The sequence below is a fragment of the Elgaria multicarinata genome, chromosome 11, assembly GCF_023053635.1.
Source record: "Elgaria multicarinata webbii isolate HBS135686 ecotype San Diego chromosome 11, rElgMul1.1.pri, whole genome shotgun sequence".
NCBI lineage: Eukaryota > Metazoa > Chordata > Lepidosauria > Squamata > Anguidae > Elgaria > Elgaria multicarinata.
The window spans coordinates 42,048,378-42,109,325 of NC_086181.1; the positions used below are offsets into that span (position 1 = coordinate 42,048,378).

General features: G+C 43.3%; 3 protein-coding genes and 1 gene segment (V, D, J or C); 1 reads left to right on the forward strand and 3 right to left on the reverse strand.

Annotated features, from left to right (window-relative positions):
• The window catches only part of LOC134405932 (vomeronasal type-2 receptor 26-like), a 5,688-nt gene extending 1,019 nt beyond the window's left edge, over nucleotides 1-4,669 (reverse strand). The window contains exons 1-3 of the mRNA XM_063137179.1: nucleotides 3,875-4,669; nucleotides 2,282-2,509; nucleotides 730-856 (exon numbers count right to left, since the gene is read on the reverse strand). Coding sequence (XP_062993249.1) covers nucleotides 730-856; nucleotides 2,282-2,509; nucleotides 3,875-4,669 — 1,150 coding nt within the window. The remainder of the gene's footprint in view (nucleotides 1-729; nucleotides 857-2,281; nucleotides 2,510-3,874) is intronic.
• A 19,493-nt stretch (nucleotides 4,670-24,162) lies between these two features.
• On the reverse strand, nucleotides 24,163-30,067 carry LOC134405933 (vomeronasal type-2 receptor 26-like). Its single transcript, XM_063137180.1, has 4 exons — nucleotides 29,273-30,067; nucleotides 27,316-27,543; nucleotides 26,754-26,880; nucleotides 24,163-25,064 (listed from the first exon to the last, which is right to left on the reverse strand). Exons 1-4 carry the CDS (start codon nucleotides 30,065-30,067, stop codon nucleotides 24,163-24,165), a joined length of 2,052 nt encoding a protein of 683 aa, XP_062993250.1.
• A 13,953-nt stretch (nucleotides 30,068-44,020) lies between these two features.
• On the reverse strand, nucleotides 44,021-55,025 carry LOC134405934 (vomeronasal type-2 receptor 26-like). The gene is made up of 5 exons (XM_063137181.1): nucleotides 54,868-55,025; nucleotides 53,624-53,915; nucleotides 48,668-48,895; nucleotides 47,185-47,311; nucleotides 44,021-44,922 (listed from the first exon to the last, which is right to left on the reverse strand). Exons 1-5 carry the CDS (start codon nucleotides 55,023-55,025, stop codon nucleotides 44,021-44,023), a joined length of 1,707 nt encoding a protein of 568 aa, XP_062993251.1.
• A 520-nt stretch (nucleotides 55,026-55,545) lies between these two features.
• Nucleotides 55,546-57,671, forward strand: LOC134405935 (Ig heavy chain V region 6.96-like). The segment is given in 2 exon segments: nucleotides 55,546-55,591; nucleotides 57,352-57,671. Coding segments are annotated over 2 exon segments (366 nt in total).
• Nucleotides 57,672-60,948: the final 3,277 nt, after the last annotated feature.

Here is a 60,948-nt window from a genome sequence, read left to right on the forward strand (position 1 = left end):
GCTCCCAGTTGGTTTGGTCATGTGAAAAGACACTTCAGTACTATTATTTAACTACATTCCTGTTTATTTATTAGCAATGTTAGATTTGTGTCTTATTACTGTATCTGGGGCCTTAGCTAGACCTAAGGTTTATCCCGGGATCGTCGCTGCCTGCTCCCGGGATATCCTGTTTGTCATTTACATGAACAGTGAAGACCCCGGGACAATCCTGGGATAAACCTTAGGTCTAGCTAAGGCCTATATTTTTCTCTTTATTATGTTAACAGCATGTCTGTTTAAGCTAAGTTATGAAAATGTTTTGTTGATCTTTGTTCATTACATTCTGCTGCACTATGAAAGTTGAGTATTTTTCAATCGAAACATACATGTATAGGCTGATGGCACTCACAAAGTGTTACCTGAATCTATTTATATATTTGTCGTTTTTTAAGCTCCCTGAAAGCTTAAAATGGTAAAGTTGCACACAACCACCTCCATACACAACACTAACAGTTAGGATGTATACTGTATTTTAATGATATATTTGTGAGCTGCTCAGCTTACAAGTAGAATACAGACAACAAATAAAATAATAAATAATCTCATTCCATTGGAAATTATGGTTTTCTTTGGTAGTGGGGGATTCCCATTAGGGATGTAAGTGTAGCAGCATCTCTGAAATCCTTTGGCAGCATATACTCTTCTTAAACAATTATGTTTAAGAAACATTTAGTCCAATACGCCACCAACCCTTTTGAGTAGAAATCATCCCTTCTGCACACGGATCACAGTCATAACAGCAGAATTTCTCCCTTTCCTGCTTTTTCTTCAGATAACCAGGCTCACAGGAGTCACTACACACAGAAGGGGGAAGAACCTGTGCCGAAACAAGGACATAGTATAGAATCTAGCAATGGCTGATATACTAATATAAATCAATAAATACAAATGAGATGATATAAAAAAGATGCATGAAAACATCTGCCAGTTGTACAGTGGGCATGGTAGATAGAACTTTTGCAATACTTCCCTTGGCTAATGAAAATGGGGACCAGAGAAATGATTTTGGAATGAAACAGGAATGGGAGTGTGTGACTGCCCACTTATTGTCCATACAATTGTTGTTGTACATTAACACCTTGGGTCTGGCTCCCTCAAAAGCCTACCCAATGTTAATTGATAGACCAGATAGTATGTTACCATTGTTCACTTCTCCAGATAATGTCAAAAAGGTTGTGAGGAACTGAGATATTTGGCAGTGACATCTCTCCTCAGTTCTTGAACATAATACATGGCTCATTGATATCCCATGAATGAATCAGTTTAGCCAGAAAAGGATACTTCTGACCAGGGATACACAAACCTGCAATGTTCAAGCTTGTTGAAGCTCTCCAAATTGACCCTCGAAGCTCAGTTCTCCCTATTTGCATTACCAGAGATTAGCAACCTAATCGACCTCAGAGAAAAATCCATATTTTATGGGGACAATTCACATTTTTCTAAAATTGAAAAAACAAAGCTTAAAAAATTGTGTTTTTTTGTGACTTGAAAATGTGCATCCCCACCCCTAGGCTAAAGTGTGAAAATAAGGATTTGGATGAGCTCACCTGGGCCTTATTCATCAGATGCTCGCCCTGCTGCCTCCACTCACAATTATTATTATTATTATTATTATTATTATTATTATTATTATTATTATTATTTATATAGCACCATTAATGTACATGGTGCTGTACAGATGAGCATTTTTTGTGGCTCACTGAACATCCAATGACATTGTGAGCTCATCTGCCCTTGCATGGAACCTCCATTGCGCAAGGTGTTTGCACCTTTATCTGGCTTTTATGGCTGTCATTCATGCAGCGGAGAAAAATACGTCACTTCTAGAGACTCCATTGTTGCACACAATGGAGGATCTGGGTAAGGGTGGACAGTTGCTTGTTGGGCCATGCAATACTCAACCAACAGGCCTGTGATTGAGCTACAGGCAAGCAACTTGGTCTGAGGGGGGCAGAGATGCAGGAGAGCCCCTTGGACTCTTAGAACCAGTCAGGTACCCACGATATCCCTAAATGGGCAAAACAAATGCTGAAGTGAGTACTTCCGAACACAAATGCTAGTTCGAGAAATTGTGAAAATTCCCTGAGAATTGTGTTCCTCCTTGCATTCACATCCAGAGGTGTGAATGGGTTATGTCTGGGTGAATTGCAAAGAGGAACATAATTCTTGTACATCTCTTCTTCCAATCCCATCTTGATAAATAGGACCCCTGCTCTCTGACCAGATATGCTATAATCCACACCTGGTTAAAACGTTGGTGCCACACAATGAGATCCTCATTGATGGTAACTTCTTCTCCTTCAAGAGTGTTGGGATCCACCTGTCCAACTTTCACTCTAAGGAAGGAGCTGTTTGGCAATATGAGCACGTTCATTATGTCAAATCCTGCCACCAGTTCCCAGTTATCATTAAAAGACACTGTTTCTCCAGCAGAGTTATTAAAGGAAATGCCTTGAAAAAATGGGTGGAGCTAGGTGAAAGAGAAAAAGGAACAAAGGAGTAAGATGACCTATTAGTATCTTCATAATATCCCTCTTGATGGTTGTATGAGACAGATCTCTAGTGGAGGTCCTCTCCCTAATTCTCATGGCCTTGAAATGAAAGATCTAAGCTGGCCTTCTTTCACCTTCAAACTAGCTCAGGTTCTCATCAACTTGTGTTCTGTGCTTCTGACCTGTGGACCTGCCTGAACATGTCCATTTCCCACCCATTTTCATGATCCTTCAAGCAAATCTCTTCCAGACCATTTAGCCAGAGTCAAAATAAATAAATAAATAAAATAAAATAGAAATCCATACCACCAATCTGAGCCATTGCAGTTATGGCTCAGGTGGGGAAAAATATATATATGAATGAGGTGTCCAGGTCAGCCTACACTGATTCTTCTACAGTGGTTGAGGTGCAAAGCTACATCCATGTTTTGAATTTGTATTTTAAATCTGTATTAATTCCAGCATTGCTGCTCGATCTAGGGCCCGCAAGAAAGTAAATAGGGAAATCACCATAGGGTTACGCCCCTTTGGTGACAACATTATTGATCACCCAGAGATCTTGCAGACAAGGATGGAGTTTCATAGACGGGACGGTGTCCATTTAACCAATATGGGCAACTATATCTTCCTGTCTGATCTCCAAAGGGGCCTGTGGGAGGTTCTGCACAGGTGGAGGTTCAATGGTTAAGCCATAGGTTTACCATCTCCTGTGGCAGTAGGGCCAGGCATGCTTAGACGAAAGGGACGGTGATCATTCAGTGGCACTGATCAGGGTGACTGGTGATTCCTGAGGCGTTCTGCAGAAGGTTCTGTGGCCCTGGTCAGGGGGGATAAAGATTACCAGTCTGTCTGACCCATGTCACTCCAACCAGTGTTTTGAAGCCTGGAGGGTGAGTGGCATGGGAAGGTCTACCATCCCCAAAAGGGATATGGCCTGGAAGTGGCAATCATGGATGCCAACCTCCAGAAATAGAATGTTTTACCCATTATAACACCTAGCTAGTTGCTGGTGTAGCATAACGCCCTCCCAGCTTCCCTTTGCAGATCATTTAATAAAATGTGGGCTGGATTTGATACCATATACCGTTGTCTCGTCTCCTTATTTCACACCTCACACTGCAAGTGTTAACCCCCAGAAAATGGTTTTAATTTTTGTGAATTGCCAGCCCCGGGGTGCTTTCGCTATTGGGTGGTACAAAAATGAAATAAATAAATAAATAAATAAATAAATAAATAAATCCATCTCATTTAATAATTAGTTCAGTTATTCATGGAAGACATGGCTTCAACTTGTATGGCTGTATCAGTAGCAGTACGGCGATTTTATTTTGTGCAACTATTACCTGCCAAGGTTGAAGAACTTCATGGGTTTCACCTTGCACCCTTGCTTTCTGTTTGGACCTAGATGATTCCATTGCATGCAAAGCATGTGCCACGGCATAGACAGCATTATAGATACTGTAGCTGTGGCCAGTCATGTCCATTTCAAAAATCAGCCCAGGAAGGGACTCCAGTTTTTCCTCCCCAGTACATGTTACATCAACATTTATTGGCACAGTGGGATTTAGAAATGAACAATCAAAGGCACGTTCCCAGAATCCCTGACAAAAGCCATCTCCCTGTGTGCAATTAGGTTTTAGGTTCTGAAGATATGTCTGGAATCCTAGATGAATATTTGAGTGAATTGCAAGGGAAATACTCCCATGGAATATTTGAAAATTCCTACGAGTTATAATGCCTGTTACTGAAAAATCAATCTGCGCTGTCATAACCCACACCTTTCCAGAAGATGGGTTTTCCATGTAGTCAGGATCTGCTAGAGACACTAAGGTGCTCAGCCATTGAAGAGTCATACTTTCACCATAGATAAGACATGCTCTGGCTTTTCTATCCATTAAAGTTAGATACATATTTGAGGCCATATCACTGAGTTCGTCGAACAAAAGTGAAAGTCCTTGTTTTGGGATCCTGTGTGTGAAAGCTGAACAGATTTTATTCTGAGAAAGCAATGGCTCCAGGCGCTGCAAGAAATGGTCCCCAGCATCGTCATCCACAGCAAAGAGCCCAACCCAGGTCCATCCAAAATGCTTAAGTAACCCAATAATTCCAGTGTATTGATGGGCTTCATTTGGGACCATGCGGTAAAAGGAAGGGACCTCTGTTGTATAACTTTTTTCTGGGGGAAATGAACCAAAGGCAAGCTAGAAGAGAATGTAAACATATCTTAAAGATTGATTTAAAATGGCGAATTGATAGTATACAAACCTGAGCAGAAAAGAACAGAATGAAATTCAACATGGACAAGAGCAAAGTTCTTAATTTTGGAAAGAGACATCAAATGCACATTGGGGATACCTGGCTTGACAATAATATTTGTGAAAAGAATCACAGTGTTGTAGTTTATCAAAAGCTGAATATGTGGCTGCCAAAAGCAGTCAGATGTGGCTGCCAAGAAGGCAATTGGGAGTGTGAACATAAGAATGTGAGAACATAAGAAGTGCAGTGCTGGATCAGATGGAGGGTCCACCTAGTCCAGTACTCCATTCACAAAGTGGCCAACCAGCCGTCAACCAGGGAGCAACAAAGCTGGACATGGTGCATCAGCACCCTACCAGCCATATTCTCCAGCAACTGGTGCACACAGGCTTACTGCCACAGGTACTGGAGATAGCACATAACATCACGACTAGTAGCCACTGATAGCCTTCTCCATCAATTCATCCAACCCCCTTTTAAAGCCATCCAAATTGGTGGCCATCACTGCATCTACTGGTAGTGAATTTCATAATGTTACTATGTGTTGGGTGAAGAAGTACTTGAAGGAATTGGTCTTTTAGCCTTGAGAAGAGAAGGCTAAGGAGAAGGGGGATATGATAGCACTTTACATAAAAGGTTGTCACACAGAAGAGGTCCAAAACCTATTCCCTTTCATCCCAGGTTGTAGGGAAGAAAATAATAGGGTTAAGTTCTAGGAAGATAGAGTTTGGTTGAATATCAGGAAAAAATGTCTGCATTGTCAGAGAACTCGGACAATGGAATGAAGTACTTAGGATGGTGGTGGTCTCTCCTCCATTGGAGGTTCAAGTAAAGAATTGACAGCCAGCTTTCAAAGATGGTGTAAACTGGCTTCCTACGTGGAGCAGAGGAATAGATTACCCTTTGCTACTGTATAATTCTATGATAGTATTTCATGTACTCTGTTTCCTTGCCAATAATTTCTTTCACAGTCACTGCCAAAAATATAGCTAACTATACCATACCATACATCTTTATTGTGATCCATAGATCCATGAAAAAACAAGAATCAAACATGAAACATCAGACAGTTAGAGCTATTGTCAACTTTTGTCTAATACACAGAGAGCTCTAATCCTGGCTGCCACTGTAAGAAATTTAGCAACAGCCAAAGTTACTTTTGAGGACTTATCTTCCAACAGAAACTTAACATAAAATTTGTCTGAACTTCTGGTCAGTTTACTCAACAATGAGGTGATCATAAGATGGCGGGCCTGATTATAAAAGCTACAGGACAGAAGGATATGCTCCATCATCTCCACTTCCATATTACTACAGGGGCACCGTCATTCCTGATAAGGGACACCAGCATATCTGCCCTGAAGTAATTCAATAGAATAAACATTGCATCTGGCCTTGGAGAAAGCAATATGATATTTAGCCACTGACAGGTTGTTTAGATAGTCAGCCAGATGAAGAGGCCCAACGTAATGAACGTGCAGTGCACTGGGAGAGCAAGAAACATAAGAGCAAGTGCATAAGTCACAGAAGCCTATGTCCCACATTCTTTGTTTAACAGATTTAAGAGCAAAATTCAAGCCCAGATTAAGGAGGAGGGAAGAGGAGAGACCGATTGAAGCTGCCTTCCTGGCAAGAAGCTTGGACCAGCTGTTCACATAGTTGTCCTGAGCCAGACACGGAAGCAGACCTGAGCCCCTCCCAAAAAGACTAACTTCCATTCAAAATTTTAAGGCAGACCACCAAGCCCTAAGCGAAAGAGAGCTTTCCCCAGTTTCCAACAAAAGTACAGAATTAGGGACACACTTTGGAAGCTGAAGAAGGGTCCTCAAAAACCTTGTCTGTAGCCTATCTATCTCAGATGTTAATCCCCCTATCCAGATGTTGGAGGCATATAAAAGCTGGGCTGCAGACTTGGCATTAAACACTTTGATGGCAGATGGCATAAACATTCCCCCTTTAGTAAAGAAAAAATGTGTTAATGCGGCTGAACTGATTGAAGCTTTATTAAGGGTGGCTGATCTATGGGCACTTCAGGACAGGGTATGATGGAATAACAGCCCCAGGTAAGAGAAATTTTTCACCTGCTCAAGGATATGCCCATCAAGGGACCACCGGCGTTGAGAAAATCTATTTTCAAAGACCATGACTTTAGATTTCTCAAAATTAATTTTCAGATCGTTAGTCAAGCAGAAGTTGGAGAATTTCATTAAAAGATGTTTCAAACCAGGTCTAAAACAGGAGAGAATAACAGCATCGTACGGAATTTTCCTTACGCCAAGTTTGGGCAAGTGGCCTTCGTGGTCAGACAGGGCCTCCTCAATATCGTTTATGTATAAGTTAAATAGCGTAGGTGAGAGGATACAGCCCTGTCTTACTCCTCTAGACATAAGAATTTCATTTGAAAGCTGTCCTTGTGTGCCACATCTAACTCACATCCTGATGTCGCTGTATAGAACCATTATAAGATTAAGAAGTCTTTTGTTCACCAGGATCTCATCTAATTTCTCCCATAGTTTGGTTCTAGAGAGCTAACTACATGTTTATAAAAGTGAATCAAACTACAAAAGAAAAGAAATGTTTGTTAGTTTTAAATGGACGGTACCGTATTTCTTCGATTGTAAGATGCCATCGATTATAAGACTCACACTAATTTCAGTACCACCAACAGAAAAAAACAACCCTAAGACACACCAGTGATTCTAAGACGCACCCCATTTTTAGAGATGTTTATATGGGGAAAAAGTGTGTCTTAGAATTGAAGAAATGGGGTATTTGTATGTATGTATGTCTATACCACTGAATTCTTTGCAAGGTAAATAAATATCTACATATATAAATACTAGGGGTGTGCACGGACCCCCCGCTCCGCTTCACTTGCAGATCCGCCATTTTCCGGAGCGGGTCGCTCCGCTCCGCCCCCGCTCCGCCCACTTCCGCTCCGCTCCGCTCGGAGCTCCGGATCCGGATCCGGAGCTCCGTTTTTGCCCCCCCATAGGGTTGCATTGAAAGCTAAAAAAGTAAACAACTTTTTTTCTGTTGAAGTTAGAAACCTCACGTTTGGCACCATGACACCTCATGGGCGTATACACACACACGCCAAGTTTCAAGGCAATCCCATCATCCCCTGATTTTTGGCGAATTTTTGAAAATCGGGCACCCCATTCACACCCCTTGGGATAGCTCCGTCAATTTGCATGTTAGAAACCTCAAACTCGGCACCAGGGCAGCTTATCCATGTGTCCACATGCACGCCAAGTTGCAAGCAAATCCCATCATCCCCTGATTTTTGGCGCGGCTCTACCCTCTAACGCACCACCCATAACCCTAATTCACACCCCTTTAGATAGCTCCGTCAATTTGCACGTTAGAAACCTCAAACTCAGCACCATGATAGCTTATCCACGTGTCCACATGCACGCCAAGTTTCAAGGCAATCCCATCATCCCCTGATTTTTGGCGAATTTATGAAAATCGGGCACCCCATTCACACCCCTTGGGATAGCTCCGTCAATTTGCATGTTAGAAACCTCAAACTCGGCACCATGAGAGCTTATCCATGTGTCCACATGCACGCCAAGTTGCAAGCAAATCCCATCATCCCCTGATTGTTGGCATGGCTTAACTCACCCCAAATTGTCCCATTCTACAACTACGTCAATTTGCATGTTTGAAACCCCAAAGTCGGCACCATGATAGCTTATCCACGTGTCCACATGGACGCCAAGTTTCAAGGCAATCCCATCATCCCCTGATTTTTGGGGAATTTATGAAAATCGGGCACCCCATTCACACCCCTTGGGATAGCTCCGTCAATTTGCATGTTAGAAACCTCAAACTCGGCACCATGAGAGCTTATCCATGTGTCCACATGCACGCCAAGTTGCAAGCAAATCCCATCATCCCCTGATTTTTGGCGCGGCTTAAACTTTTTAACTCACCCCAAATCAAGTCCCATTCTACAACTACGTCAATTTGCACGTTAGAAACCTATCCTTTGGTCCCATGACAGCTTACCCATGTGTCCCCATGGACACCAAGTTTCAAGGCAATCCCATCATCCCCTGATGTTAGGGGAACTTTTGAAATTTGAACACTCCAGTATGTCAGGGATTTAAAGTTGCAATTGCAGACAGCTCAATGGGGCCAGTTCCAAGGCAATCCCAACATGCCACGAGATAACCCTAAATCTTCTTGCACATTTGAAAAAGGGATTATTGAATTTGATAAAGTCTAAGTGAGCGCAGGAAGGACTTCTCCCCTTAGTCAAAGCAAGACACATACACCATCCCTGCAAGGCGGGAAGGGGAGAAGGGAGGGAAGGCAGGCAGGCAGGCAGCATGCATTGTAGTGCCGCAAGGATGGCTTGAGCACTAACGCATAGCAAACCAACCCATAAGTGGGCGCAAAGTGAGGCAAAGATGGCTGGTTCTTTCTTTCTAAGCCAGCAGTTACGCCTTGAGGGGCACAGAGGAGGACGATTGGGAGCAAACCAGGCACCAGGCGGGCAGAGAGGCAGGCAGAGTAGGCGAGGAGTCAGTCCTGGCAGATGCCCCACCACAGCAGCACCCCGGGGGAGGCGGGCAGGCGGGCAGGCAGGCAGGCAGGCTGCGGGCATTTCTGGGGGCACAAGGAAGTGATGGCTGGTTTCTAAGCCAGCATTGCAGTTAGTCACGCATTGCAAACGCAAACCATCCCAGCGAGTCGGTCACCGAGGAGGACAGGCTAGCAGAGGGGCAGGCAGAGTGACATGTCATAGATCTAGTATTGGGGAGGAGTCAGTCCCGGCAGATGCCCCACCACAGTAGCACCCTGGGTGGGCATTGGAAAACGCCATCTTGTGGGTCAATACTTCCCCCACCCCATGTCCTGCAGGGTTGCCTGCCTAACCCTTGTGGGGATGGGAGATGGAGAGCTTAGAGTGGCAGTGCCAGCAGCAGCCTTCGGCTTTCCCCTGGAACCAGTCGCCTTGCCCGCCTCTTTCCCCAGCAAGATCGCCTGGTGCTGCCTATGAAGATGCATCTTCATGCTGCTGGTTCCATAATGCCCTGTCGATGAACCCCTGCTTAGGCTGAGTTTGCAGTGGCGACAGACAGCAAAGCGGGGATCCGCTCCCAACTCAAAGTGGTCCCACACGATGCTTGTCTTTCGTTTCCGTGGTGACACCACCAATTGCCCGCCTGAGCTCTCTGGTGTTGCCACAGAAACAGGGGTGTGGGATGAGACTGGGGAGAGAGCCTCGGCCTGCTGCTGCTCCTCCTCAGCCCCCACATCCTGGAGGCCCACCGCCTCCTCCTCCTCCCCCCCCCCTCCACTGTGCTGAGGACCTCGTCTAGGTCCATCAGCGGGCTCGTGGGCTGAAAGGAGAATGAAGGAGTTGGGGATACTCCTCCTCCTCTAATGGCACTGCTGCCACGTGCCTCTTGCAAACGGGCACTTTTCCCATTCCCACCCTCAAAAAGAGAACGCCGGGCACAAGTTGCAGAAGAGAGTGGCTCTGCCTGCTGCTTGTCCTGCTTCTGTTTTGGAGCAGTCAGCCAAGGAGTTGCCCGTTTGAGTTTCACAGGAGGAGAGGAAGCCTGCTTACTGCTGGCAGACTGAGCCTTGCTGCTTTCAGCACGCCTGCTTCCTCTTTTCATGATGACTAACAAAATATTAATACTACTAATACTATGTATAAGGTACTACTAAGAATATGTATAAGAAGAATATAATATGTTTAAATGTAGGGAAATGGGACAAGAACAATAAAATATACTACTACTAATATGTATGAGAATATACTAATATATATATATATATATATATATATATATATATATACTACTAAGAATATCTACAAGAATATAATAATATGTTTAAGAATATTACTAATAAATGTAGGGAAATGGGACAAGAAATGGGACAACCACTACTATAACAAGAACAAAATATGAATACTACTACTAATATGTATGAGAATGTATACTAATAGACTACTAAGACTATGTCAAAGAATATAATATAATATGTTTAAGAATAGGGAAATGGTGTGCGTATGCTTTCCCCAAAATGCTCAATCTGTGGCTGCCTGTTGAACTTGACAAAAGCAGCCCACTCTGTCCAAGTTACACAGAGAAGAAAAAGAGAATCCAATTTTTTTGGTATATTTGGTATATAGAAGATAGAAGGAAACACAATCAGGATTTAAGAGAGGGGAGGGGGAAAAAGAACCAACCACTACTATAAGAAGAACAAAATATGAATACTAATATAATATGTATGAGAATATATACTAATGGACTATGTGAAAGAATATAATAAAATATGTTTAAGAATATAAATGTAGGGAAATGGGACAAAAAGTGTGTGTATGCTTTCAAAAGAAAGCTTTCACAAAAGCAGAACAGTCAGGCTTTAATACAGGGAAGGGGGGGGGGGCAACCAACCCAACCACACACTCCAAAATTCAAAGATAAAGTTTATATTAAATCAAAGTAAGGGGAAAACACAGGGCAAACTAAGCTACAAGTCAGAAAGAAGCAAACAAACACACACACGCGCCAAACTAAACCTATCCTAATCTATCTCCAAAGTCCAAAGCAGGAGCACTAACTAACTAAGTGTTCCCTCCACGAACGCCAACCCACAAAGAGACACAAAACAGAAAGTTCTCAGGGTGGGTCTGCCTTAGTCCCCCCTCCAACGCTGGGATTGGAGGAGGATGCTTTCTGAGGAGATCAATTCTCATCAGGATTGGGAGTTGAATGTGCCTGTCATCGCTTCCAAAAAAATAAAAAAATAAATAAAAAAAACCCAAACCCCGATTTTTAAAAAAATATTGCACGTGAACCACAGCACGCAGAAAGTTGAGAGTGGTCTCAAAATGACCCCCATCCATGACTCTCAGTGCACAACAATTTTCAGAACGATAGCTTAAACACCCCCCCCCAGTTATCCCCGATTCTTTCCCTCAATGCAATCCTATGGGCGAAAAGCCGAAACGCAGTTTGAGCCGCGCGGTTGACCCGATTTTTAAAAAAATATTGCACGTGAACCACAGCACGCAGAAAGTTGAGAGTGGTCTCAAAATGACCCCCATCCACGACTCTCTGTGCACAAGAATTTTCAGAACGATAGCTTAAACCCCTCCCCAGTTATCCCCGATTCTTTCCCTCAATGCAATCCTATGGGCGAAAAGCCGAAACGCAGTTTGAGCCGCGCGGTTGACCCAATTTTTAAAAAAATATTGCACGTGAACCACAGCACGCAGAAAGTTGAGAGTGGTCTCAAAATGACCCCCATCCACGACTCTCTGTGCACAAGAATTTCCAGAATGATAGCTTCAAAAACAACGTAGTTATGCGCGATTATTTCCCGCAATGCAATCCTATGGCGAAATGTTTTCAAGATGGCGACCGGAGCGCTCCGCCTGAACTCGGAGCTCCGAAAAATGGTCGCTTCTCTTCACCTTGCTTCTAGGGGGTCCGCGGTCCGCTCCTACTCCGCCTCTGGGTAAGGCGGAGCAGGCCAATCCGCTACTGCTTCTACGCTCCTAATCGGAGCGGAGCACATCCCTAATAAATACATAAAATATATGTATTACTCATATTGGAACCATTTAAAATAAAATTTACATTTACAGAGTAAAATTAACTATGATAAAATCAATTACTCTTCTGGCTGACATTTCGGCCTATGATCCAATTACATGGTCATAGTCACTGTAGAGAAATCTGTTAGGAATTCCTGGTTCTGTCTAGTACTATCTAATCCCCTGGCCGGATTGAATGCATTCTCCATGTGGCTTTATGGTATTTCATCTTTAATAGCAAAGAGGTGTTTGTTTCTCATTCATGACCCTCCACTATTTTTGCCATAAATATACTCCCAATATGAAAAAAATAGACTTTCATTTCTGAAGGAATATACTCACATCTCTATGCATGTATCCTACCTGTGGAATCTTGTAGAGGTTTAACAGATCTGCCATATGGGAAGAGATGTCGGAATTCATTCCTCCAATGACAGCTATGAGATTGTTCTGGGTGTGACACTCATAGTTGGGGGTGAATCTGTGTGAATTACAAAGCAGGCCCAGGGTGGTGTGATAGGTCATCCGTGTATCATAGTAGCTATCATAGACGTGGAACCCCAACGTTACATTTGGCAAGACCATGGAGTTCTCATTGGCCTCATTTACAGCAAATGCCAAGGCAAGGACATGCTGGTAGGACTTTGTCACCACACTGCGAAGAGAGTTACATGTTCTTTCAGAGGAGAATTGTATAATGCATGAAGCAGTTCTGGAACAGTATTGGTCCTTCAATGCTTCATATAAAGCATTTTAGTTTGGAAAACAATCCATACATGCCGTATAAGCTTCCTGCCATCATTGTTAGAATGAAGTAGACCAGTGATGCTCTCAATAAGACTATACGACGTGTGTGTGTGTGTGTGTGTGTGTGTGTGTGTGCATGTTTAACTCACTTTTGGTTTGTAGCTATTAAAAAGCAAACAAAAAGCCCACCCACAATGGTGTGTATGTGTGTTCCTGCTCATCGCTGGGTTCTCCTCTTGTCCATGCATCACACAATTACATGCTCAGATGACTATTCACGTGGCTAATTGTAAATGTGGTACAATCAAAGAAAACAGCAAACCCTGCCTTTCAAAAATGTAGAATTATGCATTAAGGTGGAGGAACGATCACCATATTGTAAACAATGGTTTAAATTCAAAGATTAGCGAACATAAGAACATAAGAAGAGCCCTGCTGGATCAGACCAAGAGTCCATCTAGTCCAGCACTCTGATCACACAGTGGCCACCAGCTATAGGCCAAGGAACAGCAAGGCAGGACGTGGTGCAACAGCACCCTCCCACCCATGTTCCCCAGCAACTGGTGCACACAGGCTTATTGCCTCGAATACTGGAGATAGCACACAACCATCAAGGCTAGCAGCCATTGATAGCCTTTGAACCTCCAAATTGGTGGCCATCGCTACATCTTGTGGGAGTGAGTTCCATAATTTAACAATTTAACAAGAAGTACTTCCTTTTATTTGTCCTGGATCTCCCCACCAGTCAGCTTCATGATCCCAATCACCTTCATGGGATGACCCCAGGTTCTAGTATTTTGAGAGAGGGAGAAAAATGTCTCCCTATCCACATTCTCCAAACCATGCATGCAGAATATATTCCTCCAATAACTGAGCTTCCTGTGTTGGAAGCTTCCTGAGCTTCCTCTGACTTTCCTTCAATGGAGGAAGCTTCATTTGTCAGAGGAGGGGGACATTTGGTCCCAATCCAAGGAAAAAACACAAGGTGTACAAAACATCAATAAGGGACAAAGCAGCACTGATGATGGCAGTTGTATATGCTTTAAGAATTCTCCAACCCTTTTGCATTACAAGTCTTAAATTATCCAAGCTCACATGGCAAAGGGAAAATATCCTTACATCGGATCCATCTCCATTTCAATGGAAGGGGAGACCTCAAAGGATATGGAGGGGAAAAAGTAAACAATCTGAGAAGAAATCACTCCAATCTGGAGATCCCCAGGCTGATGCCACTCATGAAGAGCATGGAAGGTGTCATATGATGGACATTTCATGTTATCTATTTCATATGCTATTTGAGGCAAAAGAAGCAACAACACCACTAAGACCACAATCTTAGAGAAAATATCTCTAGATGCTGATGTAGCTATGCTCATCTGAAGATGTATCACTGGCAGTAGCCAACGTTGAACAAGCTACATGGGATGGCAGAAGGTTCTGCCAATGTATCAGGTTTAGAGAAGTGGATCTGACTTAAATTTAAAATCAATACATCTGGTGAAGTGCATCTTCTGTGACCAGCAGAATGTACAGACTTCAAATAAGATCTCTACAATGCATCTTACAGAGGTCTGCCTTCCTCTTGTGTCTAATCTAAGCTTGGAACTGCAGACGTGGATGGATTTATAACCACATCCAGCATAAGGGAACTCTTTTCTCCTAAATTCTGCAAAGCTTCTTTAGGAGAAGGAGAAGGAGACTCAATGTCAGGCAGCATTGATGACCGTGATTGAGATAATAGCTGTGGAGATAATTACCATGCTGTCAAGTCTGGTCTCCAAGTGACAGCCATGAGAGCAAAAGAGTCCCTTCCCTCCTATTCTCTTCAGCAGGACATTAAGTGGGGGTTCAGTTCAGGTGACTCCCATGAACAAACACTAGCAGGAGTGCTAAGCCCAAAGCGGAAGCTGGGAGTAAGGGTCAAGACCTTGGCTTAGAACTGGCAATGATACAAGTATGGAACATCTTATCAAAAGATGTACTAATGACCAACAACTTGGATGAAGGCTTTAAAAGGGGATTAGACAAATTCCTGGAAGATGCTGTCAATGACTGCTAATCATGATGGCTACAGATTACCTCAGTATCAGAGGCAGTGTCTCTCTTAATATCAGTTGCTAAGGAATATGAGTGAAATGAGATTATTTCATTCATATTTATTAGTCCACCTTTTTGGCCCAAAAATGGCAATCCAAGTACCTACAATTTATATTTATTTATTTATTACATTTATATAACATCAGAAACATAAAAACAACAGTATAAAAACAACAGTTCTGGGGTCCATCAGAAAACAAACTGAGGGCCTTGCTAGACCTACCTGAAAATCCAGGCAGCGCGGTCTGTCATTCCTATTCACATGTCAGATGCAACAGGCTACAGGAAAGCCCCGTCGCATCTGCCATTTTGTTTTAGACTTAAAGAGCCGGGTGTGCAGGAGTGCACCACCGACAATGGTAAGTGTTTTTTAAAAAAAGGGTTCCCTGCTCCCCCACCCCCAATTTCCCCACCCTGGCCATGATTTCCACCACCCCCGATCTCTGCTTTCCCCTCACGATCTCCGCTTTCCTCCCAGTGATCCCCACTCCCCCCCATGATCCCCGCTTTTCCCCTGCAATCCCCGCTTTCCTCCTTTGTGATCCCTGCTTTCCTCCCCCATGATCCCCACTTTCCCCCCACAATCTCCCCACCCCGATCTCTCCCCCTGCTCTGATGGGCCCAGTGCTCCTGTGGAGCACTGTGCCCCATCTGCCGCTTTTCCTGGCTACTCACAAGTAATTGCGGTAGCCAGGAAAAGCGGTGGACCGGTCCACATGCCCACAGTCTCAGGCTCAGCCCGAGACCACAGGAAATACCAGGCCACAAGCGGTGTCGGTTATCCCAGGCCAAGGAAGGGTTACCCCTGCCTGAGCCCAGGATCCCGTGTGTCATCTGGACACACAGGGGCGGGCCCGGGGCTCGTACCGGCTAACCCATTGTCTAGCAAGGCCCTTGGAGTTGTTAAATGCTGTTAAATGCCTGGGAGAAGAGAAAAGTCTTAACCTGACGCCTGAAAGATAACAGTGTTGGTGCCAGGCGAGCCTCATCGGGGAGATCATACCACAGTCAGGGGGCCACCACCGAAAAGGCCCTCTCCCTTGTTGCCAATAACATCTAGATTGAAAATCATCATCTTATGTAAAACGTACCGTTAAAAAACAGATAAAACCATAATTGTAAGCAATAAAAAGAAATTATACAGCAGTTATCAGCCTTCAGCAACAAATGAGCTTAATCACCACAGGCTGCCTGAATAAAAACATTTTTTGCCTGCTGGTGGAGGGACAAACTAGAAGGTTGCAACCTAGCCTCTTTTGCCCATGGGAGAGGCCAAAGGTCTTATAAGCTAGGCAGTTTCATATGGGAGACAGCAGTCTTTCAGGTAGCCTGGTCCCAAGTCTTATAGAGCTTTAAAGGTCCTAACTAGTACTTTGAATTTTGCCCAGAAAGAGACTGCTAGCCAGTGAAGCTGTTATAACAAGACAGTCGTGTGCTTCCTCCAAGTGGCCCCCATTAAACTCCATAAATCCCCTTCCAGCACAGCTTGGGTGGGGTGGGCTGTTGTGGGGTGTGGGGAAGCAAGGTGTGGAGGCCGGCGATTGGCAGCCTCTGCATCTTGCCATGGAGACAGTGAGGGGCATCGGAGTCTGTTTAAGCATTTCCTCTTCGCAGCATGACTCTCTCCCTCCTTTCCCTGTAGGCAGTGCAGGCTTCCCGGTTGTCCTTTAATGGGAAAAAAAGAGAGACCGGCTCTAGTGCTGTGTAGGATAAAGAGTCTTTTATGGCATTGTCCAAAATTTAAGATTTTTATTTAAAAAGTTCAAAAAAGCTCAACGTTTCAGATGCCAAGATCCTTCATCAGGAGCTACAATCAAAATACAATACAAATTAGGGGTGTGCACGGACCCCCCGCTCCGCTTCACTTGCAGATCCGCCATTTTCCGGATCGGGCCGCTCCGCCCCGCCCCCGCTCTGCCCACTTCCGCTCCGCTCCGCTCGGAGCTCCGGATCCGGATCCGGAGCTCCGTTTCCCCACCCCCATAGGCTTGCATTGAAAGCTAAAAAATTATACAACTTTTTTTCTGTTCAAGTTAGAAACCTCATGTTTGGCACCATGATACCTCATGGGGATATACACACGCACGCCAAGTTTCAAAGCAATCCCATCATCCCCTGATTTTTGGTGAATTTTTGAAAATCGGGCACCCCACACACAACATCCCTGCGAGGTGGGCAGGGGAGGAGGGAGGGAAGGCAGGCAGGCATGCAGCTGGCATTTCTGGGGGCATAAGGAAGTGAGCCAAGGATAAGCCAGTAATGCATATAAAATGGAATAAATCAATAAATAAACAAAGGAGGGGTGGAATTAAAAGCAGCAGTGTTGCTCAATAAACAGCAAGAAGAATTTTTAAAAAAAGGCTATATCTGTCTTTTACCAGCAATAGGGGGACGTGCCCGGGGGAGGGGGAAGTAGATGCCAGTTCAAGACAGCCACCAACAGCTCTGAGAAGAAGTAAAACGCTCACTTCAACTCATTACAGGCATTGCTCTACCACTGAAAAGTGACCATTCACTTCAACTCATGATAGGCATTGCTCCACCGTTTTACTCTCTTTGGAAGGCTCTAATGGCCTTCCAGTGCAGGAGAGAGTGGGGGCACGTCCACGATGAGATGCCCTAGGGGAGCTCATCCCCTTGCACCACATCTATTCAGTTGTTCACCAAGGTTAGGGTGGGGAGCAGTGCTGTGTTTCTATCTCTTATTCTTGGCTTAGTATATGATTTCAGGTTGTGTTTGTGCATTTGGTGGGGCTACTGTGTTAAAAAACACAGGGAAAAGCCCGTTCAGATGAAGAAAGAGAAGTTTCCCAGAATCCCAAGTTACCTGTTTTGCCTATGCCCTCCTCCAACTTTGGGATCATCATGACCGGGAGCTGACTCTGCCCCTCAGCCCTTTGAAAAAGGTATTTTTCCCGCCGATTTTTTAAAAACTTCTAGCGCGCGACCCGTACGACGCAGAAAGTTGAGAGTAGTCTCAAAATGACCCCCATCCACGACTCTCTGTGCACAAGAATTTTCAGAATGATAGCTTAAACCCCCCCCAGTTATCCCCGATTCTTTCCCTCAATGCAATCCTATGGGCGAAAAGCCGAAAACGCCGTTTGAGCCGCGCGGTTGACCCGATTTTCACAAAAATATAGCACGCGACCCAGACAACACAGAGAGGTGAGAGTGGTCTCAAAATGACCCCCATCCACGACTCTCTGAGCACAAGAATTTCTAGAACGATAGCTTCAAAAACAACCTAGTTATGCGCGATTATTTGCCGCAATGCAATCCTATGGCGAAATGTTTTCAAGATGGCGACCGGAGCGCTCCGCCTGAACTAGGAGCTCCGAAAAATGGGCGCTTCTCTTCGCCTTGCTTCTAGGGGGTCCGCGGTCCGCTCCTACTCCGCCTCTGGGTAAGGCGGAGCAGGCCAATCCGCTACTGCTTCTACGCTCCTAATCGGAGCGGATCACACCCCTAATACAAATACCATATAAGTATACAAAACAACACCCATACTTAAAAGAATATTAAACATGATTTTTCTCAGAGGTTTTGTTGCTACTGTTCTACGCGTTATTTCCATTGTTAAATCATCTGTATTAACAATGTGATACATTTCCTTTCCTAGATACATGCCCATTTTTAATTACATAAAAAAATGCTCGGTACTATCAGCTAGCAGGGCTGGAAAACCATAAGCAGATAAAAGTTACTGAATACGTAATGCTAGGCAAGAAAATAATGTGATAGTCTTGATAAACTATGTTTGACACAGCAGCTGACCTGTTAACAAATACTAACTGTTTGGGACAGTAATTTTATCATATTTACCAAAAGTTGATACTCTTTCTGTGGAGCGTCTTTTTCGAAAGCTATGTTCTCTATCCAGAAAGCTGCTTGTATTTTCAAGCCAAGGTCAGGTGTTATTTTATGCTGGTTAATTATATCAGCAGGCTCAGGGAAACCACACAGAGTTCTGTGAAATGATCCTGCCCAAACTTTGTTCTGTTGTCATGGGCAGGGTTTCGAATGTTTTTAATGTGTGTTTCTCTTATTTACTGATTATCTATTTAAGTTTAAATTCCATTAGAACCATAGAATCATAGAATAGCAGAGATGGAAGGGGCCAACAAGGCCATCGAGCGCAACCCCCTACTCAATGCAGGAATCCACCCGAAAGCATCCCTGACAGATGGTTGTTCAGCTGCCTCTTGAAGGCCTCTAGTGTGGGAGAGCCCACAACCTCTCTAAGTAACTGATTCCATTGTCCTACTGCTCTAACAGTCAGGAAGTTTTTCCTGATGTCCAGCTGGAATCTGGCTTCCTTTAACTTGAGCCTGTTATTCCGTGTCCTGCACTCTGGGAAGATCGAGAAGAGATCCTGGCCCTCCTCTGTGTGATAACCTTTCAAGTATCCCCTCAATCTTCTCTTCTCCAGGCTAAACATGCCAAGTTCTTTCAGTCTCTCTTCATAGGGCTTTGTTTCCAGACCCCTGATAATTCTGGATATTCGTTGAGTCCCTGCGGGACCAGAGATTTTAGGGATAAGATGCAGAATAGTTCTCTCTTGCTCAATAGAGGTTCACCTTTTGTCACTTTCTCAAAAGGTTATAGATTCTGGTTCATGATTCTTGTCTAAGAAATGCTTCACTAGAGGTGCCCCAGGTCTGGCCTGCCTGAAGTTATACAGATGTTCAGCTATCCTCGTTTTTAGTTGCCTAGAAGTTTTGCCTACATAGATTTTGTCACATAGACATGCGATTGCATTGATGACTCTGGAAGTGTTACAATTAAGGAAATCTGTCATTCTTATCAGGTTTCCATTGCTTTTGTTGGTGATTGACTGCACTTTCTTGTAAACTTGCAAAGTGTACAGTCACCACACGGGTGAGACCCTTGCTGTCTGGATAGATGCAGAATTGTGGATTGTGTGGCACTGTTCGTGTTGCGTTATATTGAATGATCAGTATACATAAGCCAGACCTTCAGGTTCTTCGTTCTCTTAAATGTGATCCTAAGTCTTGAGGGCAGGCCTGATAGATCTTGCAGAAGATGCCAGTTCGCATGTATGTGTCTTTGTAAGTTCTTAGTGATCATATTGTAGGGTAGGACACACGAGATTCTTTTGTTGTTCATTTTTGTTTTGTTTGTAAAAGATTCTGGTGAATGCTGCTGTTGGCCTTTCATCTAACTGCTTCTATAATCCTCACTGGATAACCTCTGTTCTTGAGACATTGCATTAAAGCCTGTGATTCAGTTATATATTCCTGGTTATGGGAACAGTTCCATTTCATCTGAAGGAACTGGCTATACGGTAAATTGTTTTTAAGATGTGCAGGACGATGACTATCATATTGCAAAAATGTATTCTTATCAGTGGGTTTTTTGAAAGTAGTGGTGATTAGCCTGTGAGATTGCTTTTGTACATTGATGTCGAGTAAGTTCACTTGCTGGGTGCTGTATGAGCTATCGGAACTAAGATTGGTGTCCCTTGTGTTTTTCCATTCAATGAATTTTGTCAGATCCTCAACCTTGCCTCTCCAGATCAGGAAAATATCATCTACCCTATTTCTTCAATTCTAAGACACTTTCCCCACCCCCCATATAAACATCTCTAAAAATGGGGTGTGTCTTAGAATTACGGGTGTGTCTTAGGGTTTTTTTTCCCCACTGTTGGTGTGTGTCTTACAATTGATGGCATCTTACAATCAAAGAAATACGGTATGTATCGAAGCCAGGTGGTTAATTGGCATTGGTGCATGTTGTTGGTAAAGATGTGTGACTCTTCAAAGTCCTCCACATAGACATTGGCAATTTCTGGAGCCACGGGACATCCCATGGCCACAACTTTGTCTGGAAGAAGAATTTCCTATCGAATGAAAGATTTTTTATTTTTATTTTTATTTTTGGTAGAGCTACGTCTTCCAGAGAGGCAAGGAAGTGTGAGGAAGGATCTCGTTTTTTGCGGTTTTGCAAAGTTTGAAATGCAATGTCTAATGCTTTATCCTGAGGAATACTTGTATACAAGGACCTGACATCCATAGTGACCAATAGATCTTCATGTTGTATTTTCACAGTGTCTATTAATTGTAAGAAATGTGTAGAGTCCTGGACTATACACATTCCCTCTAGGCAGTGCAGACTTGCCGGTTGTCTTTTAATGGAAGCCAAATTGGATTTTTTTTGCTCACAATTTTTCATTGGTTGTGATTTTTTTTCACCTACTTAATACTCCAAGAAAAGTAGGGAGTATTAACTAGGTTGATTGGAAACATTAATTCGGTCACATTAATGGCAGGAATGTGCAGCTGGCAAGGGATGGTGACCATTTTAAGGCACCTGACAGTGATTGGTAATACCTGAGGCTCACCTGCTGTGAGTCCTGCAGTGCAGCTGGTGAAATAAGGCTTACCTCTGAGGCCAACCTTTCTCACCCATTCGTGGTCGCACGCCATGAGGGAGGGGGCTGTGGCGTTACACCCCATAAGTCAGTTCCCTAATGTATGTCTAGAATTTGTAAGTCTATTGTGTTTAGAATGTTGACCTGAGTGGGTGGAGATTGAATATTGTAAACCGCCCAGATGTTGTAAACCACCCAGAGAGCTTCGGCTGTGGGGCAGTATATAAATGTAATAAATAAAATATAAATAAATAAATATCTTCAAGAGGAGGATATATAAGGGAATGACTGAGGTGATAGGAGAGTGTTTTTTAATGTATTTTGGTTTGGGGGAGAATTAGAGGATCAGGGTAAAGAGGGTTGTCTTTTGAGTGTAGGGTGCAGATAGTCAGCTGGTGTATATTAAACAATCCTGATAATAAAGAAAGTTCAAGAGTGAAGGTGTGAGAGAAATGAAAGCATGTGTGAGAAGAGAGAAAGGATTGGATGAGAGGTTTTAACAAGGGTCTGAAAAGTTTTATTATGAAATAAATTTTGTGAACATTGAAATAAATTTTTATTCAGTTTGTTTTACTACCACAAAAATCCCACATGTCTCCTTGGCATTTATCATCTGCAGTTATATACATATAATACCCATTCTGACATTAATTCACCATCAGCACATATAATTTGCAGTGCATTATTTTATTCCTGAAATTATTTCTGTTTAACCCCTTTCTCCATATAGTTTGTAGAAAGGTGGTGTTTGTCCTTCACCTCAAGCTCATAAAGTGGTGGCGCTTAGCTTGAGCAGGGAGTGTCCGCAGACAGGCCTTTTGTAAAGAGCCTGTGTCGTGGCACAGGGGCCCGGAAGGACTCCCTACCCCAGATGGAAAAGCTAGGAGGTGGCAAAATTCAAAGTCCTGCCCCTTGGCTGTGACTGTCTCGCCCTCTCAATTAATGGATGTATGCTGTTCAAGAGAAAGATGCCTGCTTATGTTTCCCATCTGCAGACCTGTCAAAAAATGTGGCCCTGTTTATATGCCAATTCTTTCATCTGCCTTGTTGTTTCCCACACTCCAAATTCCACAACAGTTTGGCTGCCACACTACAGACCAGTGGAAGTTTCCAAACACTTTCAAAATAGCACACCCATATCCCCCTTAATAAATTAACAAATGGGTTCAGAGTGAGTTCATATTCAACTAATTCTTTGTAAAGAAAAATGAATAGATGTGTTTCTGCTAAACTGGAAGCAAACAGAAAACAAAAACAAAAAGACAAATCAGATGAGATTATCAAATGTATGGAAGCTATTTTGAAATTTCCGCTGTAACTTTGTCAGGAAGCTCAAACCTGTCAAATTTTGATTGAAGTGGAAGCTGCTGGTGTATCTAATTATCATAATGAAGATACTGCCTGTTACTGGGTAAAAATCACTTTGATAATGCCAAGGGTGGGGGGAGAGATGAAATGGGAAAATTGTGATGTCAGGCTGATGGAAAATGCCTTTTGCATTTTCAGCTTGACATCTCGAAAAATCTCTCAAAAATGCCTCATCATGGCACCCATATTATATAGGGTATATGGCAGACGACATTGATATCTTCAGCCAATGAACCCAGCCAAATCCACACTCATTTGCATCATCTACTATCAAATGCTGTCATACAAGAAATAGCGATATCAATGAATTGTAGCATTTTTAACCCTTAAGTGAGTTTACAACCAAGACACAAGACATCTAACATGGATTTTTTAAAAAACAACAACACACACACCAAAATAAACTAACTAACAAACAAAAACATGTGGTTAAGTAATAGCTTTCCTTGAATTCAGTGAGGCATACTCACATGAATGTGGCCAGGTTAGAGATCATGGTACTAAGTGGACAGAGCCAACAGAACAACTTTCATTGGGCAATCTCCAGTTTTATTTTTTAGTTCTCAATCATATGCACTAATCACATCATACATTAGTTGGGTTGACATAGGATATGTGTGTAAAACAATCTATGGCCTTTGCTAGACCAGGCTATATCCTGGGCTGATACTCAGGATCACCCCTGTGCGTCCAGATCAAGCCTCCCTGACCCCAGGATATAGCCTACCCATTCTAGTCCAATTTTTCCCACAGTCTCAGGCTGAGCCCAAGATCGTGAGTGTGTAGCCCATTCCGTGGCTTTTCCCAGCTCTGCCCAATTACTCTTGTGTAGCCAGGAGAAGCCGTGCAAGGGGTTCAGCGCTCCTCAGGAGCGCTGCAACCATCGAGGGGGGGGGGAATGGGGAAATGAATTTAACTTTTTTTAAAAAAAAATTACCTCAGCTCATGAGCGTTTGTGCACATCACCCCTTTAACTGTGAAAAAAATGGTGGACGCGTTGGGTCTTTCCTTTAGCTCATCTCATCTTACATCTAGACTAGGGTGACAGCCCGTGATAGTTGTATCGCAGGCTCTTCCTTCCTCTGTCGCGCATTTTAAGGTAGGTCTAGCAAAGGCCTATATTAGCATATATATCAGCGCAAATATATTCCCAATATAAACCCATGCATCTACACCATAGGCAACACTGGAGAAATATTTTATGTTTTCCTCCTTATTAGCTGCTCCTTGCTGTTCAGACCAGGCTTCAGCACAATAATGTAGCATTTGGGGAGAAAGATGCAACCCAGTAGCCCAGCACTCGAGACTAAGATAGAGAAGATCTCCACAGCTACCATGTATTTCCCTTTGGTGCTCAGGTAGGTGGGAACAAAAGACAACCAGACACTGCAAAACATCAGCATACTGAAGGTGATGAACTTGGCTTCATTAAAGCTGTCTGGCAACTTCCTGGCGAGGAAAGCCACAGAGAAGCTGATGATGGACAGAAGTCCTAAGTAGCCCAGGACCAGATAAAACATGACATCAGAGCCTTCATTGCATTTCACTATGATCTGTTTAGTTAGTGACTGCATGTCAAAATCAGGGAATGGGGGAGAAGTTGCCAACCACACTGCACAAATGCCTGTTTGAATGAGTGAGCAGAAAACAACAATGGAATTGGAAAGCTTTTTCCCCACCCACTTCCTCATGCTGGACCCCGGCTTGGTGGCCATGAAAGCAAGAACCACAGTGATGGTTTTGGCCAACACAGAAGACACAGCCACTGAGAAGATGATGCCAAAAGCAGAATGTCTGAGAAAGCAGGTCATCGTCCCAGGGGGTCCAAGAAACAACAAAGAGCAGAGGAAGCAGAGTAGGAGGGAGATGAGGAGTATATATGTGATATCTCGGTTGTTGGCCTTGACAATGGGGGTACCTTTGTGCTTAATAAAAGTTCCAAACATCAGGAATGTGATCAGGGAAAAGGAAACAGCAACTGAGGCTAAACTCATCCCCAAAGGTTCTTCATAAGACAGAAAGGTGATGACTTTGGGGATGCATCTATCTTGATTCTTGGTTGGATATTGATCTTCTGGGCATTGGGAGCAGTCATCCATATCTAAAAATTAAAGAGAAAGAAAGAAATGGCCATCAAAGTAGTAATTCCAATGTGAATTGAGGCATCTCATGGGTACTTCCAAGTGGGTATCTCTGCCCATCCATGCACCCACTAGTGCCCTCAGTTGGTTTGGTCATGTGAAAAGGCACTTCACTATTATTTAACTATGTTTCTGTTTATTTCTTAACAATGTTAGACTATGTCTATATTTTTCTTGTTACTATATTAACAGCATGCTTGTTTAATCTTAGTTAAGAAATTATGTTTGTTGATCTTTGTTTATTACATTCTGCAGTTCCAGGAATTCGGAGTATTTTTTTTTTTTTTAATCAAAGAATAATTGTATAGGCTGTTGATACTTACAAAGTGTTAACTGCATCTGTTCATTCATTTGTATTATTTTCCCCGAATCATGGTATTCATCTCCCTGAAAGCTTAAAATGGTGAGGTTGCACACAACCACCTCTATACACAACACTAACAGGTCAGTCATGTGTGGCTCTCATGCCACACCTCATCATGGTGTTCAGTACTGTTTTAACCATATACACTCTATAACTACAAAGTGTCGATCATTACTTTTAAAGCCCTACATGGTTTGGGTCAGGTTTACCTGCGGGATTGTCTTCTCCCATACAATCCGCCCCATACACGCCAGTCTTCTGGGCAGAACTTACTTCAGTCAGCCAAAACTAGGCTGACAACTGTTACCTAGAGGGTCTTTTCTTCTGTCACCCCTAGACTATGTAATGGCCTGTTGGAGGGGATTTGTCAACTCATCTCTCTCTCTCTCATTCTCTCTCTCTCTCTCTGAATTTAAGACAGCTTTGAAGACATGCCTTTTCCGGCAAGCGTAGCCAGATGGATGTTAAACCTGGAATTCTTAAGATGTGATGATTGTTATTTTGATGTATTGGTATTATATGCTCTTTAAATTAATTGTATGTAGCTAATTTATTCAGTTTTGTTGTACTAATGTTGTTCCCCACCTCGATCCAAAGGGAGAAGCAGGTAATAATAATAATAATAATAATAATGAATTGTGTGAAATTGTGTAAAGAGGTAAATTCATACCTGCATTTACCTCTTTATTACTTCATTTTCATCACTCAGACAAGTGTGTGAAATCTGCGCTTTTCATTTTACTGTAGTTTTGATAGTTTTTTTTTTTAAAAAAAATGATGTATAATGTATTTTAATGATATATTTGTGAGATGCTCAGCATAGAAATGGAACACAGAATACAACTGTGGGGAATGTGGAGTGTGGGAAATAATGAGGCGGAGACAAGTTTGAGATTTAAATAGGGCCACATTTATTAATAGATCTGCAGAAAGGGATAACCTAAGTGGGTATCTTCTCTCATCTGGCCTAATGTCAGATTACCTCTCCCCTCTCCATTGGTGACACTGGGAGGCTGCAAACAGCATGCCTCTACCCCTCATTTCCCACCCACACGCACAATACCCTCCCCACGCAGAGGCAATGCTGGGCGTGGAAGTAAGGCATATAAAATAATAATTAATGTCTTTCCATTGGAAATTGTTATGTTTGAAGTGAGATCTTTTTTCTTTGGTAGTTGGGGGGTGGGATTCCCATTAAGGATGAACGTCTCTGAAATCCTTTGGCAGCATATACACTTCTTAACCAACCACATTTAAGAAATATTTAGTTCAATATGCCACCAACCCTTTTGAGTAGAAATCATCCCTTCTGCACACAGATCACAGTCATAACAGCAGAATTTCTCCCTCTCCTGCTTTTTCTTCAGATAACCAGGCTCACAGGAGTCACTACACACAGAAAGGGGAAGAACCTATGTGGAAACAAGGACATAGTATAGAATCTACCAATGGCTGATATACTAATATAAATCAATAAATAAAAATGAGATGATTTGGAAAAAATGCATGAAATCATCTGCCAGTGATTGTGCTACAGGCATCCAACTAGGTCTGGGGGGGGGGGGGGGCGAGTCTCTTGGACTCTTAGTCCCAGTCAGGTATCAATGATATCCCTAAGTAGGCAAAGAAAATGCTGAAGTGAGCACTTTCAAATACAAATGTGAGTTCAAGAAATTGTGGAACTGCCCTGAGAATTGTGTTCCTCCTTGTGTTCACATTCAGAGGTACGTTTGGATTATGTTTGGGTGAATTGCAAAGAGGAACATAATTCTTGTACGTCTCCTCTTCCAATCCCATCCTGATAATTAGAACCTCTGCCCTCTGAAAGGATATGCTATAATCCACACCTGCTTAAATTTTTGGTGCCACACAATTAGATCCTCATGGATGGTAATTTTTTCTCCTTCAAGAGCGTTGGGATCCACCTGTCCAACTTTCACTCTAAGGAAGGAGGTGTTTGGCAATATGAGCACGTTCATTATGTCAAATCCTGCCACCAGTTCCCAGTTATCATTAAAAGACACGGTTTCTCCAGCAGAGTTATTAAAGGAAATGCCTTGAAGAAATGGGTGGAGCTAGTCGAAAGAGAAAAAGGAACAAAGCAGTAAAATGATATATTAGAATCTTCCTGCCTAGTTTTATAGGCTTGTTTATTTCCTGGTCCAATTTTTGGGAGTTTCATTTAACCTATACCCAGCCAGAAAATGAAGATTTTCTGAAAATCCTGAAAATAAAGAAATGAGAACAGAGAATATTTGGGTTTAAATGGGTATATTATTTACTGAACTTGTCTGGGGATGCACAGTGGGTTATTGTTAAACAACAACAACAAAAACTCCCCTTCTCCAGAGCAAAAACCCTACTGTATGTAGACAAGAGAGCTTCCATCCTTCTTTCTGTGCCTTTTTGGGGATGATCCCTTCCCCCAGTTCAGGACGTATGGCCAGTCTTACTCGTAACCATAGTCACTCTCATAACTCTCATGTTGATGTGGTTTGAAAGTGCCTCATTACCCATAAGACACATTTGTATGGTTGAGTCAGGCAGATCTCTAGTGGAGGTCTTCTCTCTGCTTTTAGGCTCATCTTCCTCATGGCCTTGAAAGGAAAGGTCTGCAGTGGCCTTCTTTCACCTGGAATCTACCTCAGGTTCTCACCACGTTGTGTATTCTGATTTCTTCCCTTTGGACCTGCCTGACCATGTCCATGGCCCAACCATGTCCATGGCCCAACCATGTCCATGATCCTTCATCCAAACCTCTCTTTCAGATCAGTGAAAAATAAATTAAATTAAATGGAAAGCCATACCACCAATCTGAGCCATTGCAGTTATGGCTCAGGTGGAGAAGAATATTCTTCCCATATCAGGTGTCCAGATCAGCCTGCACTGATTCTTCACGAGTGGTTGGAGTGCAAAGCCACATCCCCTGACCACCACAACCCAGGAGCTGATCTGAGTACTGTTCTTGCAGTAGAAGTAAATGGGGGGAAATATACAGCTTACCCTTTTTCATTCTCTAAGGGCCTTCCTAGACGAGGCCTTAGCGCGCCTTCTGACCCGGTTTCCCTGCTGTGCATCCAGATGATGCACAGGGGAATCCGGAGGCAGGCCGCGCCTCAGGCCGGAGCTGGGGAACGTATAGGGACTTCCGCTGCTTTTTGCGACTCCTCGCTCGCGAGGAGCTGCGAAAAGCCGCGGACCTGCCGGGCACAGCGCTCATACGAGCGCTGTGCCCATCGGCCCAGGGGGGGGGAAGAGAGGGGAGGGCGAAGGATGGCAGGGTGGGTGGCAAGGGGGCAGGGGGGGGGAGATCGCACCACTGCCGCCCGAGCAAGCAGGAAAGCGGCGCTTGCCCGGGCAATGCGCCGCTCTCCTGCTTGCTCGGGCGGCGGCGGCGCGATCTCCCCCCCCTGCCCCCTTGCCACCCACCCTGCCATCCTTCGCCCCCCCCCCCGTTTTTTTTAAAAAACAGTAAATAAAAACCTTACCTTCTCCGACGTCTTCGGGCTGCACCCGGCCCCTTTAACAACAAAAAAAAATGGCAGACGACACAGGGACGCGACCTCCCTGCGCGTCGTGCGTGTGGAAGCGTGGGGGAGGCGCGCTAACATTAGCATGCCTCGGCCCCGCCTCCCTGCCGGCGTAAGCCGGCAGGTCTAGTAAGGCCCTAAATATAGTAGAAAGTGTAAACCCCAAGAAAATGTTCTCATTTAATAATTAGTACAGTTATTCATGGAAGACACGGCTTCAACTTGTATGGATGTATCAGTAGCAGTATGGCCCTTTTTTTAGTGCAAACATTACCTGCCAGGGTTGGAGAACTTCATGGGTTTCACCTTGCACCCTTGTTCTCTGTATGGGCCTAGATGATTCCATTGCATGCAAAGCATGCACCATGGCATAGACAGCATTATAGATACTGTAGCTGTGGCCAGTCATGTCCATTTCAAAAATATGCCCAGGAAGGGACTCCAGTTTCTCCTCCCCAGTACATGTTCCATCATCCTTCATTGGAAAAATGGGATTTAGAAATGAACAATCAAAGGCATGTTCCCAGAATACCTGACAAAAGCCATTTCCCAGTGTGCAATTAGGTTTTAGGTTCTGAAGATACGTCTGGAATCCTAGATGGATATTTGAGTGAATTGCAAGGGAAATACTCCCATGGAATATTTGAAAATGTATACGAGTTGTAGTATCTGTTACTGAAAAATCAATCTGAGCTGTCATAATCCACACCTTTCCAGAAGATGGGTTTTCCAAGTAATCAGTATTTGCTAGAGACACTAAGGTGCTCAGCCATAGAAGAGTCATAGTTTCACCATAGATAAGACATACTCTGGCTTTTCTATCCATTAAGGTTTGATCCATTTTTGAGGCCATATCATTGAACTCATGGACCAAAACTAAAAGTCCTTGTTTTGGGATCCTATGTGTGAAAGCTGAACAGATTTTATTCTGAGAAAGCAATGGCTCCACGGACTGCAAGAAATGTTGCCCAGCGTCGTCATCCACAGCAAAGAGCCCAACCCAGGTCCATCCAAAATGCTTAAGTAACCCAATAATTCCTGTGTACTGATGGGCTTCATTTGGGACCATGCGGTAAAAGGAAGGGACCTCTGTTGTATAACTTTTTTCTGGGGGAAATGAACCAAAGGTAAGCTAGAAGAAAATGTACAGATATGGTAGAGATTAGTTGAGAAGGAGAATTGAACAGAATGAAATTTAACAGGGACAAGGGCAAAATTCTCAATTTAGGAAAGAGTCATCAAATGCACATTTATAAGACTGGGGGATACCTGGCTTGACAATAGTATACGTGAAAAGAATCACAGTGTTGTAGTTGATCAAAAGCTGATTATGTAGCTGCCAAAGGCCATCTGATGTGGCTGCCGAAAAGGCAAATGCAATGTTCGATTGCATCAATAGAAGTACAGTTTCTAAATCACAGAAAACCTATCCTCACCCATCTGGAACAGTTTGGGAGGGGGCCGTCTGTTGCAACAGAGTGGAGCCAGGAAGGCAACAATTAGGCAGTCCAGGTGCCAGGGGCAGAGCAAAGGTATAAAGGCTCGCCTCTGGCATTCTTCAGGCCTCTTTCAATTTTGGCTTGGAGAAGCAGCGGCAGAAGAAGAAGTGTGAGGCATCAGGCCCAGCGAACAGCGCCTTACGGAGTGGCTTCCGTCGCCCCGATGGTTTGGTCCCCTTCACCTGGCTCAGCCATGGCTGGGAGGGGGGGAGAAGGGTGTGTATGTGATGGGAAAAACCCTCACCTTACCCGCCGTGGGAAGTGGAAGTGAGTTGGGCACAGAGAGAGTCTTTGCATCAGCCACCCTTGTCACGGCGCTGACTATTTACCACACTTGGGCAGTGTTTCGGCCTCATATAGCAGCAGCGGAGGTGAAGGAGACAGCGTTGAGCTGCAACTGCTTGCATGCTTTGGCCCCCTAGCTCAATTGGAGGATGGAGGATGCTGGATCCTTGAAGGGTTTGCAGCCCCCCCTCCCTTCTTCCTAGGCCCAGTGTGATGAGCAAGTCTGTGTTTGTTTTTCTTTCTCCTCAGGAGCCGGGCGTGGCTCTCAAGCCTGCCAGCCTTACAAGGGAGGGGTGGAGGATGCTAGATATGGGCTGGTTTACCTCCTTCCTCCCCAACTCTGAGCCTGGGGGCCCTGCTTCTGCACTCAGGCTGGGGCGCTGCTGCCGCTTCGCTTGGGCCCTGTTTTCATATCACCCGTTCTCCTTTCGAGTCGGCCACGGTGGCTGGATTTGCAGGTGGCTCCTCACGAGTAGTAATACTACAGCTGCTCCTTTTTAAACAATTTAGGGTGACCATATGAAAAAGAGGCCAGGGCTCCTGTATCTTTAACAGTTGCATAGAAAAGGGAATTTCAGCAGGTGTCATTTGTATATATGGAGAACCTGGTGAAATTCCCTCTTCATCACATCACAGTTAAAGCTGCAGGTGCCCTGCCCTCGTTTAAATCTGGTCACTCTAGTATAGCTCCTGCAGCTTTAACTCCTGTGATGAAGAAGGAATTTCACCAGGTTCTCCATATATACAAATGACACCTGCTGAAATTCCCTTTTCTATTCAAATGTTAAAGATACAGGAGCCCTGTCCTCCTTTTCATATGGTCACCCTATTAAACATAAAGTCCCATGGCCCAGCTGCAGTGGTTCCAGCCCAGAGTATATGGGGAGGCCTCAATACAGCCAGTCCTTGCTTAGGGCTTCCTGCACCACGTTTCGAAGAGGGTTGCTTTGGCGTTGCCATAGTCAGGCCTGCCCACACAGGGAGCCACGCAAAGGCAGCTTCAAACGAGTGGTGGTGGGGCCTAATGCTCAAGTGATATATGCACCCCACCCACCCAAGTGAATCTCTCATTAATAAGAAGTTGTGCCACATGGCGTTGCAGTATCTGGGGGCTTGGTCTGATGCAATATAAGGCTGTCTTCCAATAATAAATAAATGAGTGGCAGTGTGGTGTAGTGGTTAGAAACTATTCCTATGGGTTGTCCGAGGCCACGGAGCTGCCGCCTCAGTGTTAACCATGGAGGGCTGGGTGGACCAGTGATCAGACTCAGTATAACTTTGCCTCCCAATAATAAATAAAAGAGGCAGTGTGGGGTAGTGGTTAGAAACTCAGTCTGGGCTGACTGAGGCCATGAGGAGCTAATGCCTCAGGGTTAACAATGGATGGCTAAGACTGCCTTCCAATAATAAATAGAGGCAATATAGTGTAGTGGTTAGAATCCACTCCTCTCGGTAGACTGAGGCCATTAGGAGCTACCACCATTAACTATGAAGGGCCAGGTGGACCACTGGTTTGACTCAGTATAGTGTTGCCTCCTGATAATAAATAAATGAGAGATAGTGTGGTGTAGTGGTTAGAATGGTCAGATTGGGGACTTGCCCCTCTGGGTGTACTGAGGCCATGGTGAATTGCTGCCTTTCAGTGTTAACTATGAAAGGCCAGGCGAATCATTGGTCTGATTCAGTAAGACACTGCCTCCAAATAATAAATGAGAGGCAGTGTGGTATAGTGGTTAGAACATTAGATTAGGATTTAGGAGATGTGGGTTCTAGTATCCACACAAACATGAATGAAGTCACTACCTGGCTTGGGCCAGTTACTGGCTCTTCACCTATCTTATCACAGAGGGTTCCTGTATGGATAAAGTGGAGAAGAGGAGCATCATTCAAGCTGCATAGAATTTTTTGTAATATAGCCTGTGACCAGGACAATTTCTTGATCCTGGGGAATTCTGGGGAATTCCTGGATGGAAAGAAATTGTGCTACAACCATGCCAGTTATATTCAGCTGAACTGGACATAACGGTTTGATTAACCTGCCATTTTAATTAATACCTCCCAAAGGGCAGGATGGCCGGAAGAAGAGAAGGAGGGTTCTATGCCCTCCTACTAAGTGGCCTTTTGATATGCTTATTTCTTCTCTACCTGGGTCAGTAGTTGTGGTTTGCGTAGGCAGGGGGATGTCCTACCCCTTGCATGACAAGCGTGTCATGCAAGGGGTAGGACATCCCCCTGCCTACTCAAAGTATGCCCAACTACTCAAAGTATGCCCAACTTAAGCGGACAAGGAGACAGGCCTTGCGCAATCTATGAATTTCAACTTCAGCTCAAGTCCATAATCCCCTTCCACCTAGCGACATGAATCAGATGTCACTTCATGTATACCAATGGCCCTGTATCAGGTGGCTGCATTTTACTCAAGGGAGGTGGTCTGCTGCGGGTACCCCTTCAGTGCTGTTTCATTAGCTGACCATGAGCCCATGCTATACAAGTTTTTGGCTGCTACGGATGGGGCCTTTGGACAAAAGATGGCTTTCAATTCTAAATTCAAGTGGGAAGTGAAGGGACCTGAGTCTGGTTTCAATTCATGATGCCCACTGGGTCCTCTGCCAGGGTGGACTCTCAGCATGGACACAGTTTCCACGGAGAGAGTACCAGGAATAGAATTAGGTTAAGGATGTAAAAGGCCAGCCCTGTTTTAGGTCCATTCCTTACCACTGCCCCCTTGTGCATCTTAAAGTATTCCCATGGGTTTAGTCCCTAAGGATTCCCCCTGGCTAGCATGCTGATGGGTATTAGCACAGGTTGGGCCTTTAGCAGATGTTTATATGATGCCAGGATTGGGCCAGTCTCCCTCATCACTGCATACACAGTTAGGCTTAAGCCTAGGATAGAAGCTGGGGTTTTGATCCAAATTCTTATTAGCCTGTTTTAATTTTGGCCTGACAGCTGGCCACTATTCACGTAGTTATCTCTTTGTCATCTAAAGAACCTCAGGAATCTGGCTGGTTTGGGCCATGAGTACTGGTAGCCCTCAATAATCTACTGGATAATGAAGTTGGTGACACCCGGTCAAGCAGCCAGATGTCCAGGTGCCTGTAGTTGGCCCCTTTTCTACCAAGGTCCTATGTCTGCTCTGCTTGTGATCTGGGAGAGGAGAGTGTCAGAAGCCGTTTGGTCCATGGCCCTCGGCACATGGCCATCCCACCAGTGAACAGGTACAGGTTTCAATTTTTTCAGAGCTGAGAGAGGAGCTTCGGGTGTTATGTCCCATCCCAGTCAACCAACTGCTTAAATGCTGGTTGATACTACACCACCAGGGGCTATTCACTGACCCATCCTTTTGCCATGGCATAAGAGGTTTGCTGGCAGAGTGGCAAATTCCATGTTTGTGGGATGCCCGGAAAGGCAGGCAGGATTGTCTGACAGGCTAGTAGGGCTCTCCAATTATTCTGCTCAGCCAACCATTGATCAGTACTACAGGCCAGACGGGCGGAGGTGACATAGTAACAGCAGCCTTGAGTGAGGAGATATGTCTTCGAGTAGTCTGATCTTAAATTTTGCACTCCAAGGCGAGGAAATTGTTTTGTTTTTATGACAGGAAGGGGCTGCCTCATTAACCAGCACCATTTACACAATAGCCAAGTAGCCCCTTCAGACATTAAGCTATTGGAACCTGGCTAGAAGTGCCATGGTAACACTCATACAGTTGAGTGATGATATATGCCCATGGCAGTCCTGACCCAACTTCACCATCGGGGGAAAGATCTGAGGCCGCTATTTATCAAGAGGGGGGGGGGCTGCCCCTTATCCAGTACCATTTTCCAAGTCTTTTCTGACACTGGGCCTATGTAATTAGTCAATAAAACACCCATCCGGGTCTGGGAGATGCCAAGTTCTGGGCCATAGATAGATGGCAGTCTTGGGCTGGCATAAGTATACACTCTAGATGTAGAAGATTCAATTACTGTAGGATTAACATTTATTTTGTGTATTGACAGAGTGACAGAGGAGACCACAGCCCATGAGGGCCTAGTCGCCAGATATGGCATGGCACCTGGGCCAGCCATAAAGCAATGTGAGCAACTATTTAGCACACAGTTGGGCTCAATCAGATGGCCTCCATCCAGTGGGGTGGCAGGCTAGGCATGTTGCGATGGTGTCTTCTCCTGAAAAAAGTCATTGGTGGACACGGTATGGTGTTCTGGGCCAGCTGTAGAGTATGTGAGCAGCTGCTGGCACACAGCTGGGTCTCGGTCCATCAGCCTCCATCCAGTGGTTGGGGAGGTGCAACTTGCAATGGAGCGGTCTCCTTCACCTGCTGTTTGGATCCGGAATGGTGCTTGGGCCACCTGGGGTGTTGGTGCTACATCTAGGTGGGAACGACTTGGGCCTTATGAAGGGAAAGGCCCTTATCTTACAGGCCAAGTCAGACTTTGAGTTTATATGGCCCGACACATAGATCTTTTGGTCTCACATGCTCCCAAGATGCACCTGGCATGATGGGAGGGACGTGCACACCTTAAATAGAGCAGTTAAACTAGTCAATAGAGAAATTAGATTGTTTTTACAGGCCCAGCCAGGATTCACTATCCCTCACTCAAAGATACTCACTGCCAGAGGGGAATTTTATAGGGCAGATGGAGTGCACCTATCTGATGCAGGGAATGACATTTTCCTGCAGGATCTGAGCATGGGCCTGTTGGAATTTTTCCAGAACAGGTGGGGGCAGGGGGCCTAAGCCTTGCTTGGCCCCCTTTTCCTTTGGCAGGTTGTGTGGGAATTGGGGAAAGTAAGAATAGGGATGGTGAGCACTCTGGCACCTTTATGGTGAAAGTCAACTCAGAGGTCCTGCTCCTCGAGGGCTTTGCAGCTTTCGTGTCAGGATATGGTTTGCCTTTAGGGACCTTCGTGTCTCATCTACTCGACTATGCAGGCAGAGTGGGGATGATGCAGGTCAGTCTCACCAAACACTCAAGTGTACTGGAAAGGGGGCTGGGAAACCCAACCCCTGTTTCCAGCAGAGTGGCTCACCCTGAGGGGGCAGGCTAGAGCCTGCAGCTAAACAAATTAATTCCCACATCTTCACGCTCAGACCCATGGAGGGTAGCATATCCATGAATAAATAAAGAGGCCCTAATTTTACCCAAAGCTCTGGTGTCTGTGTTTTATTTCTGGTATTCCACTCTCTACTCGCAAAACGACAGTTACACTCCACTCTGTGGTTCTCAGCTCTAATTCGTAAAGAAGGTTTCATACAAATTGGAACAAATTCATAGATGGGCAACAAAGATTATCAGGGGGTTGAAAACTATGTCTAATTGGGAGTTTTTTAATGGTTTTTAATGCTTTATGTGTGTACGTTCTGCGTTTTAGAATTTTAAATTTTGTATACTTGTTTTTTATCTCAATTTTAGAATTTCTGTAAACCGCCCAGAGAGCTCTGGCTGTGGGGGTGGTATATAAGTGTAATAAATAAAATAAATAAAATATAAATAAGAACTTAAGAAGTGCCATGCTGGATCAGACTGAGGGTCCATCTAGTCCAGCAGTCTGTTCACAGTCTGTTGGCGAGGGACCAAAAAAGCAGGCCATGGTGCATCAGCACCCTCCCACCCATGTTCCCCAGCAACTGGTGCACACAGGCTTACAGCCTCAGATAGTTGATTTAGCACATAATCAACAGGGCTAGTTCCCATTGATAGCCTCCTCCAGGAATATATCGAACCCTTTAAGCCATCCAAATTGATGGCCATCACTACATCTTGTGGTAGTGGATTTCAGAATTTAACTATGCATTATGTGAAGTACTTGAAGGAATTGGGTATTTTAGCCTTGAGAAGGGGGATATGATAGTACTTTATGTAAAGGGTTGTCACACAGAGGTCCAAAACCTGTCCTCCTTCATCCAAGACTGTAGTACAGAAAAAAATCTGGGTTAAGTTCTAGGAAGGCAGAACTTGGTTGAATATGAGGGAAAATGTCATAATAGTCTGAGCACTCAGACAATGGAATGAACCACTTAGGATGGTAGTGAACCATCAGAGGTTCAAGTAAAGATTTGCTAGCCAGCTTTCAAAGATGCTATAATCTGGCTTCATACACTGAGCAGAAGCTTGGATTCAGTGGTGTAAATTGCCCTTTCCAATTGTATGATTCTATGGTATGTATTTCAAATACTCTGTTTCCTGCCAATAATTTCTTTCACAATCACTTCCAAAAATCTATCAAACTCCAGGTTCATAAAAGTGAATAAAAATACAAAAGAATAGAAAAGAAATCTTTAAACACAGAAAGGAGACAGTGTGACTTGTTTGTTTTAAATGTAGGGTATTTGTATGTATGTCTATACTAGTGCATTCTTTGCAAAATGAATAAATATATACATATAAATAGATAAAATATATGTATTATTCATATTGCATACATTTAAAATAAAATTTACATTTACAGAAAAAAATGAACTATGATAAAATCAATTACACTTCTGGTTGACATTTTGGCCTATGATCTGATTACATGGTCGTAGTAACTGTAGAGAAATCTGTTAAGAATTCCTGGTTCTGTCTAGTACTCCCTATTCCCCTGGCCGGATTGAAGTCATTCTCCATTTGGCTCCATTTTATTTTATTTTTAATGGGAAAGAAGTGTTTGTATTCTCATTCATGCCCCTCCACTTTCTTTAAGCAAAAAAGAGGAACCCTCACTGTAAACTGAAGAGAAAGGGAAAAGATCCACCAACACTCTTGAAGTTGAGCACACAATATATAGTAGGGATGCGCACGGACCCCCCTGATCCAACTTTTGGATCGTGTCCACTCTGCTTTGGGGCGATCCGACTCCAGTCCGATCTGCTCTGATGCGGGGCTCCAGATCTGGATCGGAGCTCCGTGTTTTTCCGCCATAGAATTGCATTGAAAATGTCAAATGCCTATAACTTTTTTTAGTTTTCAAGTTAGAAACATCAAAATGGGCACCATGAGAGCTTCCATATAGATTCTTATTCATGCCCATTTTGAAGGAAATCCGATGATGCCCTGAATTTTGGGGAATATTTAAAAGATTCCCCCATTTACAGAAATGCATGTATCTCCGTCATTTTTCCAGATACACACCTGCAACTAGCCACCATGAGAGTTTCCCCATACATCCTTATTCATGCACATTTTGAAAGAAATGCGATCATGCCCTGATTTTGGGGGGATATTTAACGTTTTAACACTCACCATAACCCCAGTAAACAAAACTGCATACATCTCTGTCATTTTTCCAGATACCCACCTGCAACTAGCCACCATGAGAGCTTCCCCATACATCCTTAATCATACCCATTTTGAAGGAAATCCAATCATGCCCTGATTTTGAGGGAATTTTTAAAGTTAAACCTAAATCAGAATCTTCCTCTGAGGTGACAACGTCAAAAATGAACACAGGGAACTTCAAGATAGAAAATTATTAAAGTGGATGAGCGTACAGCACATAGCTGTTCATGGGATAAACTCAGACCATGCATTGCCACGCTTGGGTCGTAATAATTCTAAAAAGTTAATTTCTTTCATGCCATCCATTCATTTCAAAGTGCTATAATGTGTTGGTTTTTCAAGATGCACCCACCCACACACACCTCCATCACAGTTCGCCCAGCCAATAATTGTAATAACAATAACAATAAAAATACTAATAATCACAACAACAAGAAGAACAAAAACACTGTCTGACGTTATTACCAGTAAGAGGAAAGTGGACATGCCCAGTGGGACAGTGGACTGTGACACCAGTCATTCGACTGGTCCTGTCTAGGTACCTGCCTTTGAGAAGCCACATCACACATCAAGTCGTGCAACTCATTGGCTTCCTTCCACTGGTTCCCCTTTGGAGGGTTCTGATGACCCTCAAGGGCTGTGGGCACTGGGCACGTCCACATGCTGTACAGCACATCTTCCACTTGCACCACATCTATTCAGTTGTTCACCAAGGTTATGGTGGGTACGTTGCAGTGCTGTGTTACCTATCTGTTATTTTACTTTGTATATTATTTAAGGTTGTGTGTGTGAGTTTGCTGGGGCTACTGCTTCACCAATGCACTCAAAAAGTGACAAAAGTCCTACAAAAGACAAAGAAAGAAAAGTTACTAAGTATCCCATTTTGCTTATTCCCCCCTCCAAACCTTGGGATTGGAGGGTGCTTCACATGAGCTGATCAGTTATCACGATTGGGAGATGAACCTGTCAATCAATGCTGAAAAAGAGCAGGCCACATTTTAAGAGAATCATCAATGTCTAAGCACAGTAATTTTCAGGGATCTAGCTTTAAAAGCAAAGAAGTTATAGGTGTTTCTTTGCCCAATGCAATCCTATGGGGGGGGGAATTCCAAAATGGCAGGCGGAGCCCCGAAAACACTCCACAACTGAGAGAACCACTTTGCAACGCTCCGCTGGCCAACCGACCTGATTCGAATTCGCCTTGGGCAGAGGTGAAGCAGGCCGCTCTGCTAACGCTTCTGCGACCCGAAACGGAGCGGAGCACAGCCCTAATATATAGGGAGCCCAACGTGTTGTGCAGATACAAAAAGCCTCAGACCCTGATATAAAATGTGAACAGTCATTCTGAATTTATTACTTTTATTCCTGCAGATTAGAAATCCTTTCCACACTTTAGGCCATAGAGTCCAACATTTTTCTTCAGGAAGGTAACGACTATCATTCCTTTCTTAAGGTTTGCTCACCATTTTTAAATGGTAAAGCCCATAGAAATTATAGTGGAGCTTAATGTTTACCAATGTCCATTTATTTGTCTGTAATTCAGCAAACAGTCTACCATGGGGGTTAGAACCTGCAGCCAACATGCCAAGCTTTTATGTTATGGTGAATGCTTAACTTTTGAAAATTGAAAATGTGTATTACTGATGAAGTTGTAAACGGTGCATACAATCCAGAGTCATCGTTTAATATTACATTTATACATTTTCCCTTGTTTGTATACTTTCATGTTTGTGACATGTGTTTGTCCTTATTAATCACCTGTAACTTTGCAAAACGTTTATCAAATGTTTGCTATATGTCCATTGACACTTACTATATGACTGCTGGCTTGGTTAAATCACATTGAGGCTTTTTGTATATGCGGAACACATTGGGCTCCCTATATATTGTGCGCTCAACTTCAAGGGTGTTGGTGGATCTTTTCCCTTTCCCTCCACTTTCTTTGCCATAAATATTCTCCCAATATGAAAGGAAGAGAATTTAATTTCTTTGGGAATATACTCACACCTCTATGCACATATCCTACCTGCGGAATCTTGTAGAGGCTTAAGAGATCTGCCATATAGAAAGAGTTGTCGGAATTCATTCCTCCAATGACAGCCATGAGATTGTTCTGTGTGTGACACTCATAGTTGGGGGTGATTCTGTGTGAATTACAAAGCAGGCCTAGTGTGTTGTGATAGGTCATCCTTGCATCATAGTAGCTATCATAGACGTGAAACCCCAACGTTACATTTGGCAAGACCATGGAGTTCTCGTTGGCCTCATTTACAGCAAATGCCAAGGCAAGGACATGCTGGTAGAACTTTGTCACCACACTGCAAAGAGAGTTACATGTTCTTTCAGAGGAGAATTCTATAATGCATGAAGCAGTTCTGGGACATTATTGGTCCTTCCATGCTTCATATAAAGCAATCTGTTTGGAAAACAATACATACATGCAGTATAAGCTTCCTGCCATTATTATTAGAATGAAGCAGAACAGTGATATTTTCAATTAGACAAGAAAATATTTATGTGTGTGTGTGTGTGTTCCTGCTCATCGCTACTTTCTCCTCTTGTCCATGCATTATTAAATTATGTGCTGAGATGACCTTTCATATAGCCAATTGCTAATATGGTACAATCAAAGAAGACAGCAAGCCTTACCTTTCAAATATGTAGAATTATGCATTATGGAGGAGGAACCACCGCCAGATTGTAAACAATGGTTTGGATGCAAAGATTCTATTCCTCAAATAAATGAGCTTCCTTTGACCTTAATCCAATGGGGGAAGCTTCATTTGTCAGAGGAGGGGAACATTTGGTTCCAACCCAAGAAAAAAAGCACAAGATGTACGAAATATCACTAAGGGACAAAGCAGCACTGATGATGGCATTTGTATATGCTTTGAGAATTCTCCAACCTTTGTGCATTACAAATCATAAGATATCAAAGCTCACATGGAAAAGGGAAAATATCCTTACCCTGGAAGATCCATCATTTCAAAGGAAGGGGAGACCTTGAAGGACATGGAAGAGGATAAGTAAATGATCTGAGAAGTAATCCCACCAATCTGGAGATCCCCAGGCTGATGCCACTCATGAAGAACATGAAAGGTCTCATATGATGGGCATTTCTTGTTATGCATTTCATACGCTATTTGAGGCAAAAGAAGCAACAGCCCCACTAAGAGCACTATCTGAGAGCACGTCTCTCTTGATGCTGGTGTAGCTATGCCCATCTGAAGTCTTATCACTGGCATTAGCCAACATTGAACAAGCTACCCTGGATGGTAGATGGTTCAGCCAATGCATCAAGTTTAAAGAAGTGTATCCACTTTTAAATTTAATATCAATATGTCTGGAGAAGCACGTCTTCTCTCTCAAGCAAAATGTTCAGATTTGAAATAAGATCTATAGAATGCATCTTACAGAGGTCTGCCTGCCTCTTGTGTCTAATCTGAGCTCAGAACGGCAGACGTGGAGGGATTTATAACCACATTTAATATAAGATGTATTTTCTCCTAAAGTCTGCAAAGCTTCTGGAGGAGAAGTGGGAGACTTAATGACTCGAAGAATTGATGACAGATAATTGATTCAGATAATTGCAGGGGAGATAATTATCATGTCGCGAAGTCTGGTCTCCATGTGACTGCTGTGAGAGCAAATGAGTCCCCTCCCCCCACTGTTCTCTTTGGGAAGGGGGGACATTAAGTGCGTGTTTGGTTCAGGTTACTCCCATGAACAAACACCAGCAGGAGTGCTAAGCCCTAAGGGGAAGCTGGGAGGAAGGGTCAAGTGCCTGGTCTAGAACTGGCAATGATACAAGTATCATATATCCTACCAAAAGATCTTAATCACTCACATGTTTAGTTTTTTAATGGTTTTTAATGCTTTATGTGTGTATGTTCTGTGTTTTAGAATTTTAAATTTTGTATACTCGTTTTTATCTTAATTTTAGAATTTCTGTAAACCACCCAGAGAGCCCTGGTTATGGGAGCGGTATATAAGTGAAATAAATAAATAAATAAATATACTAATGACCAACTAGTATACACTACAGACAGAAACAACTGGTGTTAACCTTAACCACAGTAGTACAGTGGCTAGTAGATAGGGATGTAGAAAATACACAAATTTTAATATACACATAAATCAATCAACACCAATATTTTGTATTTGTGTTTTTAGATAGTTGGTTGTTTTTATGCTCTTCATGATTTTAATTTTTGAGAACTGCCCAGAGAGCTTCAGCTATTGGGCCATATAATTTTTTAATAAATAAATAAATAAATAAATAAATAAATAAATAAATAAATAAAAAATACAGATTCAAAAGGATGTTACATTGAAAAAAGTGTTTAATGATCAGAAGCAACTTGGGCCAAATGCGTTTCGACACTCGCCAGCAACCTGTTTACATGAGCAAAGGCTTATCTCAAATGTTGATGCACTATATTTTTCACTGAAGGGAGTGATGTTTTTACCCCTATTTGAGGAACTTTAAAGTCAGCCCACATTTCCAATGAAATTCTTGAGTATATATTAGTTCCATGTACTGGCCACTAATCACCAACAACCTGGATGAAGGCTTAAAAGGGGGTTTGACAAATTCCTGGAAGATGCTGTCAATGACTGCTAATCATGATGGCTACAGTTTACCTCAGTATCAGAGGCAGTGTCTCTCTCAATACCAGTTGCTAAGGAATATGAGTGAAATGAGATTATTTCATTCATATTTATTAGTCCACCTTTTGGCCCAAAAATGGCAATCCAAGTACCTACAATTTATATTTATTTATTTATTACATTTATATAACATCAGAAACATAAAAACAACAATATAAAAACAACAGTTCTGGGGTCCATCAGAAAACAAACTTAGGGCCTTGCTAGACCTACCTGAAAATCCAGGCAGCGGGGTCGGTCATTCCTATTCACAAATCCCAAAAATGGGGAGATAAAACATACCTAGTCTAATGGAAGTCTTTGCTGCTTTTGGTCTAGTGAGTAATGGATATGTGTGCTTCAAGTAATGTATGGCCTGCACACCTAGTTCTTTTGCATAACAGACTTCAAATTTCCCTTAATAATATAAAATAATATAAAAAATGGATCCAGAGCAAGTTCATATCCAACAATTTCTTTCTAAAGAAAATAGAAAAGACGTGTTTCTGCCAAATCCCAAGCATACAAAAAACAAAAACAAAACAAAAGTAAAAACAAAAAAACAAATAAGGTAAGTTTATTGAATGTATGGAAACTATTTTGAAATTTCCCTTGTAACTTTATCAGGAAGCTCAAACCTGTCAAATTCTGATTGAAGTGAAAGCTCCTGGTGCATCTAATTATCGTAATGAAGATACTGACATTGATAATACAGGGGGGAGGGGAGATGAAATGGGGAAATTGCGATGTTGGGCTGATGGAAAATGTCACCTGCATTTTGAGCTTGACATCTCGAAAAATATCTCAAAAATGCCTCATCATGGCACCCATTTTTACATGGCAGATATTAATACCTTCAGCCAATGAACCCAGCCAAATCCACACTCATTTGCATCATCTACTATCAAATGTTGTTATACAAGAAATAATGAAATCAATGAATTGTAGTTTTTTTTAACCCATTATGTAAGTAAGAAACAAGACCTCTAACATGGATATTTTAAATAATAATAATAAACCAACCAACGAAAAACCCGTGTGGTTCAGAAATAGATCCCCTTGAGGTCAGTGAGGCATACTCACATGAATGTGGCTAGGATTGGGGTCATGCTACTAAAAGGACAGAGCCAACAGAACAACTTTCATTGGGAAATCTCAGGTTTTATTCTTTAGTTCTCAATCATATGCACTAATCACATAATACATTAGTTGGGTTGGCGTAGGGTATGTGTGTAAAACAAATTATATTGGCATATATGTTAGCCCAAATGTATTCATAGAATAAACCCATGGTATCTACTCCATAGGCAACACTGGAGAAATACTCTATGTTTTCCTCCTTATTAGCTGCTCCTTGCTGTTCAGACCAGGCTTCAGCACAATAATGTAGCATTTGGGGAGGAAGATGCAACCCAGTAGCCCAGCACTCGAGACTAAGATAGAGAAGATCTCCACAGCTACCATATATTTCCCTTTGGTGCTCAGGTAGGTGGGAACAAAAGACAACCAGACACTGCAAAACATCAGCATACTGAAGGTGATGAACTTGGCTTCATTAAAACTGTCTGGCAACTTCCTGGCAAGGAAAGCCACCGTGAAGCTGATGATGGACAGAAGTCCCATATAGCTTAGGACCAGAGAAAACATGACAACAGAGCCTTCATTGCATTTCACTATGATCTCTTTGGTTAGTGACTGCATGTCAAAATCAGGGAATGGGGGAGAAGTTCCCAACCACACTGCACAAATGCTTGCTTGAATGAACGAACAGAAAAGGACAATGGAATTGGACAGCTTTTTCCCCACCCACTTCCTCATACTGGACCCCGGTTTGGTGGCCATGAAAGCAAGAACCACAGTGATGGTTTTGGCCAACACAGAAGACACAGCCACTGAGAAGATGATGGCGAAAGCAGAATGTCTGAGAAAGCAGGTTATTGTCCCAGGTGGTCCAAGAAACAACAAAGAGCAGAGGAAGCAGAGTAGGAGGGAGATGAGGAGAATATAGGTGATATCTCGGTTGTTGGCTTTGACAATGGGGGTATCTTTGTGCTTAATAAAAGTTCCAAACACCAGGACTGTGATCAGGGAAAAAGAAACAGCAAGCGAGGCTAAACTCATCCCCAAAGGTTCTTCATAAGACAGAAAGGTGATGACTTTGGGAATGCATCTATCTTGATTCTTGGATGGATATTGATCTTCTGGGCATTGGGAGCAGTCATCCATATCTGTAAATTAAAAAGAAAATTAAAAAGAAATGACCATCAAAGCAGTAATTCGCGCTCGTGCTCTTCGCTCCTCTGATGCCATGTTTCTCGCCTGCCCAAGGGTCTCTACTTCCCTTGCTCGGCTTCGTCCATTTTCTTCTGCTGCCCCTTACGCCTGGAACGCTCTACAAGTTCAACCGCAGCTTTTAAAGCTCAGCTAAAAACTTTTCTTTTTCCTAAAGCTTTTAAAACTTGATTTTGTTCTGACTTTATACTGTTAGTTTTACCCTACCCTGTGCCTGTTTGCTTTCTCTTCCCCTCCTTATTGTTTTAGTATGGTTTTATTAGAATGTAAGCCTATGAGGCAGGGTCTTGCTATTTACTGTTTTACTCTGTACAGCACCATGTACATTGATGGTGCTATATAAATAAATAAATAAATAAATAAATAATAATTCCAATATGAATTGAGGAGTCTCACGGGTACTTCCAATGAGGGAATCTCTGCCCATTCATGCACCCATTGGTTCCTCTATTTGGTTTGGTCATGTGAAAAGGCACTTCAGTATTATTTAACTATGTTTTTGTTTATTAAGTAACAACGTTAGATTTGTATCTGATTACTGTGTGTATTTTCTGTCTTTATTATATTAACAGCATGCTTGTTTAATCTTAGTTAAGAAATTATCTTTGTTGATCTTTGTTCATTACATTTAGCAGCTGTAGGAAAGGTGAGTATTTTTTATTATTATTAAAACATAAATATATAGGCTGATGGCACTCAAGAAGTGTTACATACATCTATTTATTTATTTGTATCACCCTCGTCCCTGAATCAGCATATTCAGGCCCTTGAAAGCTTAAAATGATGAAGTCTCACACAACCACCTCAGGTAGGAATCAGTCTTGTGGGACTCTCATGCCACACCTCATCATGGTGTTCAGTACTGTTAACAGCTGTTTAAAACTTTTTCATATGCCCTATAAATGAATTGTGTGAAAAGGAAAAGCAAACAAACCCACAGTGTGACTCAATGATCAACTCAGAGAATCATAACCTTTTTCTTAAAAAATGAATATTTCCCAAATTTGTCCTTAGATAAAGGTTTGTTCACACATGCATTTACCTCTTTGTTACTGTGTTTTCACCACTAAACCAAAGGTGTGAAATCTGTGCTTTTAATTTTACTTTAGTTTTAATAGTGTGTTGTTGTTGTTGTTTTAAAAAATGTCTACTGTGTTTTAATGATATATTTGTGACTGTGCAGTCCAAAATACAAATAAAATAATAATTAACTTCTTTACATTGAAAATTATTATGTTTGAAGTATTTTTTTTCCTTTTTTTTTTGTTTTTTGGAATTCCATTTAGAAAAGGAAGTGTGGTATCATTCCTCAAATACTTTGGCAGTATATACACATCTTAAACAACCATGTCTGTTATCCTTTTATGATGAAATATATAGAGCTCATCTACACCAAGCAGGATATTACACTATGGAAGAGGTATGAAAGCGGTATATAAAAGGTAAGAGCCACAATATTCCCTTATGGTGGTACTGAAGTGCACTGACACTAGGAGTCTATGACACATATCAGATACCACTTCCATACCACATTATTATTATTATTATTATTATTATTATTATTATTATTAGTATACCGCCTTTTGCCCAATGCTGGGCCTCAAGGTGGCCTTACAAAGTTTAAAATATACATGGGGGGGGGGGGGGACAAAACCATAAACATTTAAAATACACAACAAAATTATAAGACATTAACATAGATGGAGGGGCAGACTATTCTCCAAAGGCCTGCTGGAACAAAAAAAGTTTTAGCCTGCTTCTGAAAGCCCATCAAGGAGGGAGCCAGCCTAGCTTCCCCGGGAAGAGAGTTCCAGAGCACCGGAGCAGCCCTCTCCCATGTTCCCACCAAGCGTGCCTATGAAGAAGATGGGACTGAAAGAAGGGCTTCTGCAGAAGATCTCAAAGCACGGACAGGCTCATAAGGGAGAATACGTTCTTTCAAATAACCTGGACCCGGACCATATAGGGCTTTATAGGTCATAAATTTAATGGTGTAATATCCTCCTTGGTGTAGATGTGTCATGGGCCCCAACAGTTGTCAGATCACTTCAGGAGCACGATAAAACAGTAATGTAGATCCTGCAGTGCATTTCAGTACCGCTACAAAGTAGTACTGTGGCTCCTGCCTTTTATATACCACTTCTACAGTGAATATTTTGCTTGGTGCAGATGAGCCCTTAGTCCAATACGCCACCAACCCTTTTGAGTAGAAATCATCCCTTCTGCACACGGATCACAGTCAAAACAGCAGAATTTCTCCCTCTCCTGCTTTTTCTTCATATAACCAGGCTGACAGGAGTCACTACACACAGAAAGGGGAAGAACCTGTGTGGAAACAAGGACATAGTATAAAATCTAGAAATGGCTGATATACCAAAATAAATCAATAAATACAAATGAGATGATATGAAGAAACACATAGGGGGAAAAATGTGCCACTTCTATAGTGAACATAGTAGATATAACTTTTGCAATAATTTCCTTGGCTAATGAAAATCGGGACAAGAGAAATTAAATTGGGAGAGTCTATGACTGCACTTGTAGTCCATAGAATTGTTGTAGTCCAATAACCCCTTGGATCTGGCTCCCTCAAAAATCTACCCAATGTTAATTGACAGAGCAGATAGCAAGTTTCCATTTTTCACTACTACAGAAAATATCAAATGTTTTTCAAAGGTTGTGAGGAACTGAGTTATTTGGCAGTGACATCTTTCCTTAGTTCTTGAACATAATACATGACATTTTGACCTCCCATGAATGAATCAGATTAGCCAGAAACGGATACTTCCAACCAGGGTATATGTAAACATGCAATGTTCAAGCTTGCTGAAATTCCGAGAAATTGTCCTCAATGCTCAGTTCATCCACCCCCTTATCAGAGAAAGGTCCTATTTTATGGGGGAAATGCATATTTAATTTTTCCCCAACTGTATTTTTTTCCCATTTGAAAAAAAGGAAGATTAAAAAAAATGTGTTTTTCTGAATTGAAAATGTGCATCTCCCCCCCCCCTCCATAGGCTAAAGTGTAAAAATGAGGATTTGGGTTTGGGATGTGTGAACTCATGTAGGTCTGCAGATGCTCACCCTGCCAGTGCTGCCACTCAGCCCTGCACATGGTGCCACATGAGAATCTGTTTGCAGCTCGACAAGCATTCAATGAAATCATGAGACGATCTGCCTTTGGCCAGACCCTCCATGGTGTGGAGTGTTTGTACCTTTATTCTTGTGTAAATGGGGCCATGTATGCAGAGGGAGAAATTACATAATTTCTGGAGCCTCCACTGTCACACACAATGGAAGGGTTGGACAAGGGTGGACAGCCGCTGGGTGCTTGTTGGGCCATACTGGTACTCAACCTAAGGGGACCTGAATATGCTGCAGGCACCCAAATGGGTCTGAGGGGGGGGGTGTCTGTTGGACTCCTGGACCCAATCAGATACCCATTTACTAAACTGGTGAAACAAATGCTGAAGTGAGCACTTTCAAACCCAAATGAAAGTTCGGGAAATTGCAAAAATTTCCTGAGAACGGTGTTCCTGCTTGTGTTCACATCCAGAGGTGTGAGTGGGTTATGTCTGGGTGAATTGCGAAGGGGAACATAATTCTTTCACGGCTCTTCTTCCAACTCCATCCTGATAACTAGGACCCCTGCCCTCTGACCAGATATGCTATAATCCACACCTGGTTAAAACGTTGGTGCCACACAATTAGATCCTCATTGATGGTAACTTCTTCTCCTTCAAGAGCGTTGGGATCCACCCGTCCAACTTTCACTCTAAGGAAGGAGCTGTTTGGCAATATGAGCACGTTCATTATGTCAAATCCTGCCACCAATTCCCATTTATCATTAAAAGACACCATTTCTCCAGCAGAGTTATTAAAGGAAATGCCTTGAAGAAATGGGTGGAGCTAGATGAAAGAGAAAAAGGAACAAAGGAGCAAGACAACCTATTGGAATCTTCATGCCAAGGGTTATAGTAGGGATGTGATCTGCTTCTCTTCAGGTCGGAGAAGCAATAGCGAGGTGGCCTGATTCGCCTCCGGAAAAGGCGGAGGAGAAGCAAGTCGGGGGGGGGGCCTGTGGATTTTACCTCAATCCGGATGCAGGTAAGTGGGGGGAGGGGGACTCATCTGGCACTGCCGCTGCTGCCGCGATGGAGCCAGATAAGGGGGCAGGGAAGAGGGAGGCTTATCTGCTTCCATTTCAATCCATTGCAGGCTTCAATTGAGGCCCTGGTTGAAGCTGGAAGTGAAGGCCATGGCCTCTTCCGGCTTCAAGCCAGGGCCTCAATTGAAGCCCACGATGGACCGCAATGAACGCCGGTAAGGTGTGTGGGGGCTTGGCCTAGCTGGCACCGCCGGCGCCACCGTCCATGTGGCGATGGTGACGGCAGAGCCAGGTAAGGGGGCAGGGAGGAGGGAGGCTTACCTGTGTCCATCGCGGTCTGTCACAGGCTTCAATTGAGGCCCCGGTTGAAGCCGGAAGTGAAGACTGAGGCCTCTTCTGGCTTCAAGCCAGGGCCTAAATTGAAGCCCATGATGACAGACGCAGGTAAGGGTTTGGGGGGTTGGCTTACCTGGTACTGCCATCGCTGCCCTCCATGCGGCAATGGTGGCACAGCCAGATCTCGCTCCGTGGAGCGGAGCGGGGGACGGGCGGATCAGCCCGAAGAGAATCTGACCTGATCCGGAAGTTCTGGATTGGGCCACGAAGAGGATTGGGGGGTCCGTGCACAGCCCTAGTTTATAGGCATGTTTCTTTGCATCTCCAGGTTTTGGGAGTTTCATTTAACGTATAGCCAACCAGGAGATGAAGGTATGGGTTAAATGAACACCCTGATACTGAAAATGAAGAAATGAGACTAGGGAGATTTTAATTTTAAATGGGGATCTTAGTTACTGAAATTGTTTAGGGATCTACAGTGAGTTTTTTGGACTGAGGCAAGAGAGCTCCCATCCTTCTTTCTATGCCTTTCCAGGGTGACCCTTCCCCCAGTTCTGGACCTGTGGCCAGTCTTTCCCATGGCCCCTCTCACAACTGTCACATCAATGTGCCTTGAAATGTATGTCAACCTCATTACCCATTAGATGCCTTTGTATAGTTGAGCCAGGCAGATCTCTAGTAGAGGTCTTCTACTGGCTTCTAGGGCCACGTGAACCGCCCAGAGAGCTTCGGCTATTGGGTGGCATAAAAATCAAATAAATAAATAAATAAATAAATAAATAAATAAATAAATAAATATCCCTCATGGCCTTGACAGGAATGATCTGAGGAGGCCTCCTTTCACCTTAAAAACTACCTCAGGTTTTGTTTTGTGCTTTCTTCCTTTGGACCTGCTTGACCATGTCTATGACTCAGCCATATCTATGACCCCTCAAGCAAACCTCCCTTCCAGTTCAGACAGATGGAAGCAAAAAATAAAAATAAAATAGAAAGCCATACAACCAACCTGAGCCAATTCAGTTATGGCTCAGGTGGGGAAGTATATATATTCTTCCCATAAGAGTTGTCCAGCTCAGGCTGCACCGATTCTTCTATAATGGTTGGGGTGCAAAGCCACACCCCAATCCACTGCAACCCAGGAGCTGAATTGAGTAGATTGGTTGCAATTGAAGAAAACAGAAAGATTTCTAGCTTACCCTTTTTCATTCTCCAAGTATAGGAGGAAGCATAACCTCCTTCAGCTTGTATGGATGTATCAGTAGCAGTATGGCGATTTTATTTTTTGCAAACATTACCTGCCAAGGTTGGAGAACTCCATAGGTTTCACCTTGCACACATCTTCTTTGTTTGGACCTTGATGATTCCATTGCATGCAAAGCATGCACCATGGCATAGACAGCATTATAGATACTGTAGCTGTGGCCAGTCATGTCCATTTCAAAAATCAGCCCAGGAAGGGTTTCCAGTTTCTCCTCCCCAGTACATGTTACATCAACCTTCGTTGGCACAATGGGATTCAGAAATGAACAATCAAAGGCACGTTCCCAGAATACCTGACGAAAGCCATCTCCCAGTGTGGAATTAGGTTTCAGGTTCTGAAGATACATCTGGAATCCAAGATGGATGTTTGAGTGAATCGCAAAGGAAATACTCCCATGGAATATTTGAAAATTCCTACGAGTTATAATACCTGTTACTGAAAAATCAATCTGTGCTGTCGTAACCCACACCTTTCCAAAAGATGGGTTTTCCATATAGTCAGGATCTGCGAGAGGCAGTAAGGTGCTCAGCCATAGAAGAGTCATAGTTTCACCATAGATAAGACATGTTTTGGCTTTTCTATCTATTAAAGATTGATAAATATTTGAGGCCATATCACCCAGTTCATAGATCAAAACTAAAAGTCCTTGTTTTGGGATCCTATGTGTGAAAGCTGAACAGATTTTATTCTGAGAAAGCAATGGCTCCAGGGATTGCAAGAAATGGTCCCCAGCATCGTCATCCACAGCAAGGATCCCAACCCAGGTCCATCCAAAATGCTTAAGTAACCCAATAATACCAATATACTGATGGGCTTCATTTGGGACCATGCGGTAAAAGGAAGGGACCTCTGTTGTATAACTTTCTTCTGGGGGAAATGAGCCAAAGGTAAGCTAGAAGAAAATGTACAGATATTGTAGAGATTAGTTGAGAAGGAGAATTGAACAGAATGAAATTTTAACAGGGACAAGGGCAAAATTCTCAATTTAGGAAAGAGTCATCAAATGCACATTTATAAGACTGGGGGATACCTGGCTTGACAATAGTATGTCTGAAAATATTCACAGTGCTGTAGTTGATCAAAAGCTGATTATGTAGCTGCTGAAAGCAATCTGACATGGCTGCTGAAAAGGCAAATGCAATGTTCGATTGCATCAATAAAAGTACATTTTCGAAGCCACAGAAAGTAACAGTTCCACTTGTCAGATCTCAGCTCTAATACTTAAAGAAGGTTTCATATAAATTGGATGGGCCACAAAGATGGGCCACAAAGATGATCACAGGGTTGAAAACAATGTCTAATTGGGAGTGCATGACCATAAGAACATAAGCATGTTGGATCAGACCAAGGGTCCATCTAATCCAGCAGTCCGCTCACACAGTGGCAAAACAGCTGTCGACCAGGGACCAACAAAGCAGGACATGGTGGAACAGCGCCCTCTGAAGTATTACACACAGGCCTGGAACTCCACGTTGACAGAAGACTGTCCTGGGGTAAACGGGCTTTTGCCGTTATCTTCCTCCCAGTTAATTGGCCATTGTTTGACTGCAAGCGTGTCCTGTTGAACTTCCAGATTAGAACGGAACAAACACAAGGGCAGACTAACTCGGGAGACAGAAGGGATTAAGAGTGTTGATTCAGCATACAAGCAAGGTGATCAAAGGAGTTTCGGCCGAGAAGGAGGGGGGAAGAAGGAGCAGGGATTTGGCTATATAAACCTTTGGTATATTCTCAATAAACGTGATATTCCATCATCACCCATCGTGTGCGTGAGTTTACTACAGCCCTCCAGCCCATGTTCCCCAGCAACTGGTGCACATAGGCTTCCTGCCTCAGATTCCATAATTTAACTATGGGTTGTATGAAGAAATACTTGTAGGACTTGTGTTTTTTAGCCTTAAGAAGAGAAAGCTAAGTGGAAGGGGGATACGATAGCACTTTACATAAAGGCTTGTCACACAGAAGAGGTCCAAAACCTGTTCTCTTTTATCCAAGACTGTAAAGCAGGAAAAAAAAATCAGGGTTAAGCTCTAGAAAGGCTGGTTTTGGTTGAATATCATGAAAAATACCCTAATATTGAGAGAACTCCATCAATGGAATGAACTACTTAGGGTGCTAGTGAGCTCTTATCCTTTGGACGTCAAAGTAAAGATTCAATGGTGTGAATTGCCCTTTCCAACTGTATGATTCTATGGTATTATTTCATTTACGCTATTTCAATGCCAAGAATATAGCTAACTACACATTCATAAAAGTGAATTAAAACACATGACGAAACAAACTACGGCCATAGCTAGACCTAAGGTTTATCCCAGGATCATCCCAGGTTCGCCCCTGCCTGAGCACTGGATGCCCTGTGTGGCACTTAGATGAACAGGTTTGACCTCAGGACAATCCTGGGATAAACCTTAGGTCTAGCTATGGCCTAAATCTTTAAAACACATAAATGAGACAGCATGACAGTTTTGTTTGTTTGTTTTTAAATGGAAGGTATTTGGATGAATCCACGTCCTTGCCAGTGCATTTTTTGCAAAGTAAATAAATATATGCATATATAAATTCATAAAATATATGTATTACTTGTATTGGATACATTTGAAATAAAATTTACATTGACAGAATAAAATTAACTATGATAAAATCAATTACTCTTCTGGCTGACATTTCGGCCTATGATCCAATTACATGGTCATAGTAACTGCAGAGAAATCTGTTAGGAATCCCTGATTCTATCTAATACTATCTAATACCCTAGTCGGATTGAACACATTCTCCATTTGGCTTTGTTGAATTTCATTTTTAATGGCAAAGAAGTGTTGGTTTTTTCATTCATGCCCCTCCACTTTCAGAGCCCTAAAAATACCCCTAATATGAAAAGGAGAGAGTTTAATTTCTGTATTAATATACTCACACCTCTATGCACATATCCTACCTGTGGAATCTTGTAGAGGCTTAAGAGATCTGCCATATAGAAAGAGATGTCGGAATTCATTCCTCCAATGACAGCCATGAGATTGTTCTGGGTGTGACACTCATAGTTGGGGGTGAATCTGTGTGAATTACAAAGCAGGCCCAGTGTGGTGTGATATGTTGCCCTTGCATCATAGTAGCTATCATAGATGCGGAACCCCAGTGTTACATTTGGCAGGACTGTGGAGTTCTCGTTGGCCTCATTTACAGCAAATGCCAGGGCAAGGACATGCTGGTAGGACTTCGTCACCACACTGCAAAGAGAGTTTCAGAGGAGAACTCTTTAATGCATGAAGCAGTTCTGGAATAGTATTGGTCCTTCTAGGCTTTATATAAGGCAATCTAATTTGGAAAACAATCCATACATGCCGTATACGTTTCCTGCCATCATTGTTAGAATGAAGCAGACCAAAACTCACAAGGCCAAGGCATTACAGAGACAAGCCACAGAGGAGATTAGAGACCAAATCTGAACCAAGGAGTTATAGAAGAGAAGGCAAGGCAGCAGAAGACAATGTGAGATTCCAAGAATTCAGTTCTGCTTAGATTGAAATTGTGGAAAATCAGAGATGGTATCATATGTAAAGCAAGCCAAGAAAATTGTTGTATGATCTCTCTCTCTCTCTCTCTCTCTCTCTCTCTCTCTCTCTCTCTCTCTCTCTCTTTCTCTCTCTCTCTCTTTCTCTCTCTCTCTCTGTGTTTAACTCACTATTGCTTTGTATTTACTGAACAACAACAATAATAATTTATGTGATTTGATGTGTGTGTGTCACTACTTTCTTCTGTTGTCTATGTATTTGTCAATTACATGCTGAGATGACCTTTCATATGGCTGATTGCAAATGTGGTACAATCAAAGAAAATAGTAAGCCCTACTTTCCAAACACGTATATGCCTGCATTATGGAGAATAAACCATTGAAATATTGTAAACAATGGTTTTGACACAAAGGTTATATTCCTCCCATGAAAGAACTTCCTCTGTTGCCTTCCTCTGACCTTCCTCCAATGGAGACAGCTTCATTTATCAGAGGAGGGGAACATTTGGCTCCAACCCAAGGAAAATGCACAAGTTGTACAAAATATCAATAAGGGACAAAGCAGCACTGATGATGGCAGTTGGATATGCTTTAAGAATTCTCCAACCTTTTTGCATTACAAAACATTAGGTATCCAATCTCACATTTGAAAGGAAACATATCCTTACATTGGAAGATCCATCTCCATTTCAATGGAAGGGGAGACCTCAAAGGATATGGAAGGGAAAAAGTAAATGATCTGAGAAGAAATCCCACCGATCAGGAGATCCCCAGGCTGATACCACTCATGAAGAACATGGAAGGTGTCATATGATGGGCATTTCATGTTATCTATTTCATATGCTATTTGAGGCAAAAGAAGCAACAACACCACTAAGACCACTATCTGAGAGAAAATCTCTCTACATGCTGATGTAGCTGTGCCCATCTGAAGATGTATCACTGGCAGTAGCCAACGTTGAACAAGCTACATGGGATGGTAGAAGGTTCTGCCAATGCATCAGGTTTAAAGAAGTGTATCCACTTTAAATTTAATATCAATACATCTGGAGAAGCACGTCTTCTGTGACCAGCAAAATGTGCAGACTTGAAATGAGATTCCTACAATGCATCTTACAGAGGTCTGCCTGCCTCTTATGTCTAATCTGAATTTAGAATGGCACACGTGGATGGATTTATAACCGCATCCAGTTTAAGAGACGTCTTTTCTCCTAAATCCTGCAAAGCTTCTTTAGGAGAAGGAGACTAAATGTCAAGAAGAATTGATGACAGTGATTCAGATAATTGCAGGGGAGATAATTACCATGCTGGAAAGTCTGGTCTCCAAGTGACAGCCATGAGAGCAGATGGGTTCCCTCCTCCAGTGGGACATTGCCTGGGTGTTTGGTTCAGGTGACTGCAGTGAACAAACACCAGCACGAGTGCTAAGCCCTAAGGGGAAGCTGGGAGGAAGGGTCAAGTCCCTGGTCTAGAACTGGCAATGATACAAGTATGGGTTTTATATGACAGTAACATTAACATAGGGGTTATGTGAGCATAACTTGATCCAGTGTGCACCCTAGCTGCTGCATTCTGCGCTAGCTGCAGCTTCTGAACTACACACAAGGGTAGCCTCACAGAGTGCATTGCAGAAATCTAATTGTGAGTGCATGGATAACTGTTCATGGAGCACTGTGGTTTGGATACTAAGGCATAGTGGGAGGGAATCTACATGTCGTACTGAAGGCGCTTGAGTGCGCCTCCAGTGCACCGTCAAAACGACAGTGTAGATGGAGAAAGAAGCGACGGAGGAAGAGGCGGCGGAGGAGGAAGCTGGGGAACCGGCCGCGTCCTTGCCGCCGCCCTCCTGCTGCCGGGGTAAGAGCCACCCAGGTTGGAGAGCTTGGCGGAAGCGGAAGCTGAGCTCTCCGATCCGGCTGGCTCTTACCCCAGCAGCAGGAGGCCGGCGGGGAGGCAGCGGCGGCAAGGACGCGGCCGGTTCCCCAGCCGGCTCCTCCTCCGCCTCTTCCTCTGTCTCTTCTTTCTCCGTCTACACCATCGTTTTGACGGCGCCCTGGAGGCACACGCAAGCGCCTTCAGTACGACGTGTAGATTCCCTTTGGTGTACTAACCGGCGTTGGTAATGGGTGTTCAAGGCTACCAAGGCCAACTGGACCTCCAGTGATACAGATGGATCCAGGAGCACCTTGAACCTATGGACTTGCTCCTACAGGCAAGCAGGCAGACACCCCAATCTCCAGTAACATGCATAAAAGTCCAACCCATTCTGTCTTATCTGGATTTAGCTTCAGTTTATTGGTCCTCAAACAAATTATAAGTGCAACTAATGGGAAGTAAGGCTTATTTCCACACTCTCAAGTTTTATCTGCTGATTTCTGCAGATCAAGCAGCAGCTATAGACATAGGAATTGATAGTGCTATTATTTAGTAAACTGGCAAACCTACGAAACAGACAAGGACATTTTCAGGGAATGGGGCTACCACCTGGCACAAGGATAATAGGCTGGAGGGAGGAACAACAAAATACCAAACTGCTGCCACATAACTGTTCATCCATGGCCTTTTCTGGCAAAATAACTTGAGCATCCACACTAGAAAATTCTTCCTCCCACCCTCATGGTTCCTGGCAGCAACATTCTCAGAGGAAGGATATAGTGGTAATGCTTCCTTCATCCATGATGGAAATCCATCCACTCTCCTTCTTCTGCCCTCTGGCCCTTAAACTTAACATTCACATTAAAAAGAAGACGGGTGGGGGGAGAGAGAGAGAGAGTGTATTATTGCATCCCTTATAACACGGAGCCCATGCAAATCAACAGAACCATTTCATGTTTAAAGGTCACTGTTGGCCACCCAACCCTATCAACTCCACCCACCCAGAGCCTGCTAAGATAGGATTAGACAAGAGAGGTTAACCCTACTCTCTACATCCCCCAACATAGCCAAGGACATGATACTTTGGTCCAACCTCCTTCTTTTCTTTGTAGCACTCTCAGGTATATTTCCCACTCCACTTCCCATCTCAGCACTGCTGCCATTTAAGTATGTGTATGTGTGGGTTTTTACAGTTTTTTTTACTGATGCATCTTCTTTCTTTCTTTCTTTCTTTCTTTCTTTCTTTCTTTCTTTCTTTCTTTCTTTCTTTCTTTCAGGCTGCCATGCAGAGGTACAGTTGCTGGAGACTGGAGGGGGTGTTGTAGCACCTGGAGGCTCACTTCGCTTGTCCTGCAAAGCTTCTGGGTTCACCTTTACAGACTATGCCATCCACTGGATCCGTCAGGCTCCAGGGAAAGGACTGGAGTGGGTGGCTTTAGTTAGCAAGCCTACAGGGAGCAAGCAGTTGTATAACTCCAAGGTTCAGGGGAGATTCACCATCTCCAGAGACAATCCTCAGACTTCAGCTTATCTGCAGATGAACAGCTTGAAGCCTGAAGACTCTGCCTTGTATTACTGTGCAAGAGAAGCACAGTGACAGCTTCTGCCTTCCTATTCATACAAAAACCTTCTCCATCTGGGGCTGCTTATTGATCTCATACTTCCACGATCCAGCACTATTAAGTGGCCTCTGTGAATCAAAGCACCTTTTATCAGCTTCAGCGAATATCCCGGCTGAAGCTTAAGTGGATGGAGATAGCTTGGCCACAAACATACATGCATTTAAAATCCCTCTTCTGATCTTAAGAACATAGAGAGAGCCATGCTGGATCAGACCAAAGGTGAATCTAGTCCAGCACTCTGTCCACACAGTGGCCAACCAGCTACCCTTGGGAAGCCCACAAAGAGGAGAGGAGTGCAACAGTCAAATGCTCAATGCAAGAAAGTCTCTGGTGGAGGTGTTGAGGGCAGGGCATGCAAGGGCCACCCTACTGTCTTCTCCATGAATTTGCAGTGATCACCTGAATTTGGCTGTCCTATTTTATCATTTTGGCCTTATGCACCACAGGAGACAACCCTCCTCTGCTTCTAGAAGGGTAAAAGCAATTAACAGATGTGGTATAGGATCAGTAGATCTAGATCAGTAGTACATACCTGCTTTGCTTGCAGAAAACCCCTGGTTCAGTCCTTGGCATCATAAGGTAGCTCTAAGAAAAACGATTCTGCTTGGAATCCTGGAGAGTCACTGCTACTCAGACTTAACAATAATGAGATAGGTGGACCAATAGCCTTACACTACAAGAGGCAATTTCGTATTTTGTTATCATCTAAGTGTTCTGAAGTGGGATACATCTATAATGGCTGCAGAAATATCAAATACAATAGGAAAAAGGAAAGGAACCTCTCGTGCAAGCACTGAGTCATTACTGACTCTTGGAGGGATGCAAGCTTTCGCTGACGTTTTCTTGGGAGGCCTTATAGTGGGGTGGTTTGCCGTTGCCTTCCCCGGCCGTGATTACCTTTCCCCCATCTAACTGGGTACTCATTTTACCGACCTCAGGAGGATGGAAGGCTGAGTCAACCTGAGCCGGCTGCCTGAAACCAGCTTCCGCTGGGATCGAACTCAGGCCATGGGGAGAGTTTCAGCTGCAGAAACTGCTGCTTTACCAGTCTGCGCCACATGAGGCTCTCATCAAATACAATAACCAGACCATAAAACTCTCCTCCTCTTCCTCCTCTCTCACACAAGGGGGCACCAGTGGTATAAGAATAGAAATACCCATTAGCCCTGAGGGAAATAAAATAGGCAGATGAATATGATGGTTTGTGGTTTCAACTGTGAGACTGGTTGGTTTCTCAGATGTTTTCTTGAAAACAAACACAGTACTGGTCCCTTGAGAGCTTGACTCCACAAAAAAGATCCCCCAAATTCTTTTGTAAGACTTGAAGGAATTATTTCTGTTTCCTATTGTGGGGAAATAACATTAACTGCCACAATCTGCAGGAGATGGTCTACAATACCCTCTTAAGAATGTAGGGAATCCTATATGCCCCCAACATGAAACAAGTGATCCATTTTTCTTGATCCTGACACACTGTCAGTTGGACAGAGAATCAAAAAGCCTTGGAAGATGAACCAACATGTTTGTGTGGTGTAAGCAGAGACTCTGTGGCCCATGATGGGCATCAGATCCAGCATAACCTATATGGGTGCAACAAGAGCAAGTCAGAGTCAAGAGATGGAAGTTGAAGTAATAAATACTGCAATGACTAGAGTTGAGCAAATGGGTCCTGGTGAAGGGCATGTACGGGTGACCTCTTCAGCTGTCAGCTGTATAAAATATTAACAAGTTGTACAACGTGAGGTAATGGCAGTCACCAATTTGGATGCCTTTAAAATTAGCAGATTAAAAGCAAATTCATGAAGGAAAGGACTATCAATGGCTATTAGTCCTGATGGCTATATGTTACCTCAAGTATCAGAGGAAGTATGCCTACATACACCAGCAACGGGTTGGCCACTGTGTAAGCAGAATGCTGAACTAGATGGGCCGTGGTTTGATCCATTATGACTCTACTAAGGCAGGATCTACACTACTGCTTTAAAATGGTTTTCGTTTGCTTGCTTTCTAATAGCCTTCAGAAGTAGTTTTCTTAGAACATAAGGTCATAGGAAGTGCCATGCTGGATCAGATCGAGGGTCCGTCTAGTCCAGCACTCTGTTCACCCAGTGGCCAACCAGCTGTTGGCACCCTCACACCCATGTTCCCCAGCAACTGGCGCATATAGTCTTACTGCCACAGATACTGGAGGTAGCACTTAGCTAGTAGAAATGGCCTTTTGCATCTGGTCAAGAGGGCAGGGCTTCTGAAGCTTTAACTGTTGTGATGGAGAGGGAATTTCACCAGGTGCTGCATGCATACAAATGATACCTGCTGAAATTCCCCTTTCTATAAAGTCTTAAAGATATAGGAGCCCTGTCCTCCTTTCCATATGTTCACCCTCATCTTCTGTCATCCAGATCACTGTTTATGTGGAAAGCAGTCTAGGTTCTTCAAATGCTGTGCAACCATCTTATCTTCAAGTGTATGCAAATACATGGGCAGCTTCCTGTTTAAAGCGCAGAGTCTACACACTCTCTGCTCCAGATTCACCCAAAGGCAGAAATCCAATATACCTGTGAACATTTCCCAGTGAATCCCACTCAAAGCGAAAGAAGAGAAAATGATATGTTGGTTTCAATTGGTTTTCTTTTTAGCAGCATCCAAGGGTAATATTTCTTCTTTTCCTGAAATGAAAAATACTCAATTGTCGATCTGCCTACAAGTTTCTGTAAAATGTTTTTCTTTCCAGGTATCCAATCGGAGGTCCAGCTACTGGAATCTGGAGGGGGTGTTAAAAGGCCTGGAGAGTCTGTCCGCCTCTCCTGTAAAGGATCAGGGTTCACCTTCAGCAGTGCCTATCTGCACTGGGTGAGACAAGCACCTGCAAAGGGCTTGGAATGGGTGGCCTATATAAGTACATCTTCATCTCCCATTTACTACTCAAATTCAGTGAAGGGGCGATTCACCATCTCCAGAGATGATTCAAACAGCCTGATGCATTTGCAAATGGACCGCCTGAAATCTGAAGACACTGCAGTGTATTACTGTGCAAGAGAAGCACAGTGTGAGGAAGTGAACCTGAAGCCAAGCAAAAACCCTCTCCATGCCTGTCCACCTGCAGCTTGTAAAAAGCATTCAATTAAAAAAAAGACTCTATAGTGTACACACACACACCATGTTCATCTCATTCTTCCACCCATAACTTCTTTACTCTCAACAAGCACCTTCTCACATTCTCTTCTTCCACCCTGCTTACCACCCACATGTTCT

What these genes read in the sequence shown, in the direction of transcription:
- LOC134405933 (XM_063137180.1), bottom strand. Translation starts at nt 30,067, where the DNA reads ATGGTCCCAAATGAAGCCCATCAGTACACAGGAATTATTGGGTTACTT. An exon ending in AAGTTCTCCAACCCTGGCAG is followed by an intron (nt 27,544 to 29,272) that starts GTAATGTTTGCA and finishes TCTTTCGACTAG; the next exon opens with CTCCACCCATTTCTTCAAGG. An exon ending in GATGATTTCTACTCAAAAGG is followed by an intron (nt 25,065 to 26,753) that starts GTTGGTGGCATA and finishes TTTAATTTTTAG; the next exon opens with ATATGGATGACTGCTCCCAA.
- LOC134405934 (XM_063137181.1), bottom strand. Translation starts at nt 55,025, where the DNA reads ATGAAATGCCCATCATATGACACCTTCCATGTTCTTCATGAGTGGTAT. An exon ending in GCCTCTACAAGATTCCACAG is followed by an intron (nt 48,896 to 53,623) that starts GTAGGATATGTG and finishes TCTTTCATCTAG; the next exon opens with CTCCACCCATTTCTTCAAGG. An exon ending in GATGATTTCTACTCAAAAGG is followed by an intron (nt 44,923 to 47,184) that starts GTTGGTGGCGTA and finishes TTTAATTTACAG; the next exon opens with ATATGGATGACTGCTCCCAA.